This window comes from Carcharodon carcharias, chromosome 9 (genome assembly GCF_017639515.1).
Source record: "Carcharodon carcharias isolate sCarCar2 chromosome 9, sCarCar2.pri, whole genome shotgun sequence".
Lineage (NCBI taxonomy): Eukaryota > Metazoa > Chordata > Chondrichthyes > Lamniformes > Lamnidae > Carcharodon > Carcharodon carcharias.
The window spans coordinates 51,980,561-52,052,649 of NC_054475.1; the positions used below are offsets into that span (position 1 = coordinate 51,980,561).

At 44.9% G+C, this 72,089-nt stretch overlaps 1 protein-coding gene across 1 annotated transcript; it reads right to left on the bottom strand.

Moving 5' to 3' along the window:
• Nucleotides 1-6,475: 6,475 nt before the first annotated feature.
• LOC121282406 (ras association domain-containing protein 8-like) lies at nucleotides 6,476-58,198 on the bottom strand. The gene is made up of 4 exons (XM_041196123.1): nucleotides 58,084-58,198; nucleotides 53,632-54,521; nucleotides 12,612-12,738; nucleotides 6,476-6,534 (listed from the first exon to the last, which is right to left on the bottom strand). Exons 1-4 carry the CDS (start codon nucleotides 58,184-58,186, stop codon nucleotides 6,476-6,478), a joined length of 1,179 nt encoding a protein of 392 aa, XP_041052057.1. The 5' UTR covers nucleotides 58,187-58,198.
• Nucleotides 58,199-72,089: the final 13,891 nt, after the last annotated feature.

The window sequence follows — 72,089 nt, forward strand, 5'->3', positions numbered from 1 at the left end:
CAATAACTGATCCCCGTGATATCCAATCCATCCTTGCCATGCCCAAATCAGCCCACCCCACAATGTATGATTCACCCTCCCCCCAAACTCTTGACAGTTTTTATAGTTTGCCATTGTGAGATTTGAACTCTTGATAATCTTTTAAATGAAAACCAAATCAACAAAATTGGGATAAATCAGGCACAGCCCCTAATTCAGGTCAGCTGTAAAATCAAGGACAAAGTTTAAAGGAACCTTACAAACTTTAAATCAAAATGTGATTAAAGAGGTCAACAAAACACCCCAGTCGCCGCGGTGCCCACCGAGCACGGAAGGCCTCGAGAGTGTCAGCAGACACCGCGTGCTCCCTCTCCAGGGACATCCGGCAGCGAACGTAGCCGTGGAAGAGGGACAAACAATCGGGCGGGACTCCCCCGTCGATCGCCCGCTGCCTGGACCTGTTAATGACCAACTTGGCCAGGCCCAGGAGCAGGTTCACGAGGAGGTCCTCCTCCTTCCCGACCCCCTTCCGCACCGGGTGCCCATAGATCAGGAGTGTGGGCAGATGAAGTTACATTGTTTCATAGTTTGCCATTGTGAGATTTGAACTCTTGATCTTGGGGTTACAAGCCCAGTACCATAACCACTTGGCATTAATTCCCTGTAACTCTTTTGAGTACAAACCCGTTTCCATCTGTTTCAGATGAAGTTACTTTGTTTCATAGTTTTGCCATTGTGAGATTTGAATTCTTGATCTTGGGTTTACAAACCCATTACCATAACCACTTGGCTATTTAGGCCAAGCCCAAACTCTTGACAATGATGTTCTACTCTCCTGTCAGAAATACATTAAAGGAATTCTCAAAGCACAAGAGAAAGACTTAGAAAGAAATGTTAGGAAAAGATGTAAAACATGACAGTAAGAAATTCTTTCAGTATTTCAAGAATAAAAGGGCAATAAAATGAAAGGGGAAAATCATAAAAGATGCAAATTGACTTGAAAAAGGATGAACAGAAGTTATTTAGTATTCTGAATGAAAATTTTCTTGCGCTATTCATAAAGGAAGATGCGAACAACATGCCCTCTTCAAACAGAGGAAACCGAAGCAGAATTAACGATTTCAATATAAAGGGGATGGAAGTCTTCGACTGGCTTAAAGGGCTCAAAACAAAACTTAGGGCTGAAATCTTCTACTTCTTCACACAGAGAGTCTTGGTGTGCTGGAGGTGAAAACTGTGGAATTATTGAAGGAGAAATGAAATGTTGCAATGGAGGCAGTGGGGGTGTGGAGAACAGGATTTTTATGGATGGATGAGCTAAGATGGGCCAAGTGGCCTTCCTCATCTTGGTGACTATGTTTTTTTTTCCTTCTTGAGGCACTGCTGACAAGGCCATAATTTATTGCCCATCCCTCATTGCCCTTGAGGAGGCAGTGTTAGAGCTTATTCTTGACCCACTGCAGTCCATGAGGTGAAGGTGCTCCCATAGTACTGTTTGGTAGGGAGTTCCAGAATGTTAACCCAGTGATGAAGAAGGAATGACAATATTTTTCTAAGTCAGGATGTGTGACTTGGAGGTCAACTTTTAGTTGATAATGCTCTTGTGAAACATCTTGGGATAATTTACTACTTTAAAGGTGCTATATCAATGCAAGATATTGTTGTTGATGGTGTTCCCATGCACCTGCTGCCCTGGTCCTTGTAGGTGGTGGAAGTCACAGATTCAGGAGAAGCAGTTGAAGAGTATGGTGAGTTGCTGCAATGTCTGTTATAAATAACACATGCTGTAGTTTTGGTGGATAGCTTTTCCTTCATCTGACCATTCCTCTCCACAAGCACTGAGTCATTGATGGAATGCCATCCCAAAGATTCCAAGTGCCCTCCAACATCTACCCCAGCTAACTATTCGTTACTTGGGTGAGACTGGACATTGAACGTTGACAGATTATTCAACTCTGAGGGCATCACCCCTTCATATATGTCCACACATACATGATTTACTGGGCAGCAGTCAGGAGGTCATAACTAACAAATTTATTCCTCCCCCAGAAATACTTGGACCAAGTCTTGTGCCCTAAGTTCTACCCCAACTTTTAGAAATTTTTTCATGGAATGTGGGCTTCGCTGGCTGGGCCAGCATTTATTGCCCATCCCTAATTGCCCTTGAGAAGGTGCTGGTGAGCTACCTTCTTGAACCGCTGCAGCCCATGTGGTGTAGGTACACCCACAGTGCTGTTAACAAGAGAATTCCAGGATTTTGACCCAGTGACACTGAAGGAACGGCGATATAATTCCAAGTCAAGATAGTGTGTGGCTTGGAGGGGAACTTCTAGGTGGTGGCGTTCCCATCTATCTGCTGCACTTGTCTCCTTCTAGGTGGTAGAGGTTGCGGGTTTGGAAGGTGCTGTCTAAGGAGCCCTGTTGAGTTACTGCAGTGCATCTTGTAGATGGTACACACTGCTGCCACTGTGTGTCACTGGTGGAGGGAGTAGATACTGAAGGTGGTGGATGGGGTGCCAATCAAACGGCTGCTTTGATTGAGATCTGCTTACAATGTACAGGTCAAACCTGGGCTCTTCCTGGTCTGTGTGTCTCAATGGACTGTTGTTCCAACTAAATTAAATCTCACATTCACTGCTGTTTAATAAAGTAAACTCAGTGGGCGGGATTTTCCGCTACCGCCTGTGGTGGGCGTAATGGGGACCGGGAGAAGAAAATTTCACGGGAGGGCAAAAGTCAGTTTTACATTGGCGTGGAAACAGGTTGCAGTCGTGCACTCCAGACTTTAATGGTGGTGAGTATTCCCTGCTGCACCATGTCGGGAATGCCATTTGAATGCAACCGAATTTCATGCATGCTCATTACGAAGGCAGCGGCCGGAATCACACCCCTATTATGGATCAAAACCAGCATCTAATTAGACCGGTGTGATTCATGATCCGATATGTGATTTGTGTTGGTCCAAGTTGAGTGCAATGCCTGACTTGGTGGCTGCGATGAAGGGCGGTGCGTCCCGAAAGGCGTCGAAACAGTTGCTGATTAAAGTCACCGAGAAGCCGCCTAAGAAGCGGAGAAAATCTCGCAAGCAGAGCTATTCCATTTACATATACAGGGTGCTGACCCAGGTCCACCCTTCCACCAGGATCTTGTCCAAGGCCATGAGTGTTATGAATTCCTTCGTTATCGACATTTTCGAGCGCATTGCCTCCGAGGCGTCGCACCTCATTCACTACAACAAGCGCCACACCGTCTCGGCCCGGGAGATCCAGAGCACCGTCCGCCTCATGCTGCCAGGGGAATTGGCCAAACACGCCGTCTCCGAAGGCACCAAAGCAGTCACCAAGTACACCAACTCCATTTAGGTCGACAATTCTGAAGATTATAAAAAATAAGGGACGCATGTGTGCCTGCCGACCTGCATGTCACTCGTGACTTTGAAGTATGTTCGCTTACCATACATTGCGCTGTGCTCGTGGCTCCTGTGACTCCACGCTGGCCTTCGCAGGCAACAGCACATCAATTTCACAGGGATCTCAAAGCCAAGGCAATACATACCAGACCAGCGGTAAGGCAGGGGTGGGTCAAAATGGGCTGGAGAGCAAAGGCTTGACTAGGAGCAGGGTAAGATTGGGGAAGAGTACACTCAGACACATGACTTGGGGTGGGTGATGGGGAAACATCCTCGGGGCCAGAATGGGAAGAAAGTCTAGGCCCAATAGTGAGTCGGGCCAGAATGGGAAGAGAGCTGAGTAAAGAACCGCTTCAGTTCAGGTTGCAGAGCTAGCAAAGACTGCCCTTGTTCCAGTCCAGGGAGGGGCAAGGCATGTCAGTCCACAATCAGTCATGCCTAGTATAGTTCACACAGGGTGTAGTCATCACCTCATGCAAGTCTGTCCAGGGGGGTTTCGGGCATAATACTGAGCTGCAGATGGCACAGTCAGTCAGGGGAGGCATCCGCAGCCTATATATCTGGAACAGGTAGTGTAGGGACAGAAACTCAGTGGCCTCATGGTTGGAGGGGGGGCCCAATATGTCATTGTACAATTGGCCTCAAGATGGGGAGGGGTAAGGTCAACATGGGCCATAAGCACATCCACCTCAAATGATGCAGGGGTAACATAGGGATATCCACCACTGTGACAATCAAGAATTACAAGGTGAGGACTGAGAGTTATTGGAGGGAGGAAAACCTGAACATTATGCTCCTCCAAGCCAAAGGGAGGGATTTCCACAGTCACACAGGGAGGGTTGAAGCTGGTCTGGCAGTAAAACCTCAGCACCAGCACCTTGCAACCCAACCCCAAGGCAGAAAATGAAACTGAGAGGAAATGCTGCTGGGGAGAGCTCTTAGGGCTTCTGGGAGCAGTGGATCACTGCACTTGGGGACCCTTTAAAGGGCGCCATCTAAAATCTGTCCCCAAATCTGTCCCCAAACGAGGAGGAAAGCACAGCTGAGATTTGTTATGAGCATTTCAATGACTATAGAGGCAATCTGGAGCCTTAATTTGTAAAGCGCACTCATAGCAAGTTTAATCCTGATTTGTGCCACTAATCTATCTCCCTGCAATAACCCCTTGTCCCAATCGTGTAACTCCCCAGTTGATAATCACTCCAAACACAATTAGGCACCAGGACAAACTGCAGATGCCTGTCTGAAACAAAACCTCCGAACATTGCAGCTGGGAGGCACAGAGATGGGAACCTCCAGCACCCACTAAACTAATCTCACATCTCATTGGATTTTGGATGTTGAATTCATCATCATGTGCAGGCAGGAGGAAAGGAGGGGAAGAGTGTGACATTGGCGTGAGGCTCGCCAAACGGAGGTGCATCACCCTGATGACCAAGTGGCAGCAGGGCCCCCTCCGGACCCAGAGGATGCAGCTCACAGATCTGCTGAGTGTAGGCTGCTCCCAAGACCCAGGGTATACAGAAGATGCATGGCATTCCTCCAGATGGGCGATAACCAATAGATTCAATGCCTCTGCATGTTCAGGGATCTGCAGGCTCACATCTGCCACATTTTCCAGGAGTTGATGCCACAGGGACTGGGAGGGCATCCATTGCCAGTTGCTCTCAAATACACTCCGACTCTTAACTTCTACATGAGTGGCTCCTTCCAGGGCTCCACTGGGGCCCTCTGCGGATCTCACAAGCTTCCGCCTACCATTGCATGCAGGGGGTAACGGACGGCCTCTTTGCCAAGGCCACCAATTATATGTCCCTCCCTAGAGATCAGGTTAGCCAGGCAGCCTAAGGATTGGGATGTGCTGCGGTTTCTGGATTCCCACAGGTGCAGGGTTCCATCGACTACACCCATGTGGCTATGAGATCTCCCTGGCAAGAGCCAATGCAATACATAAACAGGAAAGGGTTCCATTCACTCAACATACAGCTTTGCTGAGACCACCAGAAACACATCATGCAGGTATGCGCAAGATACCCCGGGAGCTGTAACAACGCCTATATCTTCAGTAAATCATAGAGCCCAGGCATCTTTGAGGGCCACTTCAGGGGTTGGCTCCTTGGCGACGAAGGCTACCTGCAAAGGACGTGGCTGATGATGCCCATCTGGCAGCCACAAGCTCCATTAGAGGGAAAGTACAGTGATGCTCATTCCACCACACAATCACTGGAAAAGCAAACCATTGACATCTTAAAGATGCGATTCCAATGTCTCGACAGATATGGCGGCATTTTCCAGTACACTCCCCAAAGGGTCTCCATGGGTCATCATGGCTCATTGTGCCCTGCACAACCTGCCACTGCAAAGTGGGAAGGACTTGCCAGATGATGAGATGGAGGAGCTGCTCGTTTCCTCTGACAATGAGGACATCAAGAGGACTGAGGGCGATGAGGTCAAGGAAGCTGAGACGGCAGGGGAAGAGGCCATAGCACAGGCTAGGCAAGGCAGGCATGAATGTGAGGCGCTAATAGCCACCAGATTCCAGGAGGATGATGACGACTAATAGCGATTATCCTGTTGGATCAGTGCTCTCTATGCTGGGCTCAGATTAACAACCTGCGTTGCTATCCTCATCATTTCAACCATCCACTACGATCTAAGAGTGAGTAGTTACACATTAGGCTCACCATGTCCTCTTCCTTTGAAAGGTGATGAATTCTGGGCAGCATGTCACCTTGCTGAAATGTGGTTCTATTGCAGGAGGGTGTCTCAGTATCACATGTCAGATGGTACAGCCTCTTCATGTATCTCTTCAGCGTCCCAGTTGCTATGGCAGCCGACAGGAGACAGGAGCTGGATAGCAATCCTCAGTGTGCTCATGGTTGTACTCCTTCAGCCTGGCAAGGTGCCTCAAGGAGAGCAATCACCAACTACTTCTTTGTGACTTTGATGGCCATACTGCTAGGCAACATTTGTGCCAAGCCAGCTGAGGACACTCCCCAATTGTTAATGCATGCTCAATTTTCTGTGTTAATTCAGCCCTCATAACATTGACACCCAGCACTCTCAGTGAGGGATGCAAGCCTGCAGTTAGCCTGACCTTTCAATGGGCATGGGCAGCCTCTTGAGAGCCACCTTCAGACACCTGCCTGCCACACCGGAACATGCATCCTCTTCAAAACAATCATTTTTCCCGAATGGCCAGCCCCGCCCCTTGCGATCCCGACATTTGCAGACACTCCATGGAATCCTCATAGCCCAAGTGCCCTTGGGGAGAAGGGGCAGCTAGAGTGAGATTGAGCTACCCTGGCCCCCTCTTGCATAACCACTAATGGATGTCAGCAATGCTTTCAGCAAGGAGTATAGCTCCTGGCGGAGTGCAAGGCGTACGTCCGCACCAAGGTCTCCATGGTGGCTGCCATCCTACCAACGTTGGCCTCATTACGCTGGCATACCAGTGCAATGAGCTCAGATTGAATATGGACCGACTCCCCCAACGTTCGTTGCAGTCTGTGGAACGCATATCAGGAATATGCCTGATATTCCTGTGTCTACAAGTAGTTGTTTGGTCATACAGAACTTGAGTATTGCTGAAAAGAAACATGTCTAAGCTTTTCACCTTGCACTCATCAGGACACTTCGCAAGAATACCAATGTAAGGGGAAAACAACAATTTATACTGGATGTGAAGAGAATGCTGATTGGTTGGCAAGCGGCGTGCTATTGTGAATGCACCGGTAATAGTGGCTGACAGTTAACTGCCCAACATTGTTTGAAATTTAAACCAGGTAGCTTGACTCTGAATGGTCAAGGCATTGGCCTGAGGAATGAGTCAGTGAATGGCTGTCACTTATTTTCTTTAGGTGAAAAAGGTACAATGTGTGCACATGTTCTTTTTGTCACACTGGCACTGAAAATCATACACCACATTACTCATTTGTGTGATAGGCAGAACATCTTTTTGGCTTGACAGTGACATCCTGTTAGTGGCGACAACCACTCACGTTGCAACTGCATAGTAGCAACGTGAAACAGCTAGCTTCACCTGTTGCTCAGATTTTTGAGATACTTTGCCCTTCCAGGGTAATCTGAGGATAACTGGGCACTTTTCAGAGCCCAGTGACGTGCTTAGGTCCGTTCATGATGTTGAATTAGGGCACATCAAAGGCATCCAGCAGGATAATGGCTACCCTGATCAGATCCTTTCGTGCCGTATATAACACAAACTCATGAATGGGCCTCACTCACCATCACTGGTGCATTTGCCACGGTAGTGCCACTTGCCAATCAATCAGGACTCTCTTCACATACAGTATAAATTTTTGCTTCCCCTTTATATTGGTATTCTTGCAAAGTGTCCTGATGAGTGCAAAACAAAAAGCTTAGACATGTCTCTTTTTTCAGCAATATTCCTGTATCTGTTGTTGCAGCTCCAACATCTGAGTTAGAGCTGAACCCACAGGCTGGTCATCTGAGACTCAGCAGAACGCTGGCCTCCAGCAGTTCTCCAAGTGTCTTGACCTTGGATTGGCTTACCTTCAGCTGCTGTAGTCCAGAATCAGTGCTGTGCTCACCAGATTGTGACGCCAAGTCAGCTCTAGATCTAGGTCCCACCAATGTGTGTCTCACTGTGCTGGTGGAGGGTGTGAGTAAGTGCTGTGATGGCTCGATTGTTAGTGTATCCTCATCTAAGGTGTTTTCAATGCTAGATATGAAGGGCTGGCTCCTGGTCTCCCTGGGGCATTTGGTTGTGGTGCCTATGAAAGAGGGTTGAGATATTTAGCGCATGGTTGCAGACTCCAAAACACAAGAATTGTCTCATAATGTCACTGTCTGAAGGAGTAGTTGGTGCAAGGTCCTCACTTGGGTCTGTGCCGCCGACCTCATCATCACCACAGGTACAGCCTCACACTCCTCTGGCCATGTGATATCAAGAAACGGCTGAAGGCACTGGACACTACAAAGGCTATGGGCTCTGACAATATTCCAGCAATAGTATTAAAGACCTGTGCTCCAGAGCTTGCTGTGCCCCTAGCCAAGCTGTTCCAGTACAGCTAAAACACTGGCATCTACCCAACAATGTAGAAAATTGCCAAGGTATGTCCTGTACACAAAAAACAGGACAAATCCAACCTGGTTAATTACCGCCCCATCAGTCTACTCTTGATCATCAGTAAAGTAATGGAAGGGGTCATCAAGAGTGCTATCAATCGGCACTTGCTTAGCAATAACCTGCTCACTGATATTCAGTTTGGGTTCTGCCAGGGCCACTCAGCTCCTGACCTCATTACAGCCTTGGTTCAAACATGGACAAAAGAGGTGAACTCCCGAGGTGAGGTGAGAGTGACTGCCATTGACATCGAGGCAGCATCTGACAGAGTGTGACATCAAGGAGTGTGGCAAAACTGGTTGGAGTCATACCTAGCACAAAGGAAGATGGTTGTGGTTGTTGAAGGCCAGTCATCTCAGTTCCAGGATATCGCATCAGGAGTTCCTCAGGATAGTGTCCAGCCAGGCCCAACCATCTCCAGCTGCTTCATCAGTGACCTTCCTTCCACCATGAGGTCAGAAGCGGGGATGTTCACTGATAATTGCACAATGTTCAACACCATTCAGATACTGAAGCAGTCCATGTCCAAATGCAGCAAGAACTGGACAATATCCAGGCTTGGGCTGACAAGTGGCAAGTAACATTCACGCCACACAAGTGTCAGGCAATGACCATCTCCAACAAGAGAGAATCCAATCATCACCCTTGGATGTTCAATGGTATTACCATCACTGAATCCTCCACTATGAACATCCAGAAACTGAACTGGACTAGCCATATAAATACTGTGGCTACAAGGGCAGGTCAGAGGCTAGGAATCATGCGGTGAGCAACTCACCTCCTAACTCCTCAAAGCCTGTCTACCATCTACAAGGCACAAGTCAGGAACGTGATGGAATATCACCACTTGCCTGGATGAGTGCAGGTCCCACAACACTGAAGAAGCTGGACACCGTCCTGGACAAAGCAGCTCACTTGATTGGCATCGCATCTACAAACATTCAATCCCTCCACCACCGACACACTGTGGCAGCAGTGTGTACCATCTACAAGATGCACTGCAGGAATTCACCAAGGCTCTTTAGACAGCACCTTCTAAACCCACAACCACTACCACCTAGAAGGAGACAAGGGCAGCAGATTAATGGGAACACCTAGCACAAAGGAAGATGGTTGTGGTTGTTGAAGGCCAGTCATCTCAGTTCCAGGATATCGCATCAGGAGTTCCTCAGGATAGTGTCCAGTCAGGCCCAACCATCTCCAGCTGCTTCATCAGTGACCTTCCTTCCACCATGAGATCAGAAGCGGGGATGTTCACTGATAATTGCACAATTTGGAAGTTTCCCTCCATGTCACTCACCATCCTGACTTGGAAATATATCACCTTTCCTTCACTGTCGCTGGGTCAAAATCCTGGAGCTCCCTCCCTAACAGCACTGTGGGTATACTTACACCACATGGACTGTAGCGGTTCAAGAAGGCAGCTCACTACCACCTTGTCAAGGGCAATAAGGAACATCACCAAGAAGGGATGGGCAATAAATGCTGGCCCAGCCAGCAAAGCCCATATCCCATGAATGAATAAAACAAAAGCTCAACAGCATGCTCCTCATAAGGAGTGAGGGCCTTGAGTTCAGGCATTCCAACACTTGTCTGGGACATCTCCCTCTTATTGTGGACGAGCTTGTCCTGTATAAAGACAGATGGAGAGTGTTTGAGCTGGACGCATGCCAAGGCAGATGATAAGGATGCCTGGCTTGTGTGGGTGCTGACTGGAGCTGTGCACGTGATGAGGACGCGAGCTTCACAGTTTGTGAGCACAGATGGAGAAGTCAAGGTGTGTGGGGGAAAATCATTGGTGATGTCCCTTGTGCTCGTTGTGTGTGAGATCCCAGTGGACTGTCAGCCTGCGAATGTTGGTGTGGCTTGTGAGAGCGTGAGCTGAAAGTAATGAGAAGGTTGATTTATCTGGCAGAGCAGATGAGATCATTCATCATTTTTCAGCATTGGATGGCTGATCTCTTGTGGGCTGCATTGGCACTCACCGCCCTGGCCACTTCCTCCCAAGCCGCAGTGGTGAGGTTGGTGGACCTCCTTCTGCCATCATGGGGGTAAAGCTCCCCCCAACGATCCTCAGCAGCATCCAGAAGGTGACCCAGCTAAACTTGGGGCCTGCAGTCTTCTTCCCTTTGGAGGCTCTCTCTCACTTGGAACAGTCCTGGGCAACAGACATTGACAAAGCTGTGCATGGGTGTGGTTTAAATATGCAAGTGAAAGGCTATTTCCCCCAACTTAGTCTACTGCATTTGTTGCTCCCAATGCGATCTCCTCTACATTGGAGAGACCAAACGCAAACTGGGTGACCGCTTTGCAAAACTCCTGCAGTCTGTCCACAAGAATGACCTAAACCTCCCTGTAGCTTCCCATTTTAACACTCCATCCTGCTCTCTTGCCCACATGTCTGTCCTTGGCTTGCTACATTATTCCAGTGAAGCTCAACGCAAACTGGAGGAACAGCACCTCATCTTCCGACTAGGCACTTTACAGCCTTCCGGACTGAATATAGAATTCAACAACTTTAGATCTTGAACTCCCTCCTCCATCCCCACCCCCTTTCCGTTTCTTCCCCCTCCCTTTTGTTTTTGTTTTTTCCAATAATTTATATAGATTTTTCTTTTCCCACCTATTTCCGTTATTTTTAAATCTATACCTTTTATGCCCTGTTAGTCTTATTCCACCCCACCCCCACTAGAGCTGTACCTTGTGTGTCCTGCCATCCATTCTTAATTAGCACATTCATTTAGATAATATCACCACCTTCAACACCTCTTTGTTCTTTTGTCTGTGACATCTTTTGATTATCTGCTCCTATCACGACTTGCTTGTCCCTACAACCACAACCCCCACCCCCACTTCTCTCCCCCCCACCCCCCCCCCACCTTAAACCAGCTTATATTTCACTGCTCTCCTAATTTTACTCAGTTCTGTTGAAGGATCAACTTTTTTCTTCTCCGCCGATACTGCCAGACCTGCTGAGTTTTTCCAGGTAATTCTGTTTTTGTCCAGGGAAATCTGACCCTGTGTGCTCTCCTCAAAAAGAAAAAAATGACTTGTATTTGTATAGCAATTTAGAGGACCACCAGATGTCTCAAAGTGCTTTACAGCTTTTACAATTTGCTTTCCTACTTATCTTTGTATCGTCAGCAAAGTTGGCTACTATACACTCGGTCCCTTCACCCAAATCATTAATATAGGTTGTAAATAGTTGAGACCTGAGCACTTATCCCTGTGGCACACCACTACTTACAGTTTGCCAAACTGAAAATGACCCATTTATCCTGACTCCCTGTTTCCTGTTTGTTAGCCAGTCCTCTATCCATGCTAAAATATCACCCCCAACACAATAAGCGTTTAACTTATGCCATGCCCCTAATTCCCAGGGCCTGCTCTTCTGTGCTGGTAGCAGTCATCCCCATTTTATGCCCCAGTGGATTTTTTGGAGCCACATCAGGCATTCAGAGTCAGCCAGACTTTGATCTCTAACTAGAAAGCCCTGCACAACTGAATGTTAAAAAGAAACAAAAGAAAGGGATAGTAAAGGGGGTCCCCCTCCAACATAAACCAGACATTTGCTGTGCAGTTCACATCAAAAATTAGAAGTAGAACGCCTGCTCAGATAACAGATGGCCTAGCTCGAATAAAAATAGACAGCTTGCAACTCAAAACATACTAAGTCACCCACTAATCACAATGCTCCTCACAACTAGCATACCTGCTTTATCAAGATATAGCAAATGTTCTGTCATACATTCATGACAAGATGATGCAGCTTTCTCTGAGGGTCCAAGGTTAAGGGCTTTTGTGAATAGATGTAAATTGCTGCCTCTCTCTATCTGAAACACTGCTAAGGCTCCTTCACCTTTGACCTTCAGTTGAAACTTTGACTTGAGCAAGTGTGAAACAGAGTTATGAACCCAGAATGTACATCATGGCTACCATTTTCCTTTAATTGGGGCCATTGGTTTATAGAATTGAGCAATTATATTTTATGTCCATTATCTGGGATTACTAGATTTTGGGGATCATCCCCTTTGGTTTAGTCCATTCCTTTGTGGGAATTGGATTGCGGTGAAAGAGCAGAATGCCAGAGGACAGCAGTAATCTGTAGTTACTCACCCATAACCTCAGCAGGTCCCTCCTGTGCTGGAAGGATGCTGACCTTGGTCCCTGTCTGTTGAATGAACTGCAGGAGGTTTGCCTGTCGTAGCTCTCTGGTCAGATCTTCCAGCTCACAGCGTTTCCTCTGTGTGGGGAAAAGAGAAGTTGTTTGGTTCTTTCTTTTAGGGGGCCATGGTCCCAAATCCCTGTTGTGCTCAATTGCTTGTGTGTTTGACTATGTGAGTCTGTTTAGTATTGATGTTCATTGTAATTGATTGGTTATGCCTGGCTGTGGACTCAGAGAAAAGTAAGCAAACTCATAATCAAACACAGAACAATTGAAGACTACCAGAATCACCAGGAAAATACTGGGATTCAGAGGGTTAAATTATGAGGACAGATCACATGGTCTTGGCTTGTATTCCCTTGCATTTAGAAGAATAATGAATAATCTGATTGAGGTGTTTAAAAGGTTGAAAGGAATAGTTATGGCAAATTCTGAGAAACAATTTCCTCTGGTGGGTGGGTCAAGAACAAAAGTGCACAATCTTAAAATTAAAGCCAGACCATTCGGGAGGGAGATCAGAGTCAAAGCGCTTTTTCATAAAAAGGCTGGTAGAAATGTAGAACGCTTTCTCCAAAAGGCTGTGGGTGCTGGGGGACAATTGGAACTTTCAAAATTGAGATAGAAGATTCTTTGTTCAGTAAGATTTCAAGGGATGGATGGCGAAGGTGGCTGATAGAGTTGAGATGCAGATGAACTACGATTTAACTGAATGGTGGAACAGGTTTGAGGGGTTGAATGGCCTACCTCCACTCCTATGTTATTTTGTTCCTTCACTGGAATTGATCCCTACATCACAGAGGTGAATGGGTAGTATTCTATTCTTCCTAGTTTGGTTAAGAGGCTTACAGTGATGGCTCCAGTGCTTAGACCTGCTTTCTGGGGAGCTAGTGTAATTATTCTTGCCAGCTTTGTTAAGAATGGCCATCCAGAGACAATAGGGCTTAAAATGGTCTTGGCCTGCGGCACAAAATAGGCCCAAAATGAATGGGCAGCCTGCTTTACACCATGGCCAGCTATGGCTGTTCCCAAGGGGCTGAATTTTCACTGGCTTGATCCATAGGCAGGCAGGCAACCAAAGAATTATGCCAATGGCCTGTGTGCTGGTCTACCTGCATTCCTGACACCAACAATGTTTGCAAGGGTAGCGGAGAGGACATGCCAGCGAACTCGCCGCATCAATCATGAGGCTAATTATGATTGCTAATGAGCACCTTAGGAGCTGGTCTTCTTCACTTTTCTATTTCTCATGGAGGCAGGCAGCCTCCATTGGCTGTCAGCTACAGAGCAGCTCAATGGAGGCGATGACATGGTCAGCTGCGAGATTATGTTAGAGGACGCATTTCAAATTGGCACTAGACAGGCTGAGCAGGGCAGAGGGTCTCTACCCCATTATCTAAAAATCTGATTAATTTAAAGAACGCGTCACCAACCTAACCCTGTCTCCCATTCGAGACTTCCTGCTGCCCTCCAAATGTAGATAATTTTAACTTTACTGTTTTCGTACATAAGTTGGCAATGTGCAAATGGCAGCTGCAACAATGCCTGCCTAAGCAAGTCACAATGTGGCCCACTTTTCGATGGACGCACCTCCGCTCCCCCTCCGGTGGCCAACTGATTGCCTACTGTAAATCTGTCCCCAGACTAATTGACTGGCTGTTTCCAAGAAAATTACAAAAACCAGCAGCTCCCGTCGGGGGTGGACTCAGGACCCGGAAAAGAGCCCGCTTCCTGATTCCCACCTTCCCTGAGAAAATCTGGCGCTGGGTTTTCCACTCTCCCCTGGAGGTCCTGCTGTGAGATCTGAGGGGCTGCAATGAGGTGAACTCCCCTAAGAGCAGGAGGAAGTGGACAATCTCTCCAACCAAGAAAGGTGTGGGTGAAAGTGGCTGAGGATTTCAGCAGCAACATTGTGGTCCCTCCAACCTAGAGACAGTGCACCAAAATCCAGCATCTCAGCATCATCGGAAAGGTGAGTGGCACAACTTGTTCAGATGCTAAGTCCCAAACTCTGACTTTCCCAGAATTTTCCTGCATGGCCTCAGGTCAACCTGCCTCGTAGCTGCACTCATTCCTCTCCTGGAAAAGGGTGGGATGATATCAGGAACCTGACATGACATCAATTCCAGAGAATTTAACTCCCTGCGGTCACACAAACTTGCCTCCCATTGTCTGGGGAAATTCCCCCATTAACCCTGTTTCTTTCTCTACTGATGCTGCCAGACCTGCAGAATATTTCAACCGTTTTCTCTTTTTTACTTTGACCAATAATGTTGTAAAGAATAATAATAACCCTGAGGATTCGAAGTGCTTTAGAAACCAACAAAGGGCTACCAAAAATTTAAGAAAAGGAAAAAAAATAGAACACAAGAGTAAGCTAGCTAGGAGTATGAAAATGCTTTGTAAGAGCTTTTACAAGTCAATGAAAAGGAGGAGAGTAACTAAAGAAAAACACTGAGGCCTAGGCAGAAAAAATTATCATGGGGATTGAGGAAATGGCAGAGACATTGAACAAATATTTTGTTTCTGTCTCCACAGTAGAAGAAATAAATTACAGACCAGAAAGACAGGGTAACCAAGGGGCTAATAGAGAATGAGGAATTTAGCATGATTAATATCAGCAGAGAAACAGTACCAGAGAAACTTAAGGAACTAAAATCCAACAAATTCCCAGGACCAGATGGTGTAGATCCTAGAGTTTTAAAAGAGATAGCTGCAGTGACAATGGATGCACAAGCTATGATTTTCCAAAATTCCCTATATTGTGGAAAGGTCCCAGCAGATTGGAAGTTAGCAAATATAACACCAATATTCAAGAAAAGAAGGAGCAAGAAACAAGGTGCTGTAGGTCAGTTAGCCTGACACCCGTCATCAGGAAAATTATGGCATTTATCATTAAGGAAGTCTGGACATTCCACGTGGAATATCATAGCACAGACAGACAGACTTATCATGGTATTATAAAATGGAAATCACGTTTGATGAATTTGAGGATGTAACTAGTAAAGCAGATAGATGTAGTATACTAGGATTTCCAAAAGGCATTCAATAAGGTGCCACATAAAAGGTTAATACACAAGATAGGGACTCATGCAGTTGGGAGTAATATATTAGCATGGATAGAGGATTGGCTAATGGACAGGAAGCAAAGAGTAGGAATAAATGTGGGATTTTCAAGTTAGCAGGCTGAAGCTAGTGGCGTGCTGTAAGGATCAGTACTGGAACCTCAGCTATTTAAAATCTATATCAATGACTTAGATAAATGCCTGAATTTTCACTCCCCGGACAGGAGCACAGAGTCAGGAAAATTCCTGGCTCCACAAACCTGACCCAGGAAAAAGTGCCCTGGATGCTCCGGGTTTGGTTCCGGGGGGGGGGGGGGGGGGGGGGGGGGGGGGGTGGGGTGGGGGGTGGGGAACAGATGCAATGGGATTCGGGCTCACGGCCCCCCAGAAAATGTTTGGAGGCCGCCATAGGGGCTGCCGGGTACAGTGGGTACATCTCGGTGATCTGGGACTTTGTTGAAGCTGTAAAACAAACCAAAAAAACATTGCTCTATACATTCCCCATAGCCCCATCCATGTCATGCACCTCCTATGGCCCTTTATAGCTCCTATGCTAACCTATGCCCTGAACCCACACTCATAGTCATGTACACGCTTTGCAAACTTAGTGCTAATTCATGACCCCTCCGCCACCTACCACCCTTTGCCCTTTATAGCTCCTATGCTAACCTATGCCCTGTACCCACACCCATGGCCCTGTATACCCTTTGCAAACTTAGTGCTAACTCATGACCCCTCTGCCACCTACCATCTTTGCCCTTACACCCTCCATTCCAACACATCCAGTATCCACCATGGGCAGACCTCAGGGCCCATGTTGAGGTAAAATGGATCAAAGTTCCAAGGCCAGAATGTTCCAGCCCTGCTGGCATTGGGCATCATGGTGGGCAGGGGACAATATGGCGGGAAGGCCAACAATGGGTTTTATGCTGTTGTGAAACCAGTTTGTGATAGTCTGCTCCACCTGTCAATGGCAGGTCACGGTTCCCACCGCTGCATGTCGGGTGGGGTGGGGGAGGGGCAGGTGTGGGAGGCAAGGCAGAGCACAGACTGAAAGAAATATCAAGCACATGCTGGGGTGGGTGGGGGGGGGTTAGTGGTGGTGGTGGGGGGTGTTGAACAAAGCGGTCACACACTTTGGAAAAGCTTGTAAAAAGTGAGCATTCTTCCGCAGCTGAGATTGCAGCTCCATTGACATGCTTGGAGTTGGGCCTCTGAAGCTTTTCTGCCCACTCAAGCGATGCAGAAGCATGAAAGCGCCACCAAATGCTCCAGAACCTTTCACCCCCGGGGCACAGACTGCAAATTAATGTGCATTTTAGGGGGCTGCAGAGCAATTGGCTGACTGGGCAAGTTATAGAATCCCTTTGTGAAAGCTGGCCATGGTGCAGTCACTGGTGGAGGTGCTCACAGCCCCTTGCAATGTCTTTATTAAGGTTTGAGACAGTATCCATCATGGTTCAAGCTTGCAGCGCAGCCTTGCAGTGCAGGTTAGGAGAATGCCTGCGCCTGAGCTCAGAGCACAGCATGCAGTCCAGTGGCTGAAGCTGCTGCCAATCGGTCAAGTGGAGTGGGGTGGAGCTGGATGGCGTTTGGACAGCCAATGAATGCACTACACATTGGCCATTCAAGTTGTGGCTAGCACTCTCCTGGTACATTAAGGGGCCTTCAGACTTAACCAAGCGAGGTTCTTAGTACACCCACCCTAACCCACGCATCTCTCTCTTTGATCCTGCAGGAGGAGAACATCAGGATCATGGAGCCTGGTGATTTCATGGTATGTCTCATGGCTTACAGGGAGCAGAGAAGAAGAAGAGAGTGGCAGAGGCACCTGGCTCAGCAAAAGAGGAGCACCACCCTTAAGATGAAGGGGCGGCAGGGCTGCTGCACACACAACTGAAGATCCACAGTGAGCCATCCCTTAAAGGTGCCTCACTAGACCCAGGGCCTATAGGCAGCGCCAGTCATTCCTGCAGATGACCAACAATCAATGTCGCCGAAAACTGCGTACGTCTAGGGAGCTAGTTGGTGCCACCTGCTGCAGGAGTTGGCGACATGGAGGGCATCCACTGCCAATGGCTGTGAAAGTGACTGCAGCGCTCAATTTTTAAGCTAGTGGCCCCTTCCAGGGCTCCACAGGTGACCTATGCAGGATCTCACAAGCCTCCACATGCAAATGTATCCAGGAGGTCATGGACGCCATCTTCAGGAAGGCACAGCATTTCGCCCGGGATCAGGAAAGCCAGGAAGCGAGAGCTCTGGGATTTGCGCAGATCTCTGGATTTCCACAGGTGCAGGGAGCCATCAACTGAACTGACGTGGCGTTTAGATCTCCATGGTAACAAGCAGTCAACTACATCAACCGCAAGGTCTTCCACTCGCTGAATGTTCAGCTGGTGTATAACCACTTAAAATGTGTCCTACAGATCTGTGCATGGTTTCCAGGGAACGTCCACAGCTCCTACATCCTCAGTTGGTCTCAGATCCCTGACATCTTCCAGGGTCCACAAAGGCTGCAGGGGGTTGGCTCCTCAGGGACAAGGGTGACCCACAGGGGACGTGGCTGATGATGCCCGTGCAGTGGCCTCAGACTGCAGCAGAGCGACGGTCTAACGAGGCTCATGCTGCGACCGGGACTTTGGTGGAGCAAATCTTGGGAATTTTGAAAATGAGGTTCCCGTGCCTCCACAGGTCCGGTGGAGCATTGCAATATAATCCCCAGAGGGTGTCATGCATCACCATCACTTACTGCATGCTCCACACCCTTGTGCTGCAGTGAGAGGAGGACCTGGCTAAGGAGGAGATGGAGGATCTGCATGTATCCTCCAATGAGGAGGGTGTTGAAGGGGATGATGATGATGAGGAGGTCCTCAAAGGTGTGGATGTCAGCGATGAGGCCATCGCACTGGCCAGATGAGGTAGGCATGCTCAAGAGGCCCTCATAGTTGCAAGATTCATGGAGGATGATGATGAGATGCAGTGAGGACAGTCCAGTAATCTTCACCTTGCATCTGTGAATGTTTGACTTCTGTGTGGCTGATGGCAGCGCACATACCCTCAGTGCTCAGGCTCATTTCATGGAGACGCAGCGGAGGCCCTAATAGTCACTAGATTCAAGGAGGATGATGACGTCATGCAGTGAGGACACTCAATAGATCTTCACATTGTCTCTGTGGACGTCTGACAACTGTCTGGCTGAGGGCAGCTCACCTACACTCTGTGATCATGGAGATGCATCCGTGAAACTTTAAATGCACCTGATCCTTTGTCAGCCTTCAGCACCTGACCCCTTCAGGAGCACAGCCTCACTGGTCACAGATGCTGATGAAATGGGGGCCAGCCCCATCCCAAAGATGCTGGGAGCACACAGAGAGAATGATGGAACTCTGTGCTGGCGGCCCAGTGCAATCTGGCAGCAATGATGAGCCCCATTGAGGTGCAGGAATGACTGATGTAACCAGTGAGTGTGAAGCCAGACCATCACTTTGGTGATTACAGACTGCACAGAGAAGAGACTGAGGCACCTTCCGGGATATTGTGCAGGCACCAAGGTTTCACATCTGAGTGGCATGAACACTGTTCATCATAACAAGGAGCCATAGGCAAGGAAACATTCTTGGGAGTTCATTTACAATAGTGAACATTGTGTACAAGTGATTAACACCCATGTCCAGGTTGTGGTTATGGTACTGGGTTTGTAACCCAAAGATCAAGAGTTCAAATCTCACAATGGCAAACTATGAAACAATGTAACATCATCTGAAAAACAGATGGAAACGTGTTTGTACTCGAAAGAGTTACATCTTCTTAACTTTCCTAACTCTGCTGCTACATCTTGGTGCTTCCCCAACATCCACAGCGGAGCTGGAGGCCGCCTCCTGACTGCTACTGGGTCTGTGATGGGTGTCCCCTGGAGGGCTGAGACCTGGAGGGCCCCAGCTTGCTTTTAGGGTCCTGCTGTATTACAGTGGCACTATCCTTGGTCTGTGGAGCTGGAGCTGCTGGGGTCACAGGAAAAGGGGATTCAGATAGGCCGGGCACTCTCGGGTGGATGGCCCTGGAGTGTGCACCTGCTGATCCTTCTCCCTATGGGTGCCTGAAGGCCCCAGTCTGACTCCATGAGCAGAAGAGGTAACTGTAGTGAGATCGAGCTGCCCCACACCCCTCTCATGTTGACACTGATGGAAGCCAACTATGGTATCAGTGATGGAGTTGACCCTTTGCAGCAGTGCAGGACCGATGTCCTGGACCAAGGTCTCCATGGCGGTCATCATCCTACCAGTGTTGACCTCAGTGTGTTGGCATGCCAGTGCTGTCGCCTCAGACTGTCACCTCAGGGGGACGGGCTCCTCCATTGTGCCATGCAATCTGAAGGGTGCATCGGACATTCCTTCCTGATGTTCCCGAGCTTGCCTTTGCAGCTCCAGCTACTGAGGTATGACCGAGTCTAGAGGCTCCTCATCTGACTCGGACTCAGAAGATTCCTGGCCTCTAGAAGTTCTCCGAGTGCAGGAAACATGGGGAGTCCCTGCCGCTGCCTGCTGTGGACCAGACAATGCGATGTTCTCACTGGATTGTGACCCCGAAGCTACTCTAGAACTAGGTCCCACCGAGGTGTGTGTCTCTGCGCTGGTGGAGGGTGTGGGTGAGCGCTGTGACGGGACTTCAATATGGGTGTCATCAGAGTCTTCTTCCAAGGTGCCTTTGGGTTGTGGACTTAGTTTGTGGATCCCCTCGGCTGCTTCCCAGATGTATCTGCGAAAGCAAAGAGAGATAATTAGTGCATGGCACGGGACTGCAGAATAGGGGAACTCTCTCACAGCATGGTTCTCTGATAGATGTTGCACTGCTGGATCCTCACTTGGCTGAGCACTGCCAATCTCACCGTCAGCACAGGAAGGGTCCAGATCATCACTGGCCAGCTGGATGGCTCTGTTTTCAAAGTCTGTAAGGATCTTGGTGTCGGGCATTCCTCCACCAGTCTGTGACCTCTCCCCTTTGTTGTGTGCCAGCTTGTCCTGCATGAAGAAAGATGGAGAGGATGTAAGCAGAACACCTGCCAGGCCAGATGAGGAGGATGCCTGGCATGTGTGGGTGCTGAGTGGTGCCATGGACAGGTTGATGACACAATCCCACAGGGCAGAAGAAGGTGTGTGTGAGAGTGAATGTGGTGTCCCTTGAACTGGCAGTGAATGAGAACCCTGTGGATGTGTGATGGGTTTGTGAGTGTGTGAGTGTGAGAGTTGGGAGTGATGAGAAGAGTGATGAGAAGAGAGAATTACCCTGGTGAAATCGAGGAGATCATTCATCCTCTTTCAGCACTGGGTGACTTTTGCAGGGCATTGGCACTGACCACTACTGCCACCGTTTCCCAGGCTGAATTGGTGACCTTGCTTGCTGGTCTTTGCCCAGAACAGCAGTAGAGGTCTTCACGGCTGGTGTCTGCTGCATCCAGTAGGCGCCCGAGGGAGGTGTTGCTAAATTTTGGGGCAGCATATTTCTTCCCTTTGGCAGCAATGCCTTTGCAGCAGCTTCTCATCCCTTAGAAAATGCTAGCTCCGTGTAGGGGTGCCCTTTAACTATGGTGCCCAGATCATTGAAGGCTGAGGCAACTTTGGAGGGAGGGGGGTGGCGGGAAAATCAGAGGCTGCCCAGACAGAGATCCGTGTGCTTCCAGGAAATGCATTTTAAAGAGGTGGGACTAAGCAGAATGGGACAATATGGCACGAAAATCTGCCATTGCGGCAGGCGGGTAAAATGTCTTTTGTCTCTCCACTCCTGCTACTGCATTTGTGCAAAGCTGGGCGATTGCAGAATTTATTTTTTTTAACAAAATAACACTCTCATTCTGTTACTAGATCCAAGTTGTTTTTGGTTTAGAGGTTTATGGGTTAAATTGCAGTCATCAGGCATGATAGCTGCAACTCTGACTCTGGAAACCCTTTGTTTCTTTATGTGAGTTTTGAGGCTGTATGGGAGGACAGTTTTTAAACTCCTCTAGCAGTACTATTTCCCTTAATCCTTCGTACGTACGGTCAACTTTGAGGTCTTGGACCCGCCAGTCAAATGGTAGTTGTTTAATTCCCTCGAATTCCATGAAGGTCCATGTGGGTTTTTTTTACCGGCGTTCCAGAACTGTTGGCTCAGTTATGAGTTCATAGGCAATGAGAATAGCAGCCTTTGTCTGACCATAACTTTTACAACTGTCAGTAGGCACCCTCACAGGCCTTTCCTGTGAGCTGACTTTGTAACAGCAGTGTCCAAAACTCTGCTTGCTATTGAAATTTTGCCAGTTTCCTCAAAGGTTGTAAAAAAAAATCGTTTCCACATCATCTTCTTCAGACTTGGGGACAAATTGGGAATATTTCAGCAAACTTCATGGATGCTAACAATAAAAAATAAGATGGTTACTTTTGATGTGACAGCATTTCTACAAGAGGAGGAATTAACTTGGCAAAAACTGGCATGGCTAAACATAGAACAGCTAAAAGTCACAGCTAAGCAGGTGGAACTTAGTATACGCAATAAAGCACAGAGACCCAAAATACTAAAAATGCTGTTCAACCATCTCAGCCTCACTCCAGATACGGAACAGGTAGAAGATACAGAATCTGAAACAGACCTGGTTACCCTAATCAAAATTCACTTGGAAGAGTGGAGGGTCGAGTTAGAGTTTTAGGCAAAAGAGAGAGAATCCCGAGAGAAAGGGAGAGCAAAAAAAAAGGAGAGCGTGTTTTTCAGCTCAAAAAACTAGGGAGATAGTTGCAGGGACAGAAAGAGAAATTGTAGCTACTCAGGAGATCCTGATTTTAGCTAGCAGTAATTTAAATACCCTTAGCCCAGAGGCAAATGTTGATTTCCTGAAAAGCACTCTCCTTTTTTTTTGCTCTCCATCTCTCTCTTTTGGGATTCTCTCACTTTTGCCTGAAACTCTAACTCGAGCCTCCGCTCTTCCGGATGAATTTTGATTTAGGGCAACCAGGTCCGTTTCAGGTTCTGTATCTTCTACCTGTTCCGTATCTGGAGTGAGGCTGAGATGGTTGGACAGCATTTTTAGTACCTTGGGTCTCTGTGCTTTATTGAGTATATTAAGTTCCACCTGCTTAGCTGTGACTTTTAGCTGTTCTATGTTTAGCCATGCCAGTTTTTGCCAAGTTAAGTCCTCCTCTTACAGAAATGCTGTCACATCAAAAGTAACTATCTTATTTTTTATTGTTAGCACCCATGAAGTTTACTGCTGTAATCTCTTTTGTTTCTTGTTTTAACAATTTTGGATTTATGTTGCTTTTCCTTTTCACTTTTAATTCCTTTAAAGTCATACTTGGCTATTTGCAATGATTTTATCTCACTGCAACATCCAATTTTTCATGGACAGAATTTATGTGTTTTCTTACTGCCTGTGATCAGTGTGTTTGTATGTGAGCAGTAGGTGTTCTCTTACCCTCAGAGTGATTGTCCCCATTTAAATAATTCCAACAGCAAGTTTTTTGTGAATTTAAAAATAAGGAAGGTTATTTATTATCACATTTGCCCCAGAGGTTTAAACGTGACGTCTCATTCACTCCACTCGCTCGCGCTATCACTCACTCGCAGACTAGATACAGATTTGGGAAAAAACAATATAATTACAATCTATGGTTGTCTCAGTCCCTTTTCCTGATAGGCCTGTTGGTTCTTAGATGAGTTGAGACATTGGTTGAAAGGAAGGTCTTGTAGAGCAAAGAATTTTCAGTAAGCTGTGAAGCATCTTATAGTCCAATATCTAGGTGGTTGCTTCTCAGGTGAACTTGAAGTTGGAACAAGTTGGGGAGAGACTTTCTCCCACCTTCAATGCATGGTTGTTTATTCCCTTGGCTGCTTAGTTGACATGCAGGTGGTTCAATCGCTGTCTGATGGAATCTCTCTGCAGAACAGTTTCTTGCTGTTTTAAAAGCAGGCAACAAACATGGTTGGCTCACCATGTGACCAGTTACAAGTCCAAAGCCCTTTTCCAAATAAAGTGGGTATCTAGGTCAATTATATATCCTGTGTGATGACTGTCACACCTTGAGTGTTTGAGACAACAGGTGTCTTTGTATTTAAATGACCCATTCAATTTGAAATTATCCTTTTGAATTAGTTTCAGGAAAAGGCATTGAGTCAACATCAGTCTGGAAAATTCCTTTTGTTCCCTCATGAGACAGGGGACTGTGTCAATCCACAAGAGAAGTCAGGTGATCCTCGGACGACCGTCTTTTTGTAGCCTTTTGTGGTTTTCAAAAATACAGCGTATTGACAGAAAGCCCATAACATACCAGAACATGACAGCAGCCTGGCAGCTCCCTTGACAACTTGACAGTTCCCTTCAGCTTGACAGTTCCAATCAGCTTGACAGCTCCCTTGACAGCTTGACAGTTCCTCCAATCAGCTTGACAGCTCCAATGAGTTTAGCCACTTTTTATGCACTTCCTTGTCTGTTTTTAATAATCCCAAAGGGCACCTGACCTCTCCCAAATGACATCTTACCTCTTCCAAAAGTGCCCATGGAACTCTCCAAAAAGGTACCCTACCTCTCCAATGAACTCTAGCAATGAACCATCTCCTGAGAGGTCTAAAACCCACAAGTCATGTTTTGGACATCTCAGCTATGAAATTTTTTTCTGTTTGAAGGTACATTTAAGATGTGCAGCTGACTCCGTGAATCAATGATGTGCAAAATACACCAATTGGTACCAGGTTCGGGGGTAGAACTTCTGGAATCGGGTCTCTGGCTCATCATGGTTAAGCTGGAGACCCTATCCATCTAAATAAAAGTTCAGGCCAAAGAGTCTGAGAGTAACTGTATTCAAGTTTGCTGATGATACAAAGTTAGGAATGTGAATTATGAGGTGGACACTAAAAGCCTGCAAAGAAATGAAGTGAGTGGCAACAAGGTGGTAGGTGGAGTATTATGTGGGGAAGTGTAAAAATTATTCACTTTGTTGTGAAAGGCTCAGAACTTTTAAATGTTGATGCTCAGAGAGACTCGGGTATACTCATGCAAGGAACACAGAAAGTTAGCATGCAAATACATCAAGCAGATGGGAAGGAAAATGGCATGTTGGTCTTTATTGCAAAAGGATTGGAGTACAATGAAGTCTTGCTATAATTGTACAGAACTTTGGTCAGACCACACCTGGAGTAATGTATGCAGTTTTGATCCACATACTTAAGGAAGGATATAGTTGCCTTGCAGAGAGTGCAGCCAAGGTTCACTTGATTGCTCCCTGGGATGAGGGAGTTTGTCCTATGCTGAGAGGCTGAGTAAATTGGACCTCTACTCTCTGGAGTTTAGAAGAATGAAAGGTGATCTCAATGAAACATACAAGGCCCTGAAGAGACTTGAAATGGTAGACACTGGGAGGTTGTTTCCCCTGGCTGGGGAATCTAGAACACAGAAGCAATAGCTCAGAATGTGAGGTTGACCATTTAGAACTGAGATTAGGAGAAATTGATTCGCTAAAAGGGTTGTAAATCTTTGAAATTCTTTACCCATGAGGGTTGTGAATTCTCCACCATTGAATATATTTAAGGCTGAGATAGACAGATTTTTGGTCTCTTGGAGAATCAAGGATGTGGGGAGTGGGCAGGAAAGTGAAGTTTACAATGAAGATCAGCCATGATCATATTGAACGGTGAAGCAGGCTCGAGGGGCCATATGGTTTATTCCTGCTCCTGTTTCTTATCTTCTTATAATCTCAATGTTTGGTCCCTTGTCCAAATATCTCTATTTTAGGCTTGGTGTTAATTTCTATCAGATTATGCTTCTGTAAAGTGCCGAGGGAGGTTTTACTATGTTACAGGTGCTTTACAAATGTAGGTTGTTGTTTATCTGAATGCAGTAAGGACGCAGAGAGAAAGTAGTAAGACCACAAGGAATAGTATATTTGGAACGTATAGATAAGAGAATTCAGAGATGCTCTGACTAAAGCAGTAATATACAAGGAGACAAGAAGGTTGATATGGGTTTACCTTAATTCAAAATGAAGCCTCATCAGCATTTGCACAGTAAGCTTTCATAATGTACACAATAATGGACTGATTACATTATCATTTAACCGAATGTTAAAATGATTTAAATGACAACGCGCACATCTGTGAATAGGGACCATTAGAGTAATGAGCACCTGAGAAGACAACACCACTGACCTAATCAACTGAGTCCGTTAATCTCCTTTGTAAACCATGCATCTCATCTGAAGTGCCTTAGGGTTAAGTTTCACCTGCAAGGATATCAAAAAAATGATATTTAAAGTGTCTAATTTCTTGTGGTAATTACAGGTCTGTTGTTGGGCTCCTTGTAAAATGGCAGAAACCGTTAATGTGGCCCTTTGTTCCGGAGGGGCGTGTATAAAAGAGGTCAGTGCCAATCCATTTATCCTGACATCAGGTGGTACTTATAGGAGGCAATGTGTGGCTGATTATTACCGTATTTTCAGACGAGAAAGAGGCATCTAGATCTACAAAAAAATGCAGCTGCTAAAACTCCCTGATGGGGACAGCTGGCCAAGTTCTAGCATTACTGGAGAAAAGGGAATTGAAGGCCATGAACCTGAAACATTGCAATTCTTTTCCCCTGTTGTGAAAGTCAAATGAGATATTTTAATTTTTTTTGCTATAAAGAAAGAAACTACATTTATATAGCATCTTAGCACAGTTTCAGGGCCTCCCAAATAATTCACAGCCCATGGGTTACATCTGATGTGGAGAGAATATTGTTATGTAGGTCAAAAAACATAGCCAATTTGTGCACAGCAAGATCCCAACCATGTGCAAATTAATTGAATGACCAGATCGTCTGCTTTAGGTTAAAGAAGAAATGTTAGCCAGAGCATCAGGAATACTGTCCCAGGTCTTTCTCAAATAGTGCAATGTGATCTTTTGCATCCATCTGAATAAGCAGATAGGCTGTTCAACATTTCATTTGAAGCAGAGTTGTACAGCACTCCCTCAGTACTATCAACTGAGATTATGGGAGGAATTTTATGGCAGCGGGATTTTACTGTCCCGCCAACGTCAATAGAGTTTAGAATGGCTTGCTCCATTTTATGGCCCCATCCCCTCTGGGATGGGGCTGTAAAATTTCAGCCTAACTGACAAATTATTCATTCAGAGGCAAGAGTGCTAGCAGCCAAAAGCAAACTGACATATAGAGTGTAGGAACATAGGAGCAGGAGTAGCCCATCAAGCCTGCTCTACTATTCAACTAGATCATGGCTAATCATCTACCTCAACACCACTTTCCCCGCATTAACCCTATATCCCTTGATGTCATTAGTATCTAGAAATCTATCGATCTCCGTCTTGAACATACTCAATGATTGAGCTTCTGTAGCCCTCTGGGGTAGAGAATTCCAAAGATTCACTACCCTCTGAGTGAAGGAATTCCTCCTCATCTCAGCCCTAAATGGCTTGTCTCTTATTCTGAAACTCTGCCCCAAGATTCTAGACCCCACCAAGCCAGGGGAAACATCCTTTCTGTACGTACCCTGTCAAGCCCCTTAAGAATTTTATATGCTTCAATGAGATCACCTCTCATTGTTCTAAACTCTAGAGAAAAAGGCCCAGTCTCCTTAAACTCTCCTCATAGAACAGTACTGTCATCCCAGGAATTAGTCTGGTGAACTATCATTGCATTTATTTATTTATTTATTCATTCATTCATTCGGCAGTATTCATTCCAGGAAAGAAACAAGTGAAAAACAACAACATAAGATCCCTGATTTTAACCTCCCTTCTCCAGCAGGAACAGACTGGATTCAATTTGGATGAGATATTCAGCAGCAGGCCATATAAGAACCCATGGTGTTATTTCAAAGAATAACAGGGGACTTTTCCTCAGTGTTCTGGCTAATATTCATCCCTCAACCAACATCACTAAAACAGATTATCTGGTCATTATCACATTGCTGTTTGTGAGAGTTTGCTGTTCGCAAATTGGCTGCCATGTCTCCTACCTTACAACAGTAAATGCTTCAGAAGTATTTTATTGGCTGTGAAGTGCCCTGGGATGCCCTGAGGTGACGAAAGGTGCTATAAAAATGCAAATTTTTTTTCTTAATCTTCAGTTGTAATAACAAGCAAGTAATAAATGTAGAACACAAGGGTACATGTTGGAACATAGAAAGAATGATTAGGGATGAGCATATTTAAACACCATCATGTGAACATTGATTGTACTCACATGAAAGTATTTCATCAGTTTAGTTAACAGATGCACCATCCTCTTAAAGTTCTTAACACCACATTTAAAATAGAGGATACCAGAATTTCATATTAATGCAGCAAGTGTTGGCATATTAATATTCAGAAGCCTAATTTCAAGGCTGAATGATCTTAAATTTTTGAGATTTTGGATCCTTTAGTGGATTTAAGAAGAGGTTGCATTAGTAAGTATAGTGATTGTGGGTAAAACCTTTCCTACGGTTTTAGGGGTCACATGATTGTACCGTTAAATCAGCCCTAAGTGCAGGGGTGGAGCTTTCTAGTCATGGACCTGGTTCAAGCATGTAGTTTCTTCAAGAGCTCTTTAAATAAGGTTATCTGTTTCAAGTAAGAAACCTGTCTGGTACACCAAGTTTGTTACAGTAAGCATCATGTAATCACAAATAGAACTGTGTTAAATGTTAGGGCTGATTTTCTCAGGAGCTGAAATGCCAGCTTGACTCAGTTATTACACTCTCAATGAGGCAAAGCATTGTGGCTTCCAGCTCTGATTTGGGAATATAATCTAGGTTGATTCTCCAGTGCAGGGTTGAGGGAGTGCTGCATTGCTGCAGATATAGGATGAGGAATTTGATCATGTAAAATTTGCTTTTTGGGTGCCAAAGGGCTTCCCATGCCAACAATTTATCAGCAGGAGGCACATATTCATTATGAGGGGGCAATGTGTCACCTGCTATATTGGTAAAGGCCAGGAAATCAGTGCGAATCAGGTATTGGGCCCTTTGCACATGAAAATAAGAGGCCCAACACATGTTTAGGTTCCCTGAGTCAAACCAGTGTAATCTTAGGAAAACCAGGCCTACTTTAAGGACTGCTTGTTGGGCCTCAACCAATTAAAGTTAGTTTTTAAATACACATATTAGGAGCAAAGAGAAGAATGCATATCCAGACCCCACATTAAAAGAATGTGGGCCATCAATGCTTCATTAGGCCCTCCACAGTCCAACCCTCACCCACCCCCCCCAACCACCATTTGTGCCCCCATAGCTAAACATCTCCCACTAACAGCTGTTAATTTTCACTTCACCCCAGCTCCAACTAACTTCCAACCTGACTATCCTCATGCTCTTAACTGAAGGCTGCTGTCTACTAGTGCTGTAGCACCTGGTTTTCAAACACACTTCACTGGGCGAGCTCACACTCTTGGAAATTAGGCTGCCCATCGGGAGAACCACAAATCGTACTTTGTCTGCAACCCCTGTGCCCAAATCGCGTGCACGCAATTTTCTAACATTTTTGGCTGAGATGTTAAACTGAAAAAACATCTGCCTGCTGAAATGCATATTAAATGTACGGTGACACTTTTTCTAAGAGCAGGGAGTTCTCCCTGTGTACTGGCCAACATCCATCCCTCAATCAATATCATCAAAAGCAGATTAACTGATCATTCTTCTCACTTAAGGACACACTTAATGCCCACATAAGGGCCTCATCATGCTGTCTGTCCTTGCTGCCGACCCTCTCTCCTGCGACCCACATCCCACCTCACTCACCTGTGGCCTGGTCCCTCAATGATCCTAGGCCTCTCCAGCTGCCACTGCCTGCAATGGCTAGCCACCAGCATCTGAATGGCTGACAGCTTTTGGTGGTGAGATTTTGGTGTTTGGTGCCGGGGAAGACCCACTGTTTTCCTCTTAAGTGCCTGAGAGGTGCTTAATTCCAGTGGGTCTTTTCCAAAGGAGGTGATACGGGGCCCTCGTCAGCTCCCCAGCTGGTGGGAAATACCCCCAACCCCTGCATACACTTCTCACTGTGTGCATTTGCCTGCACGACAAGGGTAATTATATTTCAAATATAATTCATTGGCTGCAAAGTGCTTAGGGAAACCCTGGGGGAAGGCAGTACAGAAAATTCAATCCTTTCTTTCTGTTGTGCTTGGAGGGTTTGTGGTAAGAAGGTCACGAACTTTGAATTATTCCTTCCAGTTTTGCCAGTCCCATTATAAATATCTCCAAGCAACACAACATCTGACAGAGGCGGCTGTAGTGACATTCAGTTTTAGCTGCCTCACCTCCATGCCCCAGATTTTGCCGCACTGCTAACTACCTAGTTTGCTGAGTGGTTGCTCTGACCCTGCCACCGTCACAAGCCAATTTAGTCAATTCCAAAATATTCTTTTAACAGAAATAGGAAGGGCCTCTGAAACCTGTAGTGTGTTCAGGTTATGCTCAGACGTGGTAACTGCACAAACAGAAAGAATATTGACTGGGGAGTGGTTGACAGTGGAGGGATGGGTGGAGTTTTATTTGGGAAACCTGGTGTTTTAACTCCACAGTTTGTGTCCTTCTTTCCCAGCATGTTTCCAGCCTGGAAGCTAGCATGATGGACTGGCCAGGCTCCCTGTCAGGCAGTAAGCACTCTGGAGGAAGACACAGCTTCAGGAGCAGGTAAGGAGCCTGCATCTGGGACAGTGTGAGCTTGTCTGGGGGTCCAGGTCCTGAGGTGGGATGATTCACAATCCCTCTGGAGGTTGGATCTGATCCCAATCCTAGAGTAGAGGTTTTGATCCTGATCCCCGTTGGGGGGGAGTCTTGGATTCCAGTGGAAGGGTCCGATCCTTGATCCCCTCTCTGCTGTCCAACCCCTTTTTCACATCTTTATTACCTTCAGCCCCAACTTGTTCAATATTGTTCTGGCCGTTCTCTGCCTCCACCCTTCACAAATTCCAACGTATTTGAAGTGGCAGAGCCCACGTCTTCACTTGCACTACGCTGTGTATTGCCATCATTCCTGTCCTCACTTAGCTCCATTACATGCAGTGTTCTAGCAGGCTGACATTATCCTTCCATGATCCCTTCATCGTATCCTGCCACAGTAATAGTCGAGCCAAACATTCCTGTGCTCAGTTGTCACTCCTTATAGCTTGTTCTCTCCATCCCATCACTGCTGATTTTTCCTTCAGCTATTGCACCCTACTCTCTGAGATTCTCTGTCCTGGGAACTCCTTGTCCTCCCTTCTCAGCCTTTAAAAAGAAAGGCTTGAATTTATGTAGCCTCTCAGGATATCCCAACGTACTTTACAACCAAAAAAGAACTTCTGAGCACAGACACTGCTGTAATGTGGCAGCTAATTTGCACACAGCAAGCTCCCACAGCCAGATAAAGATCAGGTATGTGAAGGAATCTGTGTAAGGAAATTTGGAAATTTGGCCATAATGCTGGAGGTGGGGTGGGGGTGGGGGGGGGGGGGGGGGGTAGTTATGAGGTTGAAAGAGCTATTTTCATATAAATAAAGACTTAAAAATTAAAAAGTATTCAGAATACAGTTCACTCTGTAGGAAGGGACTTGCCCTTCCTTACAGCATTACACATCCAAAGTCCCAGAATAACTTTTTTTTGCAAACTTTCAGGAATGTAATACACCACAATGTAATAATGATAAAATGAGTGTATACAGAACATCGTGGACTGCAGTCAACCAGAATTTTTACAATCTAACTCAACTCCAAAATTACATGATAATCTTAAAGCATAGACTAATGAAAAATTGACTATTAAGGCCCTCGTAGCTTGGCTTCCTTAGAATCGATGAGTCTCAGGCCTTACTTAGAAATTAAAAGCTACGTAAACTGTCTTAGAAATCAAAGAGGGTCTGAAACGCTTGGAAATTATTGGTTTCGAACCATATTTGGAACATAAAGGGACTGAACCTAATTACAGCTAAGATAGCACCCCTAAAAGTAAGAAATTAGTTATGCAGCCCCAAGAAACACTATAAGAGCATACTCTAGATTTTTGGATTCACTTAACTCACTTCAGCATCTCTCAAAGTAAATATATGACTATGAGGGTGAGGTCATAGGGACAGTGTCATCTCATTAACTCTGTGGCCTTCACTTGGGGATTAAGGTAAATGTTACTTTAATAATTGATGGATATCGCAACTTAAAAGTATTTTACTGTAACAATGATTGAATCTGAAAACTGGATTCTCTGCTAGAAATAGGATTATATTTTCTCACTTCCCCTAGAGCTTTTTTAATGTTGCAATTGGCTGTTTTCATCTCACTGTGAATTGCATCTTTGGTCCTTTAATAAACATTTATATAGTTTAGAATTTATATTGTCGCACATAGCTTTCTGTATCACTAACTCATGAACCTGACTTTGTACCTTCTTTGGTGGGGGTTACATTACTAAGGAGTTGTCCCTGGACCCTAATAATATCCAGGATATTATAATCTGTTTGAAACTTGTTAAAGAGATTATCTGGAGGATGGTAATACTCTCAGCTGGCTCTTTTCCCTTGGGGAGAGAAAGATCAGTGTTTCAGACCTATTTAGTCTCTTTAGGATCTGTCTTTCTCAATGTAAATTTGAGAAGAATCACCTAGGAGGTACACCTGATCTGGGATTGTGCCAAAAAGTGGCTAGGATTTTAATCAACCACAATAAACTGTTTTGTGATTTTGATTGATGAATAAATATTGGCCAGTACAGCCTCTTAGTCCGACTCTTATTTTTTGTTCGCTACACAGTGAAGTCGTCCATGTTGCCTCTCTCTATTTGAAGATTGCAATAGTTGATGATGATGATGCCTGCTTGTATAGCTCTATACTTTTGATCCCATCAAGCTCATTGATACTTTCTCCCATTGGCATCTCTCACCTCTCCATGAATGCCTGCCAATAACTTAAGGGGTACAAACACAAAATGCTGGAAATACTTAGCAAGTCTGGCAGCATCTGTGGAGAGGGAAAAGAAATTAATAGGGAGAATTTACCTACCCCCAGGTGGCAGGAAAGAAGGCAGGGACTGTGTCGGCATGACTCCCTGTTGCTGTTCCACAGTCAGGGAAGTTTCCCAGTGACAGACAGCAAGGCTGATCTGTCAATTGATCCAAGGAGGCAGGCAGCCAATTTGTATAATTAAAGGCTCTATTAAGGGCCATTTTACAGGGTCGCTGTCATTTTGCAAACAGCTGGCGACCTACTGCTGCGTGGGGAGCTGATCAGCTGTGTAGAGGCAGCCTCCCTGTGGCAGCCTGGGGAGCCATCAGAGCCACTGGTGCAAAGAGGGGGTGCCATGGGCTGGGAAAGTCATCCCCACAGCCCCAAGGGTCATCTGGAAAGGTTTCCCCTGCAATCGGCGGAGCCTTCTCCATCAGCCATCCTGAATTTTAATTTGTACTAACCTGTCCGAGGGCACTTCCAGTTTGAGGTGGCCAATTAGGAGGCTCTCTGCAGTAAATTGCCAAGCTAGTCCAAGTGTGGAAAGTTTGGGTTTGAGGCCCCACCTTGTGACCTGTGTCAGGGTCCCAAAGCCCATGGTAAAAGCCAGCCCCTCGTTTCTGTTTGGAGACCCTTTGTCAGAACTCTTTCTGTTTCTCTCTCCACAGATGCTGCCTGACTTGCTGACTATTGCCAACATTTTCTATCTTTATTTCAGATATCCAGTATCTGCAGTATTTTTCTCTAACTGAGTAGGTAAATTTGTCTTAGCTTGACAAACAGTGAGAAACTTAAAGTATCACCGTGCATACTAGGTTTGCTCTTGCCAACATGCATTGAAGATCATTGAGCTTAGGAAGGTGGGATGTATCCCTGTGGAGGGAAAGTGTGCACTGTAGGTTTGAAGACCCTTAAAGTTGGTAGAGATTTTGTGCACTTGTGAAGTAGCTGCCTGATCAATAATCACACACTTAACATGACTATATACTGGTAGTCTATTTCTTCTCAGGAAGAATGCTCCTCCAAGAATCTCTCAGCTCTCATTCACAACCCTCCAGCAAAGTGACCCAGGATGGAAGACGGATGAAGACTGATTAGACAGTCCTTGGTAACAGTTAAGTAACCGTGTCCTAATATTTGTTCAGCCAGCCAGAGACACTCATGGAAACCAACCATCATGTTTAAGTTTCCAATCAATCTACAAGGAAATCCAATCAAGTAGAGTTTTGTTTGTCTGTCATGAGGACTTCACTTGATCCTCATAGGAACACATCTCCGCTTACCCAAGTCCTAGGACTTTGGAGAAGGATCATATTGAAATTTGACTGGTTGAAGCTGCACTAATGGAGTATGTGTTTATATAGTGAAATGTTTATACAACCTGTGCCCTGTGTGTTGCACAAAACAATTGCACTTGGAATAAAGTAAAATACATATGGGGACAATCTTAATCTGACCTACCCATCAGGAAACTAATGGTATTGGGCAATGCTTGCAAACTGCCTGATTTTACTCTAAATCAGCAGAGATTAATATCAAGTGGGCTGTGAAGCCTTCATTTTACTTTATCCCATGGGTATCCCACCTGGCAAATTTAGGGTAAAATTATCCTCATAACTTAAGCTTCATTCAGTCGCTAGCTTTCTCACCTCAGAGTCAAAAGATTAAATGTTCAAGTCACACTACAGATTGCATATCCTAAGTTGCCAATTCAGTGCAGTCCTGAGGGGGTGGGTGTGGTGGTTGTGGAGGTGCTGAATTGTTGGATCTGCCACATTTCATCTAAGCTTTTTAGGCTCAGAGGAACAGTTACATTGGATTGGACAACTTCCAAGCACTGATACTGTATGAGCAAGTCAAAAATCCAAGATCCTGATATTTCAGAGAGGAGGGGAAGGTTCAGGAGAGTCCAAAAAACAGCAAAGTCAGTGGGCGAATGTGGTAATGGTTTTATGTAATGTGTAGTATACCTTTAAAAAGGATGTTATAAAGAAAGATCACATAATCTCCTGTAACCAATAGAGGAGTAGCGCGGGCTACCTCAGTAGTCAGTAATCTGTAGTCTGTAGTGAGCAGGAGAAGTATGGAGATAGGGTTTGATGTAGAAGCATACATGTGTAGCTGCTGAGTACCTTGTAAGTAAACAGAATGTGTTCGACCCAAGAAGTGTCTGCTGATCAACTCTATATATAGTACCAACTCGGCCATCCCACAACAAGCGTGCGAATGGGATTCACAAATGCCAACAAACTGGTGATGTAGATAAAGCGAAGACCCAGCAAACTCGTAACGAGGATGCAACATACTGGCGATGAGGATATAGCAAGGAAAAAGCGAGGATAGAAGGAAGATACAATGAACTAGCGTCGAGAGTAGAATCACTTAATGAAAGAAATTGAGAGAAACAAAATTGGGCTGTACATTGCACAGTAGTTGTGGTAGAATTTCCAAATCGGTGAAGTAATCCCCTCACAGAATGCTACAATTTGGAAGAATTGATCCTTTCGATCCAGCCACGGATGATTGGTCTCATTATATTGAATGTGTTGCGTTCTATTTCCAACTGAACAACATTACGCGGAAGAGAAGAGGAGGGCGAACCTCATATCTATGTGTGGGAATAAAGCCTACAGCTTAATTCAAAGTTTGATGGCACCCAGTGCCCCAGATTCGAAAAATTTTATTGAATTGGTAGGCATCAAGAAGGGTCATTACCAGCCGATGCAACATTTCGAGTTTAATTCAAGGAATAGAGCTCCCGGGATGACAGTTGCTTGTTATGTGGCAAGTTTGAAACAGTTAACAGAACGTTGTGAGTTTGGTACATCTTTAAATAATAAGCTCAGAGCTTGTTTAGTGTGCAGTATGAATGAGGACACGATTCAGAAGAGATTACTGTCCGAAACAAATTTGGATTTTAAGAAGGTGCTGGAAATAGCACTAGCCATGAAAAGCGCAATAAGCAATTCAAAAGCCATACAGGGAGTGCAACATGGCGCTGTCCTCCACTTTGGGTGGGAAGCCCCAGCCAAAAAGGGCACAAAAATGCAAGAATCTACCGAGAAGTGGGAAACAGCCACTGCTAGCAGAAAAATAAAAAGAAACAACTTAGCAGCGAAAACAAGGATTAATTGCAACAGAGATGGAAACAAGCAACCTTATAACGATTGGCAGTTTAAAAAAGTCAAATGTTTTTATTGTCGTTGAAAGGGACACATAGTGAGACAGTGCAAGGAAAGAATCAGGTAGACTTTTTAACAAAAGAGAAAATCCTGTGAGATTTACAGTGTAGAAGAGCCTAAAGCAACAAATTCAGATTTTTATTTGTTACGTAATTTGAAGGTTGGAAAGATAGAACCAATATATGTAACAATGAAAATAAATGGCAGACCTATTAGAAGGGAAGTGGACACAGGAACTTCCAATTCAGTAATTGGTGAATACCCCTTCAAATATTTGAATTTTGGGGAACATTAACTAAATTTGGAAAAACTGATGCCAAATTAAAAACATAAACATACACCAGTGAAGACATCCAAGTCAAAGGCATAAGCAGAGTTACTGTCTATTATGGAAGCCAATTAGTAATACTACCTTTGATGGTGGTCACAGGTGAGGGGCCAAACCTCCTGGGACAAAACTGGCTAAAGGAGATTAAGTTAGGATGGGCTGAAATTTTCCAGCAGAGAGCAAGTGGGATACCAGAGCTACTACAAAAATATACCTCAGTCTTCAAGGGTGAAGATCCAGGGCTGCAAGCAAAAATTCATGTGGAAAATTCAAGGCAACCCGATGATTCATCAAGGCAAAACCAGTACCTGATGCAGTGTGGGAAAAGGTCTAACACCAAACTGGACAGATTAGAGAAAATGGGCGTTATACAACCTATGCAGTTCTCAGAATGGGCAGTGCCAATAGTCCCCATACTTAAACCCGACCAAAGTGTCCAAATTTGTGGAAGCTACAAATTGACAGTTAATGAAGTGGTTAAGCTGGACAGACACCCCATACCAAAAATCAAAGACCTGTATGCCAAGCTGGCAGATGGAACCGCCTACACAAAGCTTGATATGAGTCATGCTTATCAACAATTAGAGTTACAGAAGGTCTCCTGGGAACTTGTCACAATTAATACTCACAAAGGGTTATACCAATATACTTGATTGCCTTTCAGCACCTCCTCAGCTTGCACTATCTTTCAGAGATCAATGGAAGGTTTACTGCAGGGATTGCCCCACATTGTAATTTATTTAGATGATGTTCTGGTGACAGGACTCACTGAAAAGGAGCATTTGGCGAGCTTAGAAGAAGTCTTAAAATGTTTCTTACAGGCTGGAGTGTGTTTAAAAAAAGAAAAGTGCACATTCCAAACGAGGGAGGGTCACTGGGTAGATTCACAGGGCCCCTACCAGATTGAGGAAAAAGTGAGGGTCATAAGAGAGGCACATGCGCCAAAGAATACCTCCGAGCTCAGATCATTCCTACAAATGATCAATTATTAAGCGGGGTTCTTATCCAAGTTGTCTACAGAACTGGCACCCCTGCATTATCTACTAAAGAAGAACCAAAGTTGGACTTGGGAGGCAGCCCAGAAAGAAGATTTCACTAAGGTGAAATAATTGTTGCACTCATCCAATCTATTAGTACGTTATGACCAGAGGAAAGAATTAGTGTTGGCATGTGACGCATTCCCCTACGGAGTGGGAGCAGTGCTCTCTCATCGGATGGACGATGGCATGGAATGGCCTATAGGATATGTGTCATGAAAGCTAAGCACAGCAGCAAGAGAATACTCACAGAAAGAAAAAGAAGGCCTGTCAATCATACTTGGTGTCAAGAAATTTCACCAGTACGTACGTAGCCACCATTTTACTATTGTTTCTGACCACAAGCCATTGCTAGGATTGTTCAGTAAGGACAAGGCTATACCACCCATAGCCTCAGCAAGAATACAACAATAGGCGCTGATCCTGGCAGCATATAAGTATACTTTTGTACATAGGCCTGGAAATCAAAATGCAAACACTGATGTACTGAATTGTTTGCCTTTACACGAAAATAATGAAGATATCCCAGTTCCACAAGAACTTGTGTTATTGTTAAATTTCTTAGAATCATCGCTGGTATGTTCTAGACAGATCAGAGACTGGACTAGTACGAGAACAAGTGCTTCATGGTTAGTCACAAGAACCTGTATTAGATTAAACGAAACTGTACTTTAACAGAAGACATGAAATAACCAGCCAGGATAATATCTTATGGTGGGGAGCATTAGTGGCCAGGATGGTATCTTATTGTGGGAGCACGAGTGATTGTTCCTCCAAAGGGAAGAAAGCCATTGTTAACTGAACTACATAGTGCACATCCAGAAACTTCCTGAATGAAGACAATAGCACACAGCTATGTATGGTGGTCTGGGATCGAGCGAGAAATAGACAGCTTAGTGAAGAATTGTGAGCAATATCAACAGCTCCGTACTCCCTTGGGAGTGGCCTGGAAGGCCATGATACAATTACACATTGACTGTGGGACCTTTCATGGGAATAATGTTTCTGCTCATTGTTGATGTCCGCTCAAAATGGATGGACATATATGAGGTAAAGTCACCAACGTTTTATGCTACAATTGAAAAGCTACGTCAAAGTTTTGCTATTAATGGACTACCAGAAACGGTTGCTTCTGATAATGGGATGGCATTTATGAGTGCTGAGTTTCAACAGTTTATCAGCCACAACGGTATAGCTCATGTAAAAACTTCACCGTACCACCCTTCCTCAAATGGACTGGCCGAAAGGGTGGTTCAAACGTCCAAGTCAGGCATGAGAAAGTGGAGATTCCCTAGCAACCAAGCTGAATCGCTTTCTTTTTCATTATAGGACCACCCCTCACACAACAACAGGTGTCACGCCTGCAGAATTATTGATGAAATCCCATCTCAGGATGAGATTGAGCTTAATAATGCCGAATTTAGGTGGGGGGAGAGGTGAAAAGGAGGCAGGGGAGTCAGAAAACCAGACAGGACAGGCAGAGTTGTGAGAGGAAATTTACCATGGGAGAGCCGGTATATGTGAAGAACTTTGGAGAAGGACCAAAATAGTAACTGGGTGAAATAAGTGCAGGGACTAGAAGGTGAAGGGCCAAGTCATACAGAGACATGTAGATCATCTAAGGAAGAGAGAAAAAAATCACCAAGAAATGATTCTGCCAGTGTTCATGACCGGGTCAACATTTCCTGTTGAGAGAACTCAGCCTGGTACAGATGTGTCTGAAGTGTCGGATGTGCCTGCAAGAGTTGAGGAAACAGATTTGCAGGTGCCCACCAAAGCACCTGATGTTCAGACAACTCCAGAAAATGAGGTTCCTAACAAATAATCAGAAGTTGTAGAGATGAAATTTTCTACATGCCAAAGGAAACACCCAGAAAGACTGAATTTGGAAATTACTTATCTGTGTAAATAATTTGCTATTTTGAGAAAATCATAATTGTAAATGTAAAATGTGTTTCCAAGTAAAGTGGGTGGGTGGGGGGGTGGTGCGGGGGGATGTGGTAATTATGGTTTCATGTAATGTGCAGTAACCTTTAAGGTGGATGTAAAAAGGAAGATCACATGATCTTATGTAACTAATAGATGAGTAGCACGGCCTACCTCAGTAGTCAGTAGTCTTCTCATGTTGACACAAATGGATGCCACCAGTGGCTACAGCAATGAAGTACAGATCTTGCAGCAGTGCAGGACCGATGTCCTGGACCAACTTTTTCATGGCGGCTGCCAACCTACCAATGTGGACCTCAGTGCATTGGCACGCTGGCGCTATCACCTCAGCTTGAAGACGGACAGACTCCTCCATTGTGCCTTGCATTCTGAGGAGTGCAGTGGACATCCCTTCCTGATGCTCCCATATTTGTCTTTGCAGCTCCAGCAACTGACTTAGGACCAAGTCCGGATGCTCATCATCGGACTTGGACTCAGCAGAATTGTAGCCTCCAGCTGTCCTCTAAGTGCCGGGGACCTCTGATGTCCCTGCCTCTGCCTGCTGTGGAGCAGATGGTGCATTGTGTTCACTGGATTGTGACCCTGAGGCTAATCTAGAACTAGGTCCCACTGAGGTATGTGTCTCTGAGTTGGTGGAGGGTGTGGGTGAGCGCTGTGACAGGTTTTCAAAGGTGCTGTCCTCAGGTTCCTCACCCAAGGTGTCGTTGGGGCTGGAGCTGAGGGTCTGGCTCATGGATGCCCTCGGGGGAGCTTCCCAGAGTGTCTGTGAAAGAAAGAAGAGACAATTAGTGCATGGCAGGTGACTCTGAAACAGGAGGGATCACTCAATATGGGTGTGTGATGGATGTTCTAGTACAGGATCCTCACTTGGGTGGGTGCCACGATTCTCACCATTAGCGCAAGCACGGTCTATATCCTCTCTGGTCAGCTCAATGGCTCTGATCTGGAAGTCCACGAGAACCTTTATCTTGGGAACTCCATTCCCAGTCTGGGACCTCTCCTTGTCCTTCATGAAGATACATGGAGAGAGCATGAACAAGACGCATGCGAGGGCAGATGATAAGGATGCCTGGCATGTGTGGGTGGTGAGTGGAGCCCTGGGCAGGATTAGGATGCAGGCCGTAGAGGAGATGAGGCTAGGTAGAGATGTGAGATTGTGAGAGAGTGAGTGGTGATGCCCCTTGAGGTGACAGTGAGAGAGATCCTTGGGCTTGTGAATGTGTGAGTTAAGAGTGATGAGATGGTTGACTTACCCTGGTGGAATGGAAGAGATAGTTCATCCTTTTCCTGCACTGGGTGGCTGACCTCTTCTGCAGAGTGTCTGCACTGACCACTGTGGCCGCCTCCCAAGCTAGATTGGTCACCTTGGTGGAAGTCCTGTAGTCATAGTGGGGGTAGAGAACATTGTGGTGGGCCTCCACTGCGTCCAACAGGTGCTCCAGTGAGGAGTCACTGAATTTGGGTGCAGCATACTTTCTCCCTTTGGAAGCCATTTCTCCTGTGGAGCTGTCCTAAGCTGCAGGGAGTACAATCACTGTGCAGGGGTGGTGTTTAAAAATGGCGCCTGGTGTTAAGGAGTGCTGAGGTCATGGTGGGATGGGCGAGTCAGATGCCCGCCATCAGTGAAACCATGTGTTCCCCGTGGATGAATAATTAATACATCTGAAGCACACGATATGGCACAAAAACCTGCCATTTTGGCCAGTGAGTGGAGTGCCTTTTTTTTTTACACTGGCTAAAGCACTTAGAGCGTTTCACGCAACATCCCAGTCCTAGTTTCACACCAAATGATTTCTGAGGGCAGTTAAGGTTCAACCAGATTGCAAGGCTTCTGAAGCAAGACCAGGTAAAGGCAGCAGATTTCCTTTCCTAAAGAATATTAGTGAACCAGTGAGGTTTTTAGTTACATGAACAACACCAATGCGAGATATTTATTCTAGATTTGCCTATCAACTGTCAGATAAGTGCTTTATGAATGCAGGAGTATAATAGGCCAAGTACAGACTCAGAGGGCTCAAATTTCCTTGGGATTTGATGTAGCCTCTGGAATTGGAGTTGCCAATAACCTCTGACCTTCAGAACCTATAACCGCTCGACACTCACTTTCAAATCTCACAACTGAATGTTGGCCAGAGAAATTGCGCTTGAGGAACTCCTCTTCCATTAGAGAATAAAAAAGTTTCATCAAAAAGAGTGGAGTGGAGGTCAGAACAAGAAAGGGGGGAAGGAGCAGGGATGGAGGGAAGAGCATGTGTATAATAGATCGTGAAAAAAGGAGAGAAGCTGAATTAATTTTGACCAAGTTTTCAATATAAAGGGGATCAGACAGGGTAGAGAGAGAGAAACTATTTCCGCTGGTTGGAGAGCCTAGGAGAAGGGAGCATTGTCTAAAAACTCGACCCAAATCTTTCAGGAGTGAAATTAAGAAACAAATTTTAAAATCGTAGGAGCGTGGAATGGTTACAGCACAGAAGGAGGCCATTTACCTCATCATGCATGTTCTGGCTCTCTGAAGGAACAATTTACCAAGAGCCACTACCCCAATCTTCTTCTTGTAACGCTGAGCATTCTTCCTTTTTATTTAATAATATAGTTTCCTGTTAAATGCCTCTATTGAAACTATCTCCACCACACTTTCAGGCAGTGCATTTCCAGATCCTAGCCACTTATTGCATGAAAAAGTTTTCCCTTGTGTTGTCATTGTTTCTTTTGCCAATCACCTTAAATCTGTGCCCTCTGGTTCTCGATCCATCCAATGGGGACAATTTCTTCCTATTGAAACTGACCAGACCCCTCGTTAAGAAATTAGGGATAGTATTAGATTCAAACAGGAGACATAGAAAATTGCCAGAAAGAGCCTGAGGATTGGGAGCAGTTTAGAATTCAGCAAAAGTAGACAAAAAGATTGATCAAGAAGAGGAAAATGGAGTATAAGAGTAAACTTGCAAGGAACGTAAAAACTGACTGTAAAAGCTTCAAAAACATGTGAAGAGAAAAAGATTAGCAAAGACAAATGTCCCTTACTGTCAGAAACTAGGGAAATTATAATGGAGAACAAAGAAATGGCAGAAGAATCGAACACATATTTTGGTTCTGTCTTCACAAAAGAGGACACAAATAATTTCCCAGAAATATTAGGGAACCAAGGGTCTAGTGAGTGGAAAGAATTGAAGAAAATCAGTATTAGTGAAAAAATGGTGCTAGAGAAATTAATGCAGTTAAAGGCTGAAAAGTCCCCAGGGCCTGATAATCTACATCCCAGAATACTAAAGGAAATGGACTTGGAAATATTGGATGCATTTGTGGTCATCTGGGACAGTCCCTACAGATTGGAGGGTGGCGAATGTAACCCCACTAATTAAAAAAGGAGGGAGAGAAAAAAACAGAGAATTACAGACCAATTAGCATAACATCAGTAGTGGGGAAAATACCAGAGTCTATTATAAAAGATGTGGTAAATGAACCCTTGGAAAGCATTAACAGGATTAGACAAAGTCAGCATGCGTTTATGAAAGGGAAATCATGCTTAACTAATCTACTGGCGTTTTTTGAGGATGTAACTAGTAAAATAGATAAGGGAGAACCAGTGGATGAGGTGAAATTGGATGTCAAGAAGGCTTTTGATTAGGTCCCACATAAGAGGCTAGTGAGCAAAATTAAAGCGCATAGGATCAGGAATAATATACTTGCATGGACTGAGAATTGGTTAACAGACCAGATACAGAGAGTGGGAATAAATGGTTCTTTTTCCAGATGGCAGGCGGTGACTAGTAGAGTACCGCAGGGATCAGTGCTTGGGTGCCAGCTATTCATAATATATGTAAATGACTTGGATGAGGAAACCCAAATGCAATATTTCCAAGTTTGCTGGTGACACAAAACTGGGTGGGGTTGTGAGTTGTGAGGAGGATGCAAGGAGGCTTCAGGGTGATTTAGACAAGTTGTGTATGTAGGCAAACACATGGCAAATGCAGTATAACATGGATAAATGTGAAGTTATATACTTTGGTGTGAAAAACAGAAAGGCAGAGTATTATTTAAATGGGGATATATTGGAAATGTGGATGAACAAGGGGATCTGGGTGTCCTTGTACACCAGTCAATGAAAGTAAATAGGCAGGTGCAGCAAGCAATTGGGAAGGCAAATGGTATGTTGGCCTTCATTGCAAGAGGACTTGAGTTCAGAAGTAGGGATGTCTAACTGCAGCTGTACAGGGTCTTGGTGAGACCACACTTGGAGCATTGTGTGCAGTTTTGGTCTCCCTACCTAAGAAAGGATATAATTGTTATTAACGGAGTGCAGCGCAAGTTCACTAGGCTGATACTGGGGATAGCAGGACTGTCATATGAGGAGATTGGTTTGACTGCATTATAGACTGACACTATAGTTCAGAAGAATGAGAAGGGATCTGAATGAAATGTAAAAATTCTAGCAGGGCTAGACAGACTGGATGCAGGGAGGATGTTTCCCCTGGCTGTGGAGTCTAGAACCAGAGGCCACAGTCTCAGGACTGCAACGATGAAGGAGAGGTCCTGGTCCTTTACAAAACCCCCAGAAAAGGGGACATGGAAGAGGTGGTATCAAGGGAAGAATAGGCGCACAAAGCAGAGCATGATGGAGAAAGGGCTGGGAATAATTACCTCCAGGGCATCAATGATAAATGGTGTGGATATTGATGGAATGGAGGAAAAACTAGAAGGATTGAGTGGACAGATGAAAAGGATTATGCAGGAGGAAAATGCAGTTGTAGGAAAGGGGGCATATGAAAATGGGGTGATATTGTTGCACTTACTGGAAATGTTAGACAATCTAGAACAGCATGCCAGGACCATCAATAACCTAATGAGAGAAGATCAAAACACCTTGAAGGAGGTGGCCCAAAATGATACATGTGTCCTGTATGGGTGCTGGTTAATAGAGCAAACAAGGGAAAATATGGGACAGATCCACAGGGGAGAGGTCCCAACTTGGACAGGTAATAGGGATTTAGAAATCTTACAAAAATACCAAAATGATCTCAACACTTGCCAGGTGCGGAGGTTAGCACGAGTGTGGCCAACACAGATGATATGCGAGGGAGAGAAGGAAACGATAATAGAGTTGGTTCTGAGTTTACCAGTGACTCCACATGGTGAGAACCCTTTGCCAGTATACCAAGTGGAGGATATAGGAAAAATGGAAGATTCTATACATGTTTGCTGTCGTTCACCGCCCCCATTTATAGTGGCTGCCTGGGAAAATAGGATAGTAGGAGCCGCGTTGGCGGGATATGACCTGTCCTGATCATCTGAAGGATAGGGGATATCATAGGAGTGAATGTGGGTTCAATCAAACTGATGAAAGGTGCATGATAGTTGCCCAGTGAGCAGACCATCAAGAGACAATGGCATTCTAAGTAGGCACAGGGGAATATTATGTAACAACTACTGAATCGATGTATGAAATTGGTAATCTCTCGTGCTCCATAAAGGTATCTACTCTTTGTTTGATTCCGTTTGCGGACGTAACTGTTGGAGAGCGAACGTTGTTGGTGATCAAGCAGCATAGCCAAACCCAATTGGACATTCAAGATAGAATGGTGGGTGATCTTTGCCTGTACATTGAACATTTTGGTTACAATATCCCACCAGAACACTTCCAAAAACTGCGGGATGGAGCGCATGTTGGAAGAAAGTGTTCTACCAACTAGAATCGAGAATCAGGAAAATAAACAAAGACTTTGGAAGCCTGGAGAGCCCAACACGGTATCGGGGGATCGGGGGACTGAATGTACAAATACAGCCATAGATCAGAATTATTCACATGTATTAGTGGTTGTACAATTGGTAATTGTAATATTTGTAACTACTGGTAATTTGTACATAGCACAAGATGTATCGGGAGGAACAATGAAAATGGTGGAGGCGGCAACTGCCGGAGGAGAGGCAGCTGGTGGTTTAAGTCTTATTCCACGAAGTGTAAAAAGCCTGTAAGCACAGCATATAATATGTAACAGTGCGTTTAAACCTAATCATGTTATGTCCAACGGTGTGTTTTAAATAAAGCTGATAACTAACAGTAACTTGACGATTAGGGGGCGACATCAGGGTTAAGGGTAAAGTTCAGAAAATTGCTATAATAGAGAAAATGTAATTATAACTTGTGCAAAACATCTCGTGATGGTAGTCTGGGGCTGAAAACTGAGAATAGAGATTGAAGAGCAAGTGGGCGAGTGAGTCCAGCAGAGCCAACCAGTTAAAGTGGAGATGTTACCCAAGCTGCTTCTCCCAATGCCAGTCAGGGAGGACTGCCGGCGTAAGCAAAACTCAAGTCACGTACACACATAACCAGAAGTCAAAGTAGACATGATAAAAATGGGCAGCACGCGAGGGACAAGCTGGCTAGCTTGGAAGTGGTCTGATCCACCACTTGGAGACAGAGACAACAGACTGATCATCCCTCTTGCTCTATTCTTAGATAAGGCTCCTGACAACCAGAACCTGTAACATTGCAAGTATAAGAATTTGCCAGTAAGCCAATAAAGTTCAACATGATTTTATTCAAACCTGCTGAGTGTGGTTGAGGGGGATTTAACTTTGGGCCATTGATATCAAGAGTAAACCTGGAAGGGTACTGTCATAAGGGAAGGATAGCCTATAGGGGACATGTTTATATCATTTATTAAATCTTTATTTTCCTTTCTCCAAATCTTCAGCTCCCTGAGTCAGCTTTCAGCATGCGCTCCCCCACGTACGCACAGACTTCTGTGCTCACCCTCCTCCTGCCCCCACCCCAGCAACGCTGAGTATTTCAGTAGGCCATTCAGGCTGGCTGGCCGTTAATTGGTCAGCCAACGTGAAATCGCAGTCAGAGGCTGTTCAGAGGCCGGTCACAGGCGGTGGGCCTTTTCCCGGCTGCCCCAGGGCCCATCAGATGAAGGGAAAATCCTGCCCTTAATGTTAGATTTGAGATTAATGGATTTTTGTCATCCACAGATAGTAAAGGGTATGGGGCAAAAGTATGGATAAAAGCAAAATACTGCAGATGCTGGAAATCTGAAACAAAAACAGACAATGCTGGAAAAGCTCAGCTGGTCTAGCAACATCTGCGGAGAGAGAAACAGCCTCTGACTGCGATTTCACGTTGGCTGACCAATTAACGGCCAGCCAGCCTGAATGGCCTACTGAAATACTCAGCGTTGCTGGGGTGGGGGCAGGAGGAGGTTGAGCACAGAAGTCTGTGCATACGTGGGGGAGCGCATGCTGGAAGCTGACTCAGGGAGCTGAAGATTCGGAGAAAGGAAACAGAGAAACGTTTTGAGTCCGTATGAGCCTTCTTCAGAGCTGAAGAGAAGTGGAAATGTGATGAAATTTATAGGCATTTAAGGGGGGATGGAGCAGATGAAGCTGGATAGAAGGCCAGCAATGGGTGGGGACAAAAGAGAGATTGACAAAGATGTGATGAACTAAAAGACAAAGGGTGTGTTAATGGTGGTGGTAAGGGCTAAAAAAAAAGCTGCTGTTAGTGGCATTAAGGTAAAAAAGCAGAATGTGTTAATAGCAGAACAAGGGTAGCTTTGTGTGAAAGAACAAGATGGAACAAGTAACAGATGGCCCTTTTGGGGATGGGATGGGGGAGGGGGTGGTGGGTGGGGGAAAAAAAAGGATAGAAAATGGTATAGAAGGGGGGGTAAAAAAAGGGATAAAACCAAGGATAAATGAATAAAAATTAAAATAAGTGGATAAAAAAATCAATGTAGAAGAAAGGGAATTTAAAAAGGGGTGGGGATGGAGCAGAGAGTTCATGATCTGAAGTTGTTGAACTCAATGTTAAGTCCAGAAGGCTGCAAAGTGCCTAATCAGAAGATGAGGTGCTGTTCCTCCAGTTTGTGTTGGGCTTCACTGGAACATTGCAGCAGGCCAAGGACGGACATGAGGGCATGAGAGCAGGGTGGTGTGTTGAAATGCAAGCAACTGAAGATCTGGGCCATGCTTGCAGATTGGCTGGAGATGTCCCGCAAAGTGGTCACCCAGTCTGTATTTGGTTTCTCCCATGTACAGGAGACCACATTGGGAGCTTCGATGCATTTCCTTCAATTTGGTCCACTGCAAGTGAAGCGCTGCTTCACCTGAAAGGACTGTTTGGGCCCTTGGATGGTGAGGAGGGAGGAGGTAAAGGGGCAGGTGTTGCACCTTCTGAGATTGCATAGGAGGTGCCATGGGAAGGAGCTGAAGTGTTGGGGGTTTTGGAGAAGTGAATCAGGGTGTCCCAGAGGGAATAGTCCCTACAGAATGCTGACAGGGGTGAGGTGAGGGAAAGACATGTTTGTTGGTGGCATCATGCTGGAGTTGGCAGAAATGGCGGAGGAAGATCCTTTGAATGCGGAGGCTGGTGGAGTGAAAAGTGAGGACAAGGGGGACCCTATCATGGTTCTGGGAGGGAGAGGAAGTTGTTGGGGCAGAGGCATGGGAGATGGGTTGGACACAGTCCGGTCAACCACTGTGGGAGGGAAACCTCAGTTAAGGAAGAAGGAAGACATGTCAGAAGCACCGTTTTGGAAAGTGGCATCATTGGAACAGATGTAACGGAGGCGAAGGAACTGAGAGAATGGGATGGAGTCCTTACAGGAAGCAGAGTTTGAGGAACTGTAGGAGTTGGCGGGCTCGTAATGAATAAATTTTTCCAGGTCCAGGCGAGAGCATGAAGCGGCACCGAAACAGTCATCAATGTACCGAGAAAAGAGTTGTGGGAGGGGGCCTGAGTAGGACTGGAACAAGGGATGTTCCACAAACCCCATAAAGAGACAGGCATAACTGTGGCCCATGCGGGTACCCATAGCCACACCTTTTATTTGGAGGAAGTGAGACGAGTTTAAGGAGAAATTGTTCAGTGAGAGAACAGGTTCAGCCAGATGCAGGAGAGCAGTGGTGGATGGTAATTGTTTGGGCCTCTGTTAAAGGAAGAAGTAGAGAGCCCTCAGACCATTCTGGTGGGGGATGGAGGTGTAGAGGGATTGGACATCCATTGTGAAGAGGAGGCGGTTAGGGCCAGGGAACTAGAAATGTTGATATGACATAGGGCATTAGAGGAATCGCAGATGTAGGTGGGAAGGGAGTGGACAAGGCAAGAGAGAACAGATTCAAGATAGGAACAAATGAGTTCCTTGCAGCAGGAACAGGCTGATATGATCGGTTTACCGTTTGTGGATTTTAGGGAGGAGGTAGAAGCAGGCTGGCCAAGGTTGGGAGACTAGGAGGCTGGAAGCTGTGGAGAGAAGACCTCCAGAGATATGAGGTCCGTGACATTCCTGGAAACAATGGCATAATGTTCGGTGGTGGGGTTATGGGAGATAGGAAGAAGTGTCTGAGAGTTGGTGCTCAGCCTCTGCAAGATAGAGATCAGTACACTAGACAAAAAGAGCACCACCCTTGTTGGCAGATTTGATAGAGTCAGGTTTGGACCTAAGATAACAGAGTGCAGCAAGTTCAAAAGGAGACAGGTTAGATTGGGTGAGAGGGGCAGAGAAATTGAGACGGCCGATGTCACGCCGACAGTTCTCAATGAAAAGATCAAGAGCAGGTAAGAGGCCAGAGGGAGGGGTCCAGGTGGAGGAAGAATACTGGAGGCGGGTGAAAGGATCTGTTGAACGGGGAGAACTCCTGCCCAAAGAAGTGAGCACGGAGACGAAGGAGGCGGAAGAAGAGATCTGCATCATGCCGAGCCCGGAATTCATTGAGGTGAGGGCGTAAGGGTATGAAACTGAGTCCTTTGCTGAGTACTGAATGTTCAGCATCAGAACGGGGAAGGTATGATGAATACACGGCCAGGGCTGGAATTAGAAAACCGGATGGGGTCAGAGGGATGGGAAGGGGTGGAGGGTCCTGGATGGGCATTGGTATCAATGAGTTGTTGGAGCTTGCGTTCCTTAACACCTGAAAGGAAAAGACAAAGTTTCTTGTTAAGGCATTGGATGAGACTAAGAATGAAATGAAAATGGGGACAAGGCCCTGCTGCATCCCCGTTAAACAGTATAAATGTCATCATATTTCCGCTTCTCTTCAGCTCTGAAGAAGGGTCATACGGACTTGAGACATTAACTCTGTTTCTCTCTCCAGAGTTGCTGCCAAACCTGCTGAGTTTTTCAAGGATTTTCTGTTTTTGTGTATGGAGTTAGGTAGCAAATCAGCCATGAATTAAATGAATGGTGGAATAGGCTGGGGGTTAAAGGCCTAGTCTTGTTCCTATGAGAGGAGGAGAAGGAGAGTGGTAGGAAAAGGGAGAAAGGAGGAGATTGGGAGGGAGAAAGGGGAGAGAGAGGAGGAAAGGAATAAGGGGAGGAAGGGGTGGGATATGGAGAGGAAAGGAAAGTAGGAGGGAGGAGGAGATAGTGGAAGGAGGGCAGAAGGAAGGTGTCTACTTCTGAATACTACATTAGGAACATGCATGGACATGAGGATCAGACTCAACTATGATGCCCCACAAGGTACAATATGCAGACCTAAATTTAATGAAAGGGCTCCTTTTAGCAAGGGCTGGTGTGCCCAGGCTGGGCTACAGCTTCAATGCAAGCAGCAGTATGTGCTGGAAATGGGGAATCTTCTGAATTTTTTTTTATTCATTCATGGGATGTAAGCATCGTTGGCTATGCCCATCCCCAATTGCCCTTGAGAAGGTGGTAGTGAGTTGCATCTTGAAATGCTGCAATTCATCTGGTGTGGATACACCCACACTGCTGTTTGGGAAAGAATTCCAGGATTTTGACCCATCCAAGTCAGAATGGTGAGTGGCTTGGAGAGGAACTTGTAGATGGTGGTGTTCCCATGTGTCTGCTGATCTTGTCCTTCTAGATGGCAGCAGCCATAGTTCTGGAAGGTGCTGTCTAAGGAGCCTTGGTGAGTTTCTGCAGTACATCTTGTAGATGGTACACGCTGCTGCCACTGTATGTTGGTGGTTGAGGGATGAATGCTTGTGGATGTGGTGCCAATCAAGCAGGCTGCTTTGTCCTGGATGGTGTCAAGCTTCTTGCGTGTTGTGGGAGCTGCACTTATCCAGGCAAGTGGAGAGTATTCTATCACACTCCTGACTTGAGCCTTGTAGATGGTGGACAGGCTCTAGGGAGTCTGGAGTTGAGTTACTTGCCACAGGAATCCTAGCCTCTGACCTGCCCTTGTAGGCACAGTATTTATATGGCTAGTCCAGTTCAGTTTCTGGTCAATAGTAACCCCCAGGATGTTGACAGTGGAGAAAAAGGACTGCTGGTTGTTTAGGTCAGGGTGGAGGCAGTGGGGGAGGAATAGGTTTTTAAACAACACAAATCGAAACAAAAGGCCTCAAAAACTTTCTGATAAAATTCAGGAGGTGAAGTCTGAAAAGAATGATTGTTTTGATGACTTAAAAATGAAACAGCTTTATTTACACAGAAAGGGATTATTACAGGAAATTTACCATTTACAAACAGGTTCCAGATGTAGGAATAATACAGAATGCAGCAATAAACGGTGGCTGACATTATACATAATTAGAATTACCAACGAATAATTATGTGTTAATTTGAAGTAGGTTGGTTAAACTATGAGCCGCAAGTCTCTTGGTCGTGCAAGGTGAGGACCCAGGCGGAAAAGAATAGCATCTAGATGGGTAGTGAGTGAGGCGGGGGGGCAGAGAGAGCTCTATGACACATCCCAGTGAGCACAGCCAGCAAGTTGAAATACTTAATCCCTGTTTGGTTTAAATATTTTTCAAAAAATAGAAATAAGGAATCTTCTCAGTGGCATCAGCTGCAGGATGCTAACAACCTCAACCAATCCAATCCAATTTTATAATCTTGGGCACTTAGAATACAAAAGATTGACCAGGAGCACATACCTAGCCACCCCTGAACCTCAATCACTCAGGACATTCCCATTAAAAACTTGAGTAGCTGAGCCAGTGAGAGCAGGAGGGTTGCAGGCTCAGTCACCAGTCTGGCCTCAGCTAGTTGATCTCAGCAGGGGAGTGGTATGGCCATATCACTTTGAGCTAGGGAATGGATGGGGAATATCAGGCAGCAACAGATTGAAGTCCATTGATCTGGACTGGAAAGGAACATGTGCAGATCTCAGGAGGACACAGGCACCCCATGGCTGAATGACCTGCTGACGGGTTATCACCAAGTGAAGTTTTGGAGGTGGTGGAAGGTTTGTGGGACTGCACCCCAGCCTCCAAGAGAGGAGAGTTGGGGTTAAAATTAGCAGTGGATTGTTAGGTAAAGTTAAGGCACGGGAGACTCCTATGGAGTCTATGAAATATGGAGATGGGATTGGGCCAGTCTGTTTAGTTGGCCTGTGGCATGTTCGAGACTTTAGATAAGGTGTAGGCCTTACAGAGTGTCCTGCAGTGTAAAAACTTCCAGGTGTTCCCTAGTGTTGGGAGTCGTCTCTGATGGCTCGGTACAGGAATGTACTGTGCAGTGTGGTACTGGAGCATTCTGAAGATTTTGCCTTGCTCTCTGGTCTGGTTAGATGGTCTCACATAAGGCTGGAGGTATAGCTGGTACGGTTGTCAACCTTCCAGGATTGTCCTGGAATCTCCACGAATTAAAGGTTAATCTTGTGGACACTGCCACAAGCAACCAGGAGAAAAATAATAAACAAGAAGAAAGATTTATTTTGTTTTCATTTTCCTCAAATATGTTTATTATAAAAACATTGGAGATGAGGGAAATGGTTGTTTGACTGTCAGTCAAGAAAGTGAACGATGAAGAATCTGTTTGCTTTCTGACTGGAAGGGGGTGCGCCAAGTGAATGAACATGTTGAGTGACCAATGGCAAGACAGCTGGAAGCAGGAGGTCACATGATGAAACCTTCAGGAATACATCCAAGTTAAGTTGACAACTCTGAATGCAAGTTCAACAATCGGTCTCCAGACTGGACACACAGCGGCCAGTAACATATTGCTGGACATAAAAGGCCTGAAGCTGATCATCAGCCACATACCTTCAGTGGCTTCTAATATGGGACAAAGACTTATTAAGGCACCATCATTTATTTAAATTAGGATGCCTCCCCATGGCATGATTTGAGTGCCTAAGTGATGCTCCAGATGTGAAGCGGCTGACTGGCCCACTTATGATGCTGTTGGAACTCATCATCCTGGTTATCAAACATGCGGCAGGTTGCAGACCCAAGGATGCTCACGTGAATGGCGGATTTAGAGTCTGTCTCCAACTCCACAAGGTTTCATTTGGGTTAGCTTTTTCCTGTGACTGGGTCACATTGTGTGTGTTATCAGGCTTTCCATCACAGAGGCAGCATCAGGCAACCCAGAGACAAAATGCAAATACAATTTTCGCACTTTGAAACCTTCTATATCCAACCAATCCTATCCTTTGGATTTACTTTCTGGTGCTTGTTATTTTATTAAGCTTGACCCAGGCAGGTTAAGCACTGGAGATGGTTCCCCCATTGGCCTCCATGTTGTCTTCTTGTCCAATGTTTCTCCTGTGGATACTGCCAGGCACTGCTCTATATCTCTGGTGCCCTCCCTCCTCCCTCTTTCACATTGATCAGATCATTTCCTTCTATTTCCCCCCACATTTCCCCAGCTGTCAGAGAGCAATGAATCTCTAAAATGTGATGGCGGCTGGTATGATGGCTACTGACTCTCTTCCTTCAAGAGAGAGTTGGACTGTTCCTAACTGCAGGGGACAGGGATCACATTAGAAGGTAAGTGGATTAACAGTCAATGCGCACATGGGCCCAATGATCTCCTGGAGTGATTCCAAATTGCCTATATGGGTTGAAGAGGGGCTTTGCAGATCATCATCTCCTTATTGTCCCCGTTTCCCAGGTGATTACATGGTTGTGTGTGGATGGAGAAGGAGCATGGGAAGGGAGGGCGGGAGGAGTAAGGATGCTCCTGCCATTACGAGTGTGGGGTAGGTTTGTTGGATCAGCTAGTCTTTTCCTTCTGCGACTTTTGTGTCTTTGTACCCCTGCTCAGATCTTTATGGGTTTTGCTGAACTGTCCAATGAACTCAGAGGGCATGGGACTCTAAAACATTACCACTCTCACAGTTGGCCTCAGCACCACAGAGTTAGAGAAAGGGAGATGAATCCCGGCTACTGATTGCTTTACAATGCCTATTACTAGAACACAAATATGCGCACATGTGTGTTTGTGTGTGTAGTTTGGGTCAGAACACATCTAGGATTCAGATGTGATGCTTCCATGGTTTAATAGCTAAGCAACACATTATGAATGACCAAATGGATGGAGGTAATGGAAGGTAATCAGCATCTTTAGGAGAGGAGAAGAGGAAATTAGTTTGGAAAATGTTTTCAGCCTCTCCTTCAACATGGGCAGAGCGTTGTCATATGGAGGGAATAGATATCCTGGACACAGCAATGTTTACTCATTGAAAAGTCCAACAGAAAATTCCTTTCCACAACTCTTCAGATTTTCAGCAATGACAAGTAAAACATATAAACACACAAAAAAAGTCACCGGCACTGGGATTGCCCAAAATCCTCCTACAGACTGACCTGAATTTCATTTTCCACCCTCTCAATGGCCTTCTCCACCAGCCTTACATCCTCCTTCAGTTGCACAGCTTCCTGAGATTTAACACTTATCTCCTCTTTCAGTTCCTCTACCTTGATTCTGATGTCGTGACAGGATTTGGCCTCTTGCCATTCCCTCTGGGACCTGACCATTTCAGTGTCGGCCTCCAGGATCTGGGTTTTCAGTATACAGTCCCTCAGTTTCTCCTCGCACTCCTCCAGTTTCTCCCTCATCTCTTGCAGCTGTGCCCTGAGCTCTCCCCCATGGAGCTGCTCAGCTTTCAGTTCATTCTCCCAGAACTCCACTTCCTCCGCCTCTGCACTCCTCTTATCAATCAGCTCCTGGAGTGTGTTAATCTCCTCACTGACCTTTGACTGATCATCTTCCTGCAGCTTTTCAATCTCCATTTCAGTCAACTCCAGCTCAGCTTGAAGACTCTTTAACTTCTCCTGCTGAAGGTGGAGCAGCTGATTCAGCTCCTCTCCTGGATGTTGATCAGAATTTGAGGCCTTTTTCTCAGGCTTGACTTTTCCTTCTTTGCTTTTCCCAAAGGATTCCAGCCACTCTCGAGCTCCTTCAGCAAAATTTAGGGACTTCCTTTTGACCTCTTTCAAGTGACTATTTTTGTCATTTGTATTCCGCAGCTTTGCTAGCGAGGGGAGGCTCTGCCTGTGTATGTTCCTCTCTGGTCCTCGGGGCTTGCCTGAAACAGGCTGCAGACCAAGGGAGGGCCCGGTGCGGTTTAGAATCAGCTGAACATCCTTAGCTTGCTGGCCCCATTTACTGAGGGATGGCAAGAGTTTCTCATCTGGCGTGAAATGTCGTTCAACGTCCTTCCACTTTTCCCTCAGGGTGTAGCGTCCAGTACGACCTGCGAATAAAAGTGAAAGAGTGTTGCTAACACCGGCTTTGTGCAGGAAGAAAGGGGGATGTGGCTCACAGAGCCTGATCCTTAAATGGAGCAGAAATAAAGAAAGCAGCAGTGATATTGCACCTTCTGTCACCTCTGGAGATGAACAGATGAAGCCTCAGTTTAGCTTCTCATCTGAAAGACAGCACCTCCCTTAGTATTGCTTTGGAGTGGAAGCCAAGATTTTGAGCTCAAGACTCTGGAGCGACGTTTATAAAATTCAGAGGCAAGAGTCTTAACAATTGAGCCAAACCTGATACCATGGCCAATTTTACACCATCAGTGTCTCTTTCGAAAATACAACTTTTCTATTTCTCTCTGATTCACTGTCAATTAAATCAAATGAACTTGTATTAGTATGGCATAAATCACAGCTCTCAGGCCACTCCAAAGTGCTTTATATGTAATGGGCTGTGACTGTTGGGTGTTGCCACCAATTGTGCACAGCATGATTCCAGAAACAGGAAATTAAATAACTGATTGGGTTAGCTGACTGTGATACTGAGAGAATTCCTTGCTCTTAAAATGGTGACATCAGATTTTTTATAATCCATCTGAAACACTACAGGTATACTCTCACTTGTCTAATTAAGCAGAAAAACTCGAGTGTTAATAGTCTAAACTATTCAACAGTTACTTCACATGGGTGATATTGTCCAGATAGGCCTGTAGTCATTCTGGGGAACTTGTCTTCATTGGCTAGTGTGTGGCTCAGTGTGTGTCAACTGTGGCTCAGGTGGTGGCACTCCCATCTCTGGTTCTGGGTTGAAGTCCCACGCCAGGGCTTCAGTGTAAAGATCTAAATTGATACTCCAGGCAGCACTGTTGGAGGTGCTGTCTTTTAGATCAGTTATTAAACTGAGGCTTTATCTGCCCTCTCAGGTGGATGTAAAAGGTGCCATAGCATTATTCTGAAGAGCAGCTTAGGGAAGATATCCCTGATGGCCGATATTTGTCCTTCAATCAATATCACAAAAACAAACAGATTATCTAGTCATTATCACAGTGCTGTTTGTGGGAGCCTGCTGCATCAAATTAGCTGCCCTCTTTCTTACAACAGTAACAGTGATAAATTGGCTGTAAAGTGCTTTGAGAATCTGGTGGTCATGAAAAGGCTCCATATAGATTTAACATTTTTTTGAGATGGGCTCTGGAGGATTAATCATTCTGGTTGCTTTGTATGCACAAATTCTTTATGAATTTAAAGGGCTGCTACACAACAGCCTAGAAATGACCATTGACAATATCAGAAGGCAAACACCAAAGGTATTTTGTAAGGTGATCTTTTGTCCATTAATTTAGCAGTTGTCAGAATTCATTTAAGATAAATCTATAACAACATCTGTGTTAAAATGGCGGCTGGTGAGTCTCTCGTGAATGCGTCAAACATCCCCTCATTTACTATCACCGATGGTGACTCCTAGCCTGCATTGACGAGAGCAATTCTTCCCCTTGTTCATTGTCCAGGTTCTCAGCAGCCTCCAGGAGAGGGTGCTCCAAATTTGATGAGTTGGCTACAGTGCCTGTTAGTTCCAGCAGATGGAGCAGTCACCATCTTGGCTGGCCACAGTATGGCTGCGTTGGACCAAAATGGCAGCACATTCAGCAAGATTTAAGCCTTGAACTCCCTTGGATTTTCTGCTGCTGCACCAACCTAGCTTCGCCAGAAGCGTGGAGGGAAGTGCAAGACAGAGGGTGTTTTTAATCTAATCTGCCCAAGGGAAACTGACTGGATTAGATTGACCATTAGTTTTATACTTTTCCCTAAATTTTACTTTCCAATTAAGCCAACCACTTATAATTTACTCTGAAAATATAGGCCATATTCTTCTGTCCCTTAGGGGCTATCTAAATAGTCAATACTGAAATTTACAATGAACACTGGGGTATAAATTCATTACAGCCTGTTTCTGGACACAACCAACAGCACACATCACAAGGCTGAAGCCAGGTGACCCAAGATTTGCCTGAAATTGTGCCTCAGGTTTCTTTATAATAACTACAGTAAGCTGACAGCCTCTCCAGGAGCCATTTTAGTCAGTCCAACTTGGGCTGCCTGCCTCAGGTAAATTCCTGGGGGTGGGGAGGACGGGGAAGGAAGTGATTGGGGCAGGCCAAGTGTGCCTGAGGCAGACTCCAGGCCAAGTGAATGGGAAGGGAGCCATCGGGCCAGCAGCAGCTTTTGGGAGAAGATACCTGCTCCTCCTGGTTCCACATGACCTTCTGTTGGTGGTGGCACTCTGAGCAGGAAAGCCCGAGCGGAGTTTCCTAATTTCAGGAAGGAGCCATCAAGCAGGTGTTAGACCACTCTTTAGCATAAGCAGGGAGCCTTACATCAGTTTTAAGCAGTGTCCAGGATGCCCAAAACATAAAATCACCTGATTGGGGCTGGTTTCAGGTGTCTTTATTGCGTTGACTACATCCCCATGAAATTGTCTCCTTTTGCTTCCATTTTCTAATCTAAGCCAGTGTGATGAAGGCAATTTAATTTCCCTCCAAATATCCTGGATTCAGGGAGACCCTATTGCCCCTTAAGGGAGCTTATTTGAGCACCTAAAGGCCAGTGAAGTCAGCCATTTGCAAAGTGATTAACTGAAGGGGCAAAATAGGCAGAAAAGAGATGTACATTAGGGAAGTGGTTAAACTTTGGAGGTGCCTTGTCATAGCCCCGTAGGCTCACTGGCACAGTTGCTAAGTGCTACAAATTCATCCCCTATTATCCCCATACCTGGCAGCCCCAGGTTCTCAAAATATGGGATCCTTGGCTTTATAAATAAAGGCGTCGAGTGCAAAAAATTAGGAACTTGTGAAACTGGTTAAACCTCAGCTGAACAATTGTGTCCAATTCTAAGCACCACACTTCAGGACAGGTATCAAAACCTTGGAGAGGGTGCATAGGAGGGTTACTAGAATGGTACTGGTGTCTTCATCTTGTGGCGCTCGAGGGTTGGGGTTGTTTTTCTTAAAACAGAGACGATTATGATAAGATTTAACAAAGGTCTTCAAAATGATGCACCATTTTGATAGATTGAATAGGGAAAAACTGTTTCCACTGGCTGGAGGGTTGGCAACCAAGGGACACAGATTGGATTAACATTTGAAAGGAAAGGGTTCATGGAGAATGAGAAGAATGGGACTAATTTGATTGCTGTACCAATGAGCCTGCACAAAAATGATGGATCGAATGGCCTACTTTCATGCAGTATGATTCTATGATTCAAAGTAATGTGACTCTGGGATTTCTGAAGAGGGCAGAGACACATGCGTGCTGATAATCACTGGCCTCACTACACCCCGCACCACCCTACCCCAACCCCCTGCCCCACAATGCTCCACAGGAATTTGAGCATATGCGAGATCATAACAGCAGAGAAATAAAAGCATTTTCTATGTTACAAAAAGTTGCCCCCACCCACCATCCCCATTATGATGAAGGTGATCCTGCCAATTCCAATCTGGAATGAAGTCAGGATTTTGTGGGATTATTATATCACTTAACACCAGACAGAAAATACTCTCTTACCCATGGCCTGAGCCAGGGCTATGACCACCTCTTGGCACGTAGTCTTCTCATTGACCCCGCAGACCACTCGCTGAACTCCGTCCACCCACACCTTCAGCTCCATGGTCCAAAGCTCAGATCGGGAGACGGGGCGGTTCAGAGGCTCTCAATGCCGAATCTTCATGAAGACTTTCAATAGCCTCTCCTCAGACTGGTACTGAGCATCTCTTGCTAGGTGAAGACTGAACCTGGGAAGAGAAAAGAAAATTGAAATCAGAGCTTTGAGTTGAAAGACACAGCATTGGCCACTTACGGCCCATCGCCCATTAACAAAATACATTGTTCACAACCGCAAATGGAAAGGAAGAAAGAGAGGCTGGAATTGACAGCAAATAATGTACTTTTCTTTTGGAAATGTAGCCATTGTTACAATGTTGGAAGTTTGGCAACCAGTTTACACGTAGCAAAGTCCCACAAGTAATAAAGAGATATCAACCAGGGCCCAGATTTTCATGGAATTGTGGAGACTCCACGCTTTAGCCAAAATGGCATGGCACCATGGGTGTGTGGGGGTGGTATAGATTGGCATAGTGGCAATAAGGAGGCATGGGGTAGGCAGAGGGGCATAAGTTGGCATGGAGACATGAGTGACCATGGGGCATGATTTGGCATGGAGAGTTGGTGGGGGGAGGGGGGGTGGTGGGTGGTGAAGCACTGAGGCAGGTCTTTTAACCAGCCCGCCTTGGCACTCAACAGTCTTTGTGGTTACCTCTGAGCTTTGTGGGGATGGCGAACTTGACTCCATCATGCACCCACACCCCCAAATGAAAATCTGGCTGTTTGGGCACCTTGGCCAGAGGCGAGTGTGCCGAGTTGGGAGCAAAAATCCGGGTCCAGGTAATCAGATTTGTTGATGCTGCTGGAGAGATAAATATTGGCAGGAACATGGGGAGACTTCCCTTCCTCTCCTTCAAAGTAGTGTAATGGGATATTGGTTTAATATCTCATCTGAAAGACAGCACCTTCTAGAGTGCAACATTGGAGGGTCAACCTATTTTATGTGCTCAAGTCTCTAGAGTAGGTATTAAACTCACCACCATCTGACTCAGAATACTAATACGTATGTGTATGCCTGGCTAATATAAATCTATCACAGTAAATGTAAAACAAAGAAAGCAACCTCCAACTTTCTTTTTCTAACTTTGATAACCTGTGCTCTCCCTGTGAACAGGAGGTTTACAAGCAGCTACAGAACCTTCCGTCAGCCTTAAAAAGGTGCCAATTTAAAGCCACTTTCACCACAGCAAGCACCTGAGCAGTGGCTTAAGCTCATAACCATCTAACTCTGGGGAAAGAGAGCGAACAGCATCGTCACTTATTTGCTTGTAGTGTTGGGAGAGATGTATAATTACAAATCTTTTCATTTGCTCTATATTGCAGGCCTTGCTCTGAAGGACCTAGAGTTCTCCAGTTGACAATAGCTATGCTGTAGTCAGAACATTTCAGTGAGGGGCCTGATTTGTAACCAGTTCAATTTGGTTCAAAGCAGTCCATAATGGAAGTGACCCGTTTACTGCCATTGTGCTCAATTTAACAACACCGGGTGGACAGATTCCTGGAAATTATCACATGACCTTCTGCCTTAAACTGCAACCAACCACCACCCCACCCCCCCACACCCCCACTGCGTCATTGATTTCCTGACACACCCAAACTCTAGATCCACAAGATGTCAGCTGCAGCTCAGTTGGTAGCACTTTCATCTCTGAATCAGAGTGTCGTGGGTTCAAGTCCCACTCCAGAACCAGTGCAAAAATCTAAGCTGATGCTCCAGTACTTAGGGAGTGTTGCACTGTTGGAGGTGCTGGCTTTTGGATGAGATGTTACACAGAGTCCCTGTCAGCCCTTTTAGAGAACTCTATTCTGAAGAAGAGTAGGGGAGTTTTCTCTGGTGTCCTGGCCAATATTTATCCCTCAAACAACTTCACACAAAAAAAAAGGATTATCCCACTGCTGCTTGTTGGAGCTTGCTGTGAGTAAATTAGCTGCTTTGTTTCCTGCATTGCAATGATAACTACACTTCAAAAGTATTTAATTAGCTGTAAAAGTGCTTTGAGATATCCTGAGGTCATGAAAGGTGCTAATTATATGCAAGTCTTTCTTTCCATGACCAATTGAAAAGTGAACAGGCTGTAATCCAATTGGATGATTCTAATATTCCCTCTAATTTCCCTTTGCTGTTTGGTGCACCGTACAGTCCCTTTAAGATTGTCACATGGCCACACCTGTGTGCATCTTGAAGGGACCACTTCTTGTGTGTGGCCTGTTTGTCCCCATTTACTGTGTCTAGGTGCCTCTTCTTGATGGAGGCAATGATGAACTTTATCATCTGCGTGTGCCTCAAATGTGGCAGCTCAGCCTTCTGCTGACTGAGGAAAAGAGTATTTGAGGACCAAGATCTCAAACCTCAGACTAATGTTATGGTTTACCAGGCACCAGTGATCCCCACACTCCTATATTCTTCGGAGACTTAGACAATCTACAACAGGCACCTCAATAAGCAGTAGAGAAAAACCACCAGTACTGCCTTCACAGGATCCTCCAAATCCTGTGGCAAGAAGGATGTTCCAAAGCAGCGTCCTCTCCCAAGCCAACTCACCCAACGTTGAGCCACTAATCATTCAAAACCAGTTCCACTAGTTGGGACATGTCATTCATATGCCTGACACCTGACTCCTGAAGCAACTGCTCAACTCAGTCACTGCAGGAGACTCCCAGGAAGCCAGCAGAAACACTTTAGGGATGTCCTGAAAGCATCCCTGAAGAGGTCAAACATCCCTGCCAACTCATGGAAGAACTTGGCTTGTGTCTGCCCAAAATGGAGAAATTTCATTGGAAAGGCACTTCACGGGACTTGCAGGGAACATGCAGAGGCGCAGTCAAGGCGTTGGAGGGAGCGCACTAACCTCCAAACAACTCATCTACCCAACCTTTTCAAGCATAACTTTGCATGTGGCAGAGTCTGCAGATTGTGCATTGGACTTATCAGCCATCTCAGAACCCATTGAATTGGAATGGATGCAAGTCATCCTGAGGGACTGCCTAAGGCAGCGAAGGAGTTTGTCCCCTTTCTGGCAAGTTCTGGAGTGTGAAGCTTAGAGGGAACATTGTTCATCTTATTTTTGCGTCTCCAATATTCTAAAAATTAATAAATAAAAGTGTTCAAAGCAAATGAGCAAAACACCCGACATTTTTTAATTCCTCAATGATTTTTCTGCTGGACTGTTTGCAGCAGTCTCCAGGCAATTAGCAATAGCTTGTACAGCAATGAATGGTTGACATTCAGAGATGGGTATTTTCACTGCTGCCAGGATATTTTACGCATCATTGTGGCAATAGGGCAGCAAACCGTAGTAAATGCAGATATACAAACATGCCTCAATGAATCACATGGTTCCTTATGTTGCCATGAGCAACAGATAATATCAAAATAAAGTCTTTGAGTTAGAACTGCATCGAGTGAAGTGACATGTCTCCCTCTGCAAAGTGGCATGGAGTTAGAATTAATTGGAGACAAATCTTAGCAGAAAGTGTGGGTTATTTCTTTCAGGCAGGTTCACTCCAGATAGAAATGCTTCTGCTAATGTTGACTCTGTGCACTTTGAAATCTTCTACCTCCCCGCCATGCTTCAGGGGAATGATGTTCCTGAAAACACAAGTGTGGATTCACAACCATGACTAGCTTTTACTGGACTGAGCATGCAGCAAAAAAACTGACTGCCAACATGCCAAGCATTTGGTTAGTGCTGCATGCTAGCAAGAAAAAGTGCCGCTTGAATTGGTGCTGTGTTCCATTGGCAATAATGGTGCTGGCAGAATTATATGACAGCTCTGCCTCCCATGCCAAGGCTGTCACCAGAGACAATTTTGCGATGTAAATACAGTGTCAGTTCAAACCCATCTCTACTCAGCCAGGGCTCTGAAGCCCAATCACTGTATAGTGAATGTGTGTTCAAATTAACAGCCTTGGTTTCCCACATGGGGACATATTGGCTCAGGAAATCCTCCTGGATCAACAGATTTAATTCACCACTACCTGCTACCACCTGCAGTCTATTGATATTTCCCACCTCAGTGTTGATGTTACATGTCAACCTCGTGGGTAACTATCCTGCAGATCAAGAAATTTGAATGCAAAATCCAGGCTGACACTCTGGTGTGGTACAGAGGGAGTGCTGCACAGTTCAGGAGGTTGCCTTTTAGATGAGACGAAGGTAGCCATCAAGGGAAGTTCCTCTGGACATACTGTGAGCAACCAAATACCCAATTAAACTCCATGCCATACAGTAGTTTATATATTTCCTATACTACATCCAGTTAGTGTTGACAGCTCTTCATGTAAATTGAGCCATGATTTTCACCATCATTTCCTGTGAAAAATCAACAATTCTACCAACAACAACTTGCATTTGTATAGTGCCTTTTACACAGTAAAAAGCCCCAAGGCGCTTCACAGGAACGAATAAAGTTTGGCACTGAGCCACATATGAAATTAGGGCAAATAATCAAAAAGCTTGATCAAAGAAGTAGGTTGTAAAGAGGGTCTTAGAAGAATAAGGGATTTAATGGTAATATCACTGGAGTACTAATCCAGAAGCCCAGGCTGATGCTCTGGGGGTCATGGGTTCAAATCCCACCATGGCAGTTGGTGGAATTTAAATTCAGTTAGTAAATCTGAAATATAAAGCTAGTTTCAGTACTGGTGACCATGACAACTATCATTGATTGTTGTAAAAACCCATCTGGTTCACGAGGGCCCTTTAGGGATGGAAATCTATCAACCTTACCTGATCTGGTCCTACATGTGACTCCAGACCTACAACTGCCCTCTGAAATGGCTGAGCAAGCCAATCAGTTCAGGGATGGGCAACAAATGCTGGCCCTGCTAGTGACGTCCACATCCCATGCAAAAATAAATGAAGAGAAAAAAGAGATTGATGGGGAGGTTTACGGAAGGAATTCCTTAGGACCTAGCCAGCTGAAGGCACAACCACCAATGGTGCATGCATGAAAATCAGGGATGTGCAAGAGACCAGAATTAGAGATCATGACTATAACTTGGGCCTAATACAAAAAAACAAAATGCTGCTGATGCTGGAAATCCAAAGTACAAACAGAAAATACTAGAAACACTCAGCAGGTCTGGCAGCATCTGTAGAGAGAGAAAAACAGTTAATTTTTTAGATTGATGACACTTTGGAAATTCTGATCGTCGTCGATCTGAAATTTTAATTGTTTTTTCTTCTGATCCATGGATGGTGCCCGACTTGCTGTGTATTCCCAGCATTTTCTGTTTTTATTATAGCTAAAGCCTGTTTTTTCAGCAAGTTAGTGTTGAAGTGTTAGACATGGTTATTACTGTAGATTGATGAGCCATAGTTGTACACTGTCACTGCATGGAATTCTTGTTTATTCAGCAGAGTAAGGGTTACTCACTGTGTAAGTGAATGGATTTGGTGTTAATTCAGCAAAAGTTATTCACTGTACAGTGCAGAGTTCCTATTTATTTAGTGAGGTAAAGATTATTTCCTGCGTAACTGTACAAAATTGCTCTTTTTGCTCTTTATTCAGCAGCATAAGGGTTGCTCAGTAAGATCAACATACTGTCAGATGACTATAGATGATTACAAATTACATCTGAACGCTGAAGAGCTGTCAGGAGGACTGAATAATTCTGAAGGTTACATAGGTCTCCAGGAAAGGTCATTATTCATCATCTCTGCAGGAGGACCCTTCCCCTGTTAGGGATTTAATGAACTGGAGAAGGCTTGTGCTGACACAATTTGGCTTTTTCCACATTTCCGGCCCAGGATTAAAGCACGGACATTTCGGAGCTCAGTAATTGAGAAAAACATTGCCCTCCCTCTAATCTGACATCCCATCAACCATGCAGATCCTCTTTCTAGAGATATGCATCATTTAGCTGCAACTGATTTGAAACATTTAGGAACGCTGATTACACCAGTGTTATCCCAGCAGATAGGGCTTGCCATGGCATTGAGAAATCAACAGCCATTCTGCTGCTCGAGCCTGCTCCACCAATTAACTAGATCATTTATCTGCCATTACCCCTCAATCACTGATTGATCTTCGTTTCGAAAATTTGAACTGGGCCCCAGCATTGAAAATCTTTTGAGGGAGCAAGTTCCAGATTTACACAATCTTTCGTGCAAAATAATGTTTCCTGTTAAAGTGAATACATCAGATAGACAGGACGTCACACAGAGAGATAGAATAATGCAAGTGCATCCTCAGCTATTGACGGTGTGTATAAAAGCTAGGGCTTAACTTGTCAACTACGCGCACATTGTCTAATTGATAACCACCCCATGCTGGTTTCTGGGACTCTCCAATGTTTAAATCCTTTCTTCATCTGTCCAGATCTGCAGACAAAACCATCCAGGATTTAAATCTTTTTTTTGCCAGCTGTCAAGGGGATTAACAAAGAAAGGGCAGTGCTGCTTTGTGCTGACTGACCTTTACCTCTCTAAGCTTTCTGTCTCTTTGTGGTACAAATTGTAAATCGCTGGGATTATGAGTCTGAAAGAAGCCCCACAACTGCAACACTGATTATCCAGAGGCTTTAATGCCTTAAAGAGGCTCTGCTATCAACTGGAGGAGCTGAGACTGGAACCATCCATCCTATTATCCAAAGTCTGGGGTAAATGTGCTCGCAGAAACAAACCTCTCTGGTGAGAGCACTAATGACAAATGACTCATCTTTAATGTTATGCTGTTATTTTAATTGAGAAATCTGCTTGAAGAACTAAGGCCCATAGTGCAGGATGAAAAATTGTGCAGTACATTGGCTAAGTGAAGCCAACCATTTATGAGCCAATATATAATTCATAGAAGGGAGAGACTTCCTTAGTGTTGAGGTCTTGAGGAAGAATGAGTTGGAGAAGCACTTGATGTTAATTTCCAATGGCTAGGCATTGCCATAGAAACCCCATCATTGGAAAGAAAAATTGGGCAGTTCTCTGTAATGGATACCTGAACTGCAACTTTGATTTTACCTGTTAATGCTATGTGGCTTTGGGTTCCCATGCAATGGGTGTATGTGGATGTTTCGAAACGTAATAATTTTCATAATTTTATTGTGGGTTGTTGCAAAATAGGTTTATAGGGGTGAGTATAGACAATTCTGTCTGTGTGAGATTTAATTGAATTGGAGTTAGCTTGACTGCAAGCTTGAAATTACGAAAAGGATTTAGGTGTGGAAGGGTACTTGAAATGCTAATAAGTAATTATGGATGAGACCTTAGCATACAAGATGTGAAGAAAATTTGCATTTTTAGATAAATGAAGGAATTGTTTGGATTTCAAAGGGATGGTAGGACATTTACAACTGGTAAGATAAGCAAGGCCAAGCAGTGTGTTTATTTTTCCTAAAAGGAAAGAGGTCATATTGGCAACATGAAAGATTTTTATATTATGGGAAAAGTAAATTTGCAAAGGCATACGGAACAATGGAATTTACAGATTAAAGAAAGAGAAACATATATAAAAGAGAAATGAAGGGATAGGTAGGGCGGGCCATGTAAGGTCTAACAGAGGTATGTGGAACAGTCTTGAAGAAGCCTCCAGCTATTTTTGCAAAAGTCTGCTGTGTCCAATAACTAAAGTTGGAGAAAAGACTTTGGAATTCCACTGTTGAGGGGTGCTGTGATAACTTATTGGCTTGCTTTAAATTTAAAATCTATTTTGGACTGTTGTCTTAAAGCGGGTGTGTAGTTGGAAGTTAGGTTAAGTAAGAATTTTAGAATTTGTTATAGTATTAGGTACCTGTAATCTTAAATTATGTGTTTGAAATCTTTTCTTTTATTAATAAAGGTTTTAATTTATTTTTTACAATCTCTGATGGACTTAGTGGACTCATTACTTCTGAATTCAAATCCGTAGAACCTCTTGTAATAAATACAAATGCAAAACCATTGTGATAGCGTGGCCAAGTTTCCCTTGAGGATTCGGTCCACTTGGCACACATCACCTGCCATGTCATGGCATGGAAGAAGAGCAAGTCAACTGATTCAGCCTCCTGCAGAAGTCTGTTACTTCAGTTTTGAATGATATTGTCCGGCGTGATAACAGGATCAGTGATAAGAGTATAGCCAGAATTGAACTTAACACTTGCCAATATATTAGAAAACTGTGCAGTCATTTTTGCATCCCTCCTCATATGCAGGCCCAATGAAATAAACCCACATCCTGCATACATGCCTTTTGGACTGAGTGTTCAGTTCTCACATTGACAGGGGAATATCAGTAATGTTCTCTGTCCTGCTTTGCTGTACTAGAGGACTGACATTCTGCTGTGGCCAGCAAATCCTGATAGAAGCTGATCTTGTGAAACTATTGCCCTGTTGGGACCAGGTGCAGGAGTGGAGAATTGAGGAATTGGTCATTGTGAACTGAAGAAGTTGAGAAGTAAAATAAAGCAAGAAGAATGAACTGAGACAAGGGTATGAAAAATGTCACATAAACTGGGACAGACTGGGTGAAGAGTGCCATGGTGAAGAGAGCCAGCATGAACATTCTACGTGACTAGCTGTGACTGTGGTAAACCATCCCTCTACATCTTTCTCGACCTGTCTACCACCTTTGACACAGTTGGCCATGGCATCCTCCTCCAATACCTGCCCTCTGTTGTGAAACAGTGCTTTATATCAAAATATGACTTTGAATTTACTGGCTGGAAACACGTAACTATTTTTTAAAAACTAAAGCCACATTCCAGTGACTTGGGACATAGTCAAAGTTGGCTGCACATCACAGTAGCTTCTACATTCCAAAACTGTTGAAATGGAGCCAAATCAGGAATAATTGCCTTGAGAGAGATGAATGGGGTCATCTACTAACCCATTCGCAAAACATCCAGGGATTCACCTGGGTACTCAACTGGGTGGAGACAAGCCATTAGATATAATCACTTGGACAATGGGATCCTGGCTGAGAGAGGAAATCCCAGCCATGATCCAATCTAGGTAACTGGAATATACTAGCCACAACCATATTTGGGTCACTGTCCTGTTGGAGAGAGAGAAGATCATTGGCAAGCCAACCCTTTGTATGTTTAAACACCTGTTTTCTCTGCAGAAGGTACAAACAACTGGGATACTGAAGGAACATTGAATGGATTCCTTTTCTCCCCCTTCCCCCTCTATCAAATTTGCAAGTTGAACCCTGTCTGCCGATTTTGACCATAAAAGGTGTTGCAGACAGAGATTTTAAAAAGAACTCAACTAAGTGTTGCTGTCTCCAGAAGAATAGATAAATTGCCTGTCTATAACTTTAAACTGTCTGAATGACAAAAACAACAGGGCCACTGAGTGAAAGCAGCAGGACCACATAATTCAGCCCGAAGCCAGCCAAGTCACCAATCTTCAAGAGTTGTTTGCCCCTTTAATTTTACTGGACTCTAAATTATTTAATCCGTTCACTCTACATGTATGTGCGCAGTGTGTATGTGAACTTCGAATATGTCCGTGTGTGTGCGTGTATGTGTGTGTTTTGAGGGAGCCGGTGGAGTGGGGCGGGGATGGGTGATGGTGTCAGAATGTCTTTATTATTTTACCCAGGTTGGGTTAAGTACAATAAAAACTATCCTCTTTTTTTAAAGCTCAAGAAAACCTGTCTGATTGTGTCTTTTATGGTCATTCTAAGAAAACGGTCAAACAGTATGGAATTGGCAAGTATATCATTTTTAGCAAATATGTCCAAGAAAAAAAAAAACCTGTTGTGGTCAAACGAGGAGAAGGAAAAGAGGGAAGTCATTTGACCCCTCCTCACCTGATCATAACACTGTCGTCCAACTGGGTGTGATGTCCTTGTCTGGTTCCATTTCTATCTATTCAGATATAGCCAGAGAATCATCTACAATTGCTTCTTTTCCTGCTCCTGCAATGTTAGGCCTGGTGAGCCCTAAGGATCTATCTTTGACCCACTCCTATTTCTTATTTGCATGTTGCCCTTCAGGTCTACCATATCACCACCTCTGTTGACTCACCCATTACCTGTAATTTGTCAGGCTGCTTGTCCTACATCTAATACTGGACAAGCAGATATTTCTGCCAAATAAAATGTTGGGAAGGCCAAAGCCACCACAAACTCCATTACCTATCCACCAAATCACCTGTCTCCCTGGCCACTGTCTGAGACTATACAGACCATTCACAGCCTCTGTGTTCTATCTGACTCTGAGCTGAGCTTCCAAACCCATATCTGCCCCTTCACTGAGGGCACCTATTTCCACCTTCATAACATCACTCATTTCCTGCATCAACTCATCTGCTTCTGAAGCCCCAATCCATGCCTTAGTTACCTCTAAACTCAAATATTTCAATGCTCCCTGGACAGCCCTATAGATTCCAATCTCTATAAACTTGAGCTCATCCAAATCTCTGCTGTGTTCTAACTCACACAAAGTCCCAAAATCCCTATGCTCACTGTCCTACACTGGCTTCTAGTTCAGCAATGCCTTGATTTTAAAATTCTCATCTCATTTTCAAATCCTTCCTTGGTCTCATTGCTCCTTATCTCTGTAATCTTCTCCAGCCCTAACACCCTTCGAATGTGCTCCTCCAATTACGGCCTCCAGAGTGTCCGCTGTTTTAATATCATCACCTTTGGCAGCTGCCGAGGCCCCAAATTGTAGAATTTTCACCCTAAACTTTCCACCTCTCTCACTCTATTTCTTTCCTCCTCTAAGCTGCTCCTTAAAACCCACCTCATTAACCAAGCCTTTCGTCATGTCCTAATATCTTACGTGGAGCAATGTAAAATTTTATTTGGTAATGCTCCAGTGAAATGCCTTGATGTTCCACTACATTACAGATGCCTTAAAAACGCAAGTTGTTGTTGTTGTTGTTGTTGAACTGGGCAGAGAAGGTTAAGGGCGCCAATGTCAACTGGGACAGAAATGGTGAAGAGTGTTATCCTGAACTGTGCCAGAGGGGAATGTGAACACGAGCTGGAGAAGATTTGCTCCACCCCTGAGCTGCTAATCACAGAATTGTTACGGTGTAGAAGGAGGCCATTCGGCCCATTGTGTCTGCACCAGCTCTCTGAGCATTTTAACTTAGTGCCAATCTTCTGCCTTTTCCCTGTAACCCTGCACATTATTTAAATAGAAACAATCATCCAATGCCCTCTTGAATGCCTCAATTGAACCTGCCTCCACCACACTTCGACAGTGTATTCCAAACCCTAACTACTTGTTGTGTGAAAATGTTTTTTCTCACCTCGCATTTGCTACTTTTGCAGAACACTTTAAAACTGTGCCCTATGGTTCTCGATCCGCTTACAAGCAGGAATTGTTTCTCCCTATTTACTCTGTCCAGATCCCTCATGATTTTGAAAACTCTTACCAAGTCTCCTCTTAGCCTTCTCCTCTCCAAGGAAAACAGTCCCAGCTTCTCCAATCTTTCCTTATAACTGAAGTGTCTCATCCCCTAGAACCATTCTCATAAACCTCTTCTGCACTCACTCCAAGGCAGTCACATCCTTCCTATAGTGTGGCACCCAGAACTGTACACAATACTCCAGCTGAGGTCTAATCAATGTCCTATATAAGTTCATCATAACCTCACTGCTCTTGTACTCTATGCCCCTATTAACAAAGCCTAGAATACTGTATGCTTTGGAAACAGCTCTCTCTACCTGTCCTGCCGCCTTTAATGACTTATGTACATATACACCCAGGTCTCTGCACACCCTTTAGAATAGTCTCCTTTACTTTATAAGGTCTCTCCATGTTCTTTGTACCAAAGTGTATCACCTCACACTTCTCCGCATTGTCCTTCGTCTGCCACCTATCTGCCTGCTCCACCAATGTGCCAACGTCCTTTTGAATTGGCCCACCAGTGAGAAATCATTGTCTACATGGTCCTCCTCTGAGATTACAATTTTCCCAAGTTTGGTGTTGTCCGCAAACTTTGAAATTGTCCCCTGCAAACCTAGATCTAACATATAATACCCATTAACCATTATTCTCTGTTTCGTATCCCTCAGCCTATTTTGTATTCACATTGCTATTGTCCCCTTTATTCCATGACCTATAACTTTCCTCACAATTCTGTTATGTGGCACTGTATCGAACGCCTTTTGGAAGTCTGTATATACCGTATCAATGGCCTTGCCTTCATCAGCCATTTCTATTACCTCTTAAAAAAAATCCAGCAAGTTAGTTAGACATGGGGCAGAAATTTTCACTCGGTGGGCAGGCATGCGCCCAACCCGCTTGACTGTGAAATGATGCATGTTGATGTCAGCCGAGCGTGCCGACATCAACGCACAATCACATGACAGCTCAGTCGCCGGGTGCGCACCGGAGCTGGCAGAGCACCTGCCAACATTTAAAAGGCCTGTTAAAGCCATTAAGTAATCAATTAACTTAAAATTTTTGAGGCCCGTCCAACCTAATGGTTGACAGGCAGGCGAAAAGGCCAAGCGGCCTTTGCAATTTTTTGGAAACCTTAACCATGGTTGGGATGAGGTTTCCAAAAACAAATTAATATAAAAACTTTAATTTTTCATTAATAACATGTCCCTGCTCATGCGAAAGAGTCACGTGAGGGGACATGTTTCATTACATTTTTATTTCTTTTATTACTTTTTTTTTCATATCTCTGTGACTCAGGGAGATTATGAAGCACTCACTCGTGCGCATGTGTGAAGTTCGCGCTCAGCCCGCTTGCCCTCTTCCGCCGCCCCCCCCCCCACCAACACAGCCAGTGCTCAGCGCTGCCGCTCGTGTTTCAAGCTGGGCGGGCCTTAATTGGCCTACCAGCGAGAAATCGTTGTCTGGTGCCAACTGCGGGTGGCAGTCAGGTCCCCGCCCACCCCCGCCAAGCCCATCAAGGGCAAAATTCTGCCCATGATTTTCCTTTAATAAATCCATGCCAACTCTAGCGAATCAATCCACATTTTTTCATGTGACTATTAACTCTATCCCCAGTAATTGTTTCTAGAAGCTCCCCTACCACCGAAGTTAAACTGACTGGTCTGTAATTGCAGGGCAGATCTTTACAACCTTTTTTTGAATAAAAGCCTAACATTTGCAATCCTTCAGTCCTCCACGTTCACATACTCCATGCCACTGGGTTCACAGCATGGTGTGATGTGTAATGGGAAAACAATAACGTAGCAAAATCCTGATTCAGGATGGGACCTGTACCCCTGCCTGAATCAGTGTTTCAGGATAGGTTCTTGATTGGTAAGGGGATCAAAGGTTACAGGGAGAAGGCGGTAGAATGGGGCTGAGAAACTTATCAGCCATGATTGAATGGCGAAGCAGACTCGATGGGCCAAATGGCCTAATTTCTGCTCCTATGTCGTTTGGTCACCCCAGTACGAGTCAATATGTTAAGAGACAACCTATATCCTGATTTGATTCAGGAGAAGAACTCGCTGAAATTGCAGCACAGGCCCAATGCACAGGGGATATACATATCCAACCAGCTACTTAAATTGCACCACCATAAGGAATGCAATTTTTACAGCATGATGCACAGGACTGCTGAAAATCAGTGGAAAGTAAAACGACATTTAGCTATCTGTACTGAGCCAGCACTTCAGGTCTCTCTGCACTGTCCCCTTTAAATATGGGCAAACCCCTTGAGAACTGTCTGTTATACACATCAATTAAAGTTAAACAAAAACAGAATTACCTGGAAAAACTCAGCTGGTCTGGCAGCATCGGCGGACCAGCTGAGTTTTTCCAGGTAATTCTGTTTTTGTTTTGGATTTCCAGCATCCGCAGTTTTTTTGTTTTTATCAATTAAAGTTAATTTGTGCATTGATCCTATTTTCTCTTCTCCCCTCAGTTTTGTGTGAGAGATACTGCTTTATGTGTAGACCCATACTGCAGTGAGACTGTGCTCTCTGAGGAAGTGCCTGAGACAGAGATTATAGAGCCATCCACAGAGCTAATAGCTGTTTATTTTAACACCGGCTGCTGCTCCAGCCTT

Coding starts and splice junctions, on each gene's coding strand:
- LOC121282406 (XM_041196123.1), bottom strand. CDS start 58,186: ATGGAGCTGAAGGTGTGGGTGGACGGAGTTCAGCGAGTGGTCTGCGGG. Junction 12,739..53,631: donor GGGTGGAAAATGAAATTCAG/GTCAGTCTGTAG, acceptor TTCCCCACACAG/AGGAAACGCTGTGAGCTGGA. Junction 6,535..12,611: donor GGGACCTGCTGAGGTTATGG/GTGAGTAACTAC, acceptor CCGGTGTGGCAG/GCAGGTGTCTGAAGGTGGCT.